At 36.7% G+C, this 72,089-nt stretch overlaps 1 protein-coding gene and 1 pseudogene across 1 annotated transcript; both read right to left on the bottom strand.

Moving 5' to 3' along the window:
• Window positions 1-25,134: 25,134 nt before the first annotated feature.
• On the bottom strand, window positions 25,135-43,817 carry LOC149801146 (tubulin alpha-1A chain-like; annotated as a pseudogene).
• A 16,413-nt stretch (window positions 43,818-60,230) lies between these two features.
• On the bottom strand, window positions 60,231-64,593 carry LOC149801145 (tubulin alpha-1A chain-like). Its single transcript, XM_089955165.1, has 3 exons — window positions 64,240-64,593; window positions 62,971-63,193; window positions 60,231-61,475 (listed from the first exon to the last, which is right to left on the bottom strand). The coding sequence occupies exons 1-3, from the start codon at window positions 64,240-64,242 to the stop codon at window positions 60,343-60,345; spliced, it is 1,359 nt and encodes a 452-aa protein (XP_089811291.1). The 5' UTR covers window positions 64,243-64,593; the 3' UTR covers window positions 60,231-60,342.
• Between the last annotated feature and the right edge of the window lie 7,496 nt (window positions 64,594-72,089).

Genomic DNA, 72,089 nt, shown 5'->3' with positions numbered 1-72,089 from the left:
ATATATATATATATATAAGCGGTTATAAAATGATAATATGATAAAACTGAACATACTGAAATAAATACATCCAGTAAAATTTCTTTACAGGGACAAACGTTCAGAAAGTAGCCCTGTTAATATTCACTGACATGTATTTCGTAAGCCTTGCACATAGTCGTATAATTTTACTTTTTCAATTACACGCTTTGCGACTAATGTTAATGACCTGGGGAGGATAACTGGAGAGAGTGAGAGAGTTACCTTATTTGTAACTGGGAGTGGTCGCGTGGAGAGCGATTGTTATGCAAACATACAATATAAAATGGAATGTGTGCTAGTCTGCCATTTGAATAGATAAAAATTATGAAAGAAAGGATGTGGACTGACAAACATGCAGGCATATAACATACCTCGATAGATAAGCAAAAGCATATCTACATACACACATTCATAGGTATGTACTTATATAAGTACACATATATTGAGAGACAGCATTTGAGAGAGCCAAAACAAAGCGTGCTGCTTAATTATATGATTATTTTTCATACATCAGCCTCGAACTTCGGACTTGTAATTTACGGATTTAGGGTTCGTTACCCGCCCGGGCCAGCCCAGAATGGCTGCTTTGGCATGTCATAGGGCGTGTTCTAAGACATTATATTTCACATTATTTCTCTAAAACATATTTCTGACTAGATCAAACATTAGAGATCGCTTATCTTATTGCAACTCAAATACAGCAACAAAAAAAATGGTCATTCCGTCTATACTTTTACAATTCTTATTTTTTCCTAAATTTTAAGTAGTATTTACCTTAAAGCACGTGTGAATATTTTTCTCCATTTTTTAAATCAGTAAACACGTATATTTTATTGACAAACTGAGCAAGTGTTATTCTATGCACTTTACAGAAAAGTTACTTTTTCATAAAATACTTCAAATGCGATTTCAGATTTGTAAGGTTGCTATGGATATGCATCAGGCTTACGACAAGAAAAATAGTGTTCCGAATATGTCAAGGGTAAGTCCTAAAGACAATCTATCGGAGAGATCGGGGTTGACAAGAAGAAGCTTAGCACATTATGACAAGTGAAAATTCCGAACGTCTGATTTATAAATAAACGAAACACGTCACACAACCGGTCATGCTACGGACGTTATCAGGGATGAATCTTTATCCAATTCAAGCTTGCTCTTTGCAGGTAAACGGAACTGTCATAACGGCCTTTTGGTTAAAGTCAGTCTCATATATGTGGGGAAAAATATTTACTAGCGAACACCTCGCTGTAATTTATGAATGTTATATATAAAAGTTGGAAGAAGACGGAAGGACGGACGGATGTAAATATGCAATTTCCGTTTTTTCCTGTGATTTCTTATGAAACCCAACATGACTAAAAGAATGAATTTAGTCAATGAACTGATATTTCCGCTGTCTTTCCAAGAGTTTTGATATTTGTATTGACTACTGACTTCGTAAACATGTCCGACACCCTTCAGGTCGAGGTTCATTATTCAGTTCATACAATATTTACGTGGTATAAATGTTCATATAATGTTTACAACAAAGAATTAAAGAATTAGCAAAGATCAGCAGGCTCATATGAACCGCTTCTCTTGTCTGGAAATAGTAATTTACATAACCACATGTACTCACTTATAAGTCGAGTCAAATTGCAAACCACAAATATCCTGATCTGCCGTAGCATAATGTGCCTGCCGATCATGGTCTATGCTTTTCGTTCTATTGATCACTTCTAATAAACTGAACAGATCCAGATATGCCGGCGCATTATGAGACGGCAGATCTGGGTCTATGTAGTTTGCATTTGGACTCGCCTTGTAAGCGACGATAGACGGTACCATATTGCATTATAAATCTTGTATAGCTATATTAAAAAGCAAAGCACCAGAAGTACTGAAAGAATTACCGTTTGGAATAGTGCCACATTTATAGCGAAAGCACAGTGTCGATATAACCATTCTTTCAGGAGGGGCAGTGATATAAAGAATTTAAAGATGGTTGCCATAGCAACAACGACTGGTATCAGGTTGGCCGAATGTTCGTGCAGGCCCATCTGCATTGTCATAAGAAGTAATTCCATATCAATAAAACATATGCTCTCGAGGACTAACGGGAACACGAGTTTCACGATGGTCGCCATGGCTGCGATGGTGAGTGTCAGGTTGGCACCATCTTTATGCAGAACAAAATAAATATAGTTTTCAGTCTTTAATCAACGTCCGCGTGCTGGTTACCAGCTTCTTTAATTTTAATGCAACTAAACACAAAGCCTAGTCAAAATTCGCTTGCATCTATGTTCATAAGACGCTCACTGAAGTACATAAATAAAAGCAATGACCTTGGACTTTAACCCTAGATTAATTAAGTCTGGTTTTCAAAAATCCTTCACAAAAGAATATATATTTTCCTCTTTTACTTTACACCGTTGTAAATGAAAACCAATAAAATATTGAAAGACGTGTTGTACTGAAAACCACAGGTCATTGTCACCATACAAGCAAGAGTAGTGAGAACACGATTTTCAAGATGGTCACTAAAATCCCATGTTGGAGGTCGTCATCTTTATTTTGATAGGACCAGTTGTTCAGTAAAAGTAACGACAATAATATTTTCAGGATGAACGTGAAGGCAGCGATTTCTGGGGTTAGATTAGAATCATTTTAATATAGGAAGAACGTTTTGTGTAATTTTGTTATGGCTTAGACCGACATTGATCAGCACGGTATTTATTTATGAACAGTTAGATATCATAGTCCTTGAGTGCAACCTCATTTCTATAGGACCACCTGCTTAGGAAAAGTATCTATAACAAGATTTACAAGAGGGCTACCTTGGCGGCCATATCTAATGTCTGCTTGGTGCCGTTTACATCAAGACCAAGTGCACATCATAAGAAGTGTTTTATTGAAAACAATATATCGCGACAACTATCAATTTTGTAGAAGTATCAATCATAAAAATAAACATGGCATTACAACTGGAGGTCTGGTAAGCACAATTTTCATTTAGGACCAGCTAGACGATATATGAAGTCTTACCGGATGTAACTTAGGCTAACGGTGTCAACTAGACATCATACGATTTTTAGTGAAAATCTCACAATGATATGACCATCCATTCAGGAGGAGATGAGAGAACAAGATTTTAAAGATGGTTGCTATGGCAGGCATATTGGATGCCAGATTTGCGCCATTTTCATTTAGAACCAACCAACCATCAACGAAAGTCTTTTAGTAAAAAGCCCAATGTCGATATTGCCATCCGCTGATGAGGAGAAGTGATAAGATTTTCAAGATAGTCGTATATGTAGGATCGGTACTATTGTTACGAGTCTAGTCTCTTACAAAAAAGTAACAGGAAAAAAGTGAGACAACAAGCTTTGCAGAATTCATCAAATAATTTATTGGACTAGAATATAAAGTGAAAACTGAGAAAAAAGAACTTAACAGTTTTACGAATCAAATCCAAAAATAGTCCAATAATCAAAATTAGAATTCGTAGTAATAAAAGAAAACCTGAATGAAACTGAGTTTGAATCCCGATGAAATCCAAAATGAAAGACGATGACATCATTAATAGTCAGCGAAGTGCTGCAGTGTCAACAGTCTCTTGTAGAATCACAGAAAATAATTTCCCGTTTTGAATTCAGTATAAATTTCGATAAATGTCCTTGTCCAAGAATTAATTTAGAGCACTAGTATTTCCAGGGAAAAGAATCACTGGAATAATTTGAAGAAAACAAAATAATTAGCCCAAAAAATGGACACAGCATAAAACACCTTTACGTCTCAAGTGTTACGGTACGACTGACAATTCTTTCTCAATGCATCATTAATAAGTCTAACTAAGACGCAAAACAGATTCCCGGATGGTGGTCAACCTTTTAGAAATGGAAGTTTGTTACATGATAAATATCACGTAATCCAGGAATGGCCTTGACTTAACTTAAATTCTTATTCTGAGAAAGATTTTTAATTTTTTTTTATATAAAGCTGTTTATTAAAACTGATTGGTTCTGAATGAAGGTCAGAAACTAGATACAGTATTTCTATTATTAGGTGTTTACCAATGAAAATACAAAAAGTCAGGTCAAACAGAACTGAACTTAATTCTATAAAAAAATCAAGTCCAATGAACAATATTACATTACAATATCATGTAATGGAATAAAATCCAAATCAAAAATACAAAAAAAAAAATACAAACATCAGACAAACAATTAAATTAAATCAAATGAACATAACACTTACCCGCATAAAATAAAAATAAAAAGCTTTATATAATAAAGTTTTCTTTTTACCATTGGTCAGTTATACATGTGGCTTATGATGAATAACAGAAGAAGAAATCTTATGAATGATACAAAATATACATGAAATAATACATTTCTATACATGTGAAAGTGCATCTGATATTAAGTTATCTTTTCCCTTGATGTGCCTGATGTCAATATTATACTCTTGTAAGAACAAAATCCACCTTAATAATCTCTGATTTTTGTTTTTCATCTTGCCGATGAAAGTAAAGGGGTCGTGATCACTAAACAAAATAATCGGAGAATGAGTGGAACTAATGAAAATTTCAAAATGTTGTAATGCCAATATCAATGCCAAACATTCCTTCTCGATTGTAGAATAATTTATTTGGTGCTTATTTAATTTCTTAGAAAAATAACACACTGGATGATCAACACCATTTTTATCTTCTTGAATCAATACTGCTCCAACCCAACCACCATTTGCATCAACAGACAATTTATATCATTGACTGCAATTTGGAGCTGTAAGAAATCTTGCGATCGTAAGTATAGCTTTTAACTTATCAAAAGCCTCCTGACATGACATTTGTCAGTCCAAAGAAACTTGTTTTTCTTGCTCAATACATTTGTCAGGGGTTCAGCACAGCAAAACTCACTGTTGCATAAATTAATTGTCCAACTTGCATCAGTAAGTCAGTGAGTCTGTCAAAGAATTTCCGAATTGTTGCTAAATGTTCTTTCCAGGTGTCGTTGTAAATGATGACATCATCGATGCAAGCATGACAATTGTCTAGACCAGAGGCAGTCATATCCATTAGACGTTGAAAAGTACTTGGCGAACATTTCATCCCAAACGGCATCACTTTATATTGATAAAGCCCATCTGCAGTCACGAATGCTGAAATTTCCTTCGCTCTTTCCGTCAGTGGAATTTGCAAAAATCTTTCCAGAAGGTAAAATTTGTGACGTACTTTGCATTTCCAATCTTATCAGCGAAGTCATCGATTCTTGGTAATGGAAATGAATCTGTTTTAGTCACACTGTTCACCTTCCTATAATCAGTGCAAATACGGAAAGTTTTATATGGTTTCGGAACAAGTATTCATGGTGAACTCCAGTCACTTTTACAGGGATCTGTGAAATCGTTCCCCAGCAAATACTGAATTTCTTTGTTCAAGTATTCCTGTTTAAGAGGGTTCATCCTGTACGGGTGTTGTTTCACAGGTGTGGAATTTACAATTTCAACGTCATGGTAAATTTTGTTTGTTTTTTGTAGAAACATCTGAAAATAGGTGCTCATATTCAAGTAATAATTGTTTAAGTTTCCTTTCTTCTTGTTTCAAATGTTAAAGTTTCTGGTCCAGATCATTCATAATTTCTGAATTCCGAAGATGTGTTGCTCCAAAATCAATCGAGTCCGATTGCATTCCTTCGCTTAAATCTTCTCTGAGTGGGACAGGTACAACTAAATTAATTGCAAGATTAACCTGGTTATCTCTCCCAACATACTGGTGCTCCTTTAATTTATTTACGTCCCAGGAGTACTATTATTATAATTTAACTCATTTAGTTTCTTCTTAACTTTGTAAGGGCCGTAATAGCTAATCTGAACAAAATTTTGTTGGATGAACAAGAGAGACAGAACTCTATTACCTTACTCAAAAGTTCTCTCATTGTAGTTCTGTCGAGCAATAATGTCACTTTTGACTTGAATTGCTGGGTGCCAAATTCAAGCATAATTAGCTGGAAAATTCCAGATCTAAAATTTGACCCTTGATCAGAATGGACAGATTTGGGAAGACCAAAATCAGTTTTAAAAATATTATCAAAGCTTTTACTATTGTTTTAGTTATAATATTCCTCAAAGGAATCGCCTCTGGGAATCGTGTTGACGCACACATTATGGTCAACAAGTACTGGTTACCTGACTTGGGCTTAGGTAAGTGACCACCACGATCTAACATTATTCTGCTAAGTGGTTCGTCTTTTTCAGGAATAGGTTGCAGATTAGCCTTATGTATCTTCTGATTGGGTTTTCCTACCATTTGACAAGTATGACAAGAGCTGCAGTATTTATAAACATCACTTTTGATAGAAGTCAGTCAAGATCATGTGATAATTCTTATAAATCACAAAATGACCAGCCAATGGAGTCTCATGGGCCAGACTAAGTATTTCCTGTCTGTAAGATTTTGGAACTACAATTTGATAATTTACTGACCACTCGTCACCAGCAGGTACATCGGGAGGTCTCCATTTTCTCATAAGAATCCCAGATTTGATACAATAACAGACAGGCACTTCATTGGCTTCAGTTTCACCAATGGCCTTTTGAAACAAACATGAGATCTTGGGATCTTTTTCATGTTCGACGACAAGTGATTGTCGTTTGTCACCCTGATTAGAATAAAGAGAATGTGTAGTTAAAAAAGGATCAATGTGATCAATACCTTCTGATTGATCCAAATAAGGATTGAAAGTGACCTCATCAAAAGCCTGACCAATAGATGTGTCAGCTAAAGGAATACTTTCCTGATCAACATCATTCTCAAGAGCTTTCTTTGCCATAGATCTTTTAACTGCAAACATGTGTAGAAATCAGGGAATTCTTTTTCAAGGATCGACGTTCTGATCCAAACAAGGCTTGTCAGTTACATGTGGATTAACCACAACCCTATCTCTAGCTAGGTCGTTTACTAGTGTAATGTTGTGCCGTGTGTGGTGTGGTTGATTGGCGGATTGTACCTTCGTACAAGGTGTCCACTTTATTCGGGTCTCGTTATCTCGGAGATGATCGCCCTCAGTGTTATTGCCCGGATCGAATAAATATTAAGATAAAGTGTGAAACATATGGGTGGAATAAATAGATATCTGAGCAGATATATAGAACAGAATGACACGAGCCCCGTATATGAAAAAAACAACAACAAACAAACAACAATGTAATAAATTGCATAAACAACTGTGATAATACATTACATTAGGAAGATACACTTCTTTTTTAAATAAATCTTTCGCCGAATTTCAAACACAACTATATTCTTTTAAATAGCTGATCTGTTTTAAATGATCGAATTGGTTCATCATAGAATCGAGTGAACAATCGAAGTCATTGCCTTGTACAACTTCATAACCTGCTGATTTCCAGTCCACTCCAACTTCACTGTGGTTGTTCCTCTAGGTCCTTTCGCTTTTTCCCTTCTCCAACCTCCCTAATGGCTCGTCTCTTTTCGGCCCCCCAAACTTTGTGTGGGTAGGTGGATACGTAAGTACGTAGATACATAGATACTTGAATAAGTAGTTACGTGGATACATCAGTGGAGCTATTTCCCCTTCAAAATAAACAAAGAAGCAACCTAAGTCTTCTGTCAGATATTCTACTGGGAATAGATCATTACTCCCCTTTCGTTATGTCAGATATCGTTCTATCGGAATTCAAACAGATGCAAAAAGCTATATGGTCAAGCTAAACATGGCGGACCATAAACAAACCTAGTTTCATAAGATTAATGTAATTCCTAATGGCTATTTTATTACTGATTCCCATTAACATTACACGAGACATAACAGTTCCGTTCTCGTCTCAATTACACAAATGAATGATTGAAAATCATTACATGACTTAACTATGCTATTTTCAGTGAATACACACATTCGAGTCTTTATCATACGTGAAATCATCTAAGATCGGTTAATTCAATTGGATTCTCGTAACTCATATCAACTAAAGTCATGATTGAAATTCTTAGATTCCTATAACAATGAAGACGACAAATTCAAACAATTCGTCTACCTTATATAAAGAAGATCATTCTACGAATTCAGATAGATGAACTCAAACACAGTTACACTCATATCAAGATAACTGATCTACGGATTAAACAAATAAATTCATGTAAATATAAGCAAATGAATTCAATCAAATTAGTATATTGGTATCAACGAATTACATGAGACTGACGCAAAAACCTTATGCTTTCAAGCTTTATTCGCATCTACCACCAGAATTGTGTCCGTTGACCTTCCAGACATCCGGTCCCTTTGATTTTCACTCTTGGAAGAAAAATGGAGACTGATTAGATTTTTCGATGAGGGCAATTTAAGCCATGGAAATTTCGTGTTGGGACCACGTCCCTTATTTAGCGTAACCATACATGACTAAATATATATATACCTCCTTTCATAACTAGGCGACATAATTGCGGTCAGCCTGATTTCTAGATTTCCAAACCTGATTCTCGAAAAACTCAGCTCTGACAGTTCCGATATAAAATAAAGTCCAATGAACAATATTACATTATAATAGCATGTAATGGATTAGAAATAATTAAAACATCAGACAAACAATTAAATTAAATCAAATATAATAACACTATTTTCAATTAAGACAGATTAGACATCATAAGAGATATTTTAATCAATACGGCAATCTCTTGAGGAGGTGTAGCGAAAACCAAATGATTTTCGAGATGGCCACCACACTGAATGTAAAATCTATAAACATTATAAGACGTTTTTTGGTGAGTCGATATGACCGTCTGTTCAAAAGGAGTAGCAATAATAACATGTTCAAGAAGGCCGACAGTACGGCCAGATTATTTGTCAAATCGGAACCATTTCGCACGGGGTTAGATTTGTATAAAAAAAAAAAAAAAAAAAAAAAAAAAAAGACACACAAAAACTACAAATCGAGGAACGCTGATGCTGGCCGTAAATCAGTTTCATTTAAGCATTTATTATTAACAGATTTTGTGGGGTATCTGGATCATTGCGATTCGCGGCGTTTAAACACACACACACACACACATACACACACACACACACACACACACACACAGACAGACACACACACACACACACACTTTGCTACATAGCCTTATATGATATTGTCAAGATATTACAACGACTAAGTCCATATATTAATTTATTGTTAGTATTAGTTATTGAGGACTGAGACGAAAAGCAGAGTTGATTTAATAAGAATGAATTTTTTTCTAATTAATATACTATTTTGATTCATAAGAGTCATGCATTTTTCTTACAACATTCATCCGGTATTTTGTAAAATAGACGTACAATGTAGGCATATTTCACACTTCCCTAACGCATTCACATTATTATTATTTGAAGACAATAAATACTGTCCTCAAAACTTATATTTCAGAGTTTCAGTATCTATGCTAAATTCAATCTCCGAATTTCTGACCCATAGCAAACAGTTGGATTTATCTCAGAATAAAAATGTCTAAAACAGTATCCAGTCCGATTAAAATCAGATCTCCACTGTCCTGTGTTCACACATTATTATTAGTTGTAGGAGACAATAAATTCACACAGGCCAGTGGAGTTCCGATTTTAATCAGATTCAAACAGTATATACACTAAAACAGCCAAATCGTTTTTGATAATTCAGAATACTTGAAGTTGCTTTGGGCTTCTAGTATCGGTTTTTCTTTTGTCCAAACCAATTCCAATGTGAAAAATAAACCCATACATTTGTAATAAGGCGCATATTCAATACACTGTTTGATATTTCTAAGGCACATATTCAATACACTTCTTGATATCTCTAAGGTACATATTCAATACACTGTTTGATATCTCTAAGTCACATATTCAATTCACTGCTTGGTATCTCTAAGGCACATATTCAATACACTGCTTGATATCTCCCATTTCCGAAAACAAGGATTTTTTCCCTGACTAAGTATCATACCAGATTCGACACAAGCAACGTTAAATAGCATTAATTAGTTTTTGCAGATGTCCTACTGTACGTAAGAAAATAGCCAGAATAAAAGATTTTGTTAAACAGAGCGCCGATGAACGGGTAAGATTGTTTCTTACGTGCACTAATAAAAATGAATACGTATCATGTCACGGTCCATTGTACTGATTTTGATTTTAAGTACACTTCTCGTGATTCATTCCTTTGCAATAGGAGTATTTAAGTCATCTTCAGGTAAATGAAGACCCTCTCTAACAGTTTATCAATGTCATCGAACTCGGACTGCGGGTGATTCAGTAATGATTTAAAATATCCACCCCTTCTTTTGGGGGGTGGGGTGGGTGGATTTGTACTAATCAATGTTGAGAATGTAGCGTTTTGATGTGGGTTTTTTTTAAGATGCCAAAGCTGTCTCTGATTATTATTTCTGGCTTGAATTAATTTATGCATTTGGTTCCGTGTCTTATATTTTTGTGAGTGCAATGATAGATTCAAATGCTGATTTATACTATATGTGACTTGAAATCAGCTTCAGTTACCGAAAATGTAGTACGTCGTAAACGGTAGATTTTATTAAAATTTCCTTGTCACATTTTTGTATTGGAAATTGTTACATTGTTTAGCTGATGACGTATTTTTGTTTATGCGAACTCATGTTGAACGAATAAATCTCCTTACAGACAGCCACTGGCGATAAAGGAGCGCAACGGAATGTAGCCATTCTCATCATATAAATTTAAACACTCCTATGTAATATTATTTTCTAGGAACATCTGGGGAGTGGAGTTTAGAATGCTCTAAAGACATACGTGTTTCTCGCAAAATAAAATCTGGGGAGTGGAGTTTAGAATGCTCTAAAGACATACGTGTTTCTCGCAAAATAAAATCTGGGGAGTGTAGTTTAGAATGCTCTAAAGACATACTGTTTCTCGCAAAATAAAATCTGGGGAGTGTAGTTTAGAATGCTCTAAAGACATACGTGTTTCTCGCAAAATAAAATCTGGGGAGTGTAGTTTAGAATGCTCTAAAGACATACGTGTTTCTCGCAAAATAAAATCTGGGGAGTGGAGTTTAGAATGCTCTAAAGACATACGTGTTTCTCGCAAAAGAAAATCTGGGGAGTGTAGTTTAGAATGCTCTAAAGACATACGTGTTTCTCGCAAAATAAAATCTGGGGAGTGGAGTTTAGAATGCTCTAAAGACATACGTGTTTCTCGCAAAAGAAAATCTGCGCAATTTAATTTTAATATGCAATGTCAAGCTGAAAATAACCGTATGTACAAATGACGAATCGATATCTTCGTAGAATGAAAGAAAAGCGCCTTATGTTAAATCCAAAGTAGTGTCGATGGAAAACGTAAAGATACATTTTGTAACGAAATGGCAGATAATAATGTGCATAATGGAAGACTGCTTTCTAAAACTGTTTTTATAGTTGAAATCTAAAAATGGACAAGAAACTATTCATATATCAGTCTATTATTAAACCGTTGCTCGCCACGAATGGTAAAAGTTTTTTGAGTTTACACTGTTATATCTGATAGCATTCTCAAGTTACACGTTTTCTTCTAGCATGCAGCCGTCCATAAAGCCAGATATTGTAACAACTTTTATGAAGGAAGTCCTTCTATATCTTTGTAATTCTTGCTACAAGGTAAGAAAACTCCATAAATTGCAAATCACTCATGTCTAGGAAAAGTAGCTCGAGTTATCACGAGCACAGTCAGTTCTCAGAAGATCCACAACATTGAGTGGAATAATTCTTTTAAAAGGATTTTGTTTTCAAATGTAAAAGGAATGCTGGTTTGTAATACCTTTGATCTTGATATTTATGTTCATGGTACTGACTGTCAAAAGGTAGAACGCAGGCACCGTGGGGCTACTTTTTGTTTTACAAGGTTCCAGTGTGTGTAGAGTTCGTGCCTGTTACTAATCACAGATTTAAAGACACAAGGGATTGTAATTTTTATATGAAAACAACTGGCAATGTCGTAGAATACCAAGCATTTAAACACTTCAATCCATGAGTGTGTGTGTATGTGGAGTGTGTGTGTATGTGTGTGTGTTTTTAACGTAGCTTTAACAAGTTTCCAGTCATATCTCTACGGTGTCTGCAGTATTGAAGTTTATAGTGATGTCTAGCACTGGGTCATCATGCCTCAGACATGTAACATCATGCCCCACCCAGTCAAATTATCCTGACACCAGGCCGACCAGTCCTAACACTAACATCTTAATGCTAAGTCTTTGATACGAATCGGCCGGGGTTCGAACCTGCGATCTATCTCATCCGAGGCGGACGCTCCAAACACTTAGGTCAACGGACCGGTCATCCAATCAAGGTCTTATGTGAGTAAAATATAGACGTTCAAGAGAGAGTGGAGCAAGAATAAGTTGAAAACCACGTAGGAAATTTCATGTACTTCCAAGCCTTCTTAAGCGATAGTATACTTTATATCATTAGTACATTCTAGAATGGTAATCCCAGATGTTTAAATAAAACAATTTTACAAAGATGAATGTTAACCATAAGTAGAGATCATCCATAAATAATCTAAAAGGTATAGAATTTATCCACAATGTTATTATTATACACTAAAAAGTATAAGGGTGTAGTATACTTCTACTTTTTTGAGGAACCCCAGACCAAATATACTTCCAGGCTAAAGTTTGTCTGTTTATGACCCTGCGTTATTACCTATGGCAAAATAATCTTAAAATTAGACCATGCGTTATTACCTATGGCAAAATAATCTTAAAATGACCATGCGTTGTTACCTATGGACAAATAATCTTAAAACGACAATGTGTTATTACCTATGGCAAAATAATCTTAAAATGACCATGCGTTATTACCTATGGCAAAATAATCTTAAAATGACCATGCGTTGTTACCTATTGAAAAATAATCTTAAAATCAATCTCAGATCAACCAATTTTACACGTCCTATACAAAACAATGAGTAGAGTTCCCAATGCCACACGCGAGTAAAGGCCTTTATTTTGTCAACAGGAAAATACCTAAATTTCTTTACTTTTTTCAAGGGCATGGCAAATTGTATTATAAAGATATTTAAGTAGACGCACAGTATAAACTTCAGGTATGGAGACAGACTAAAACTTGGTTTTAGAATTTAGTGTAAATCATGAAGTAAAATAATAGTTCAAGCAATACTAGTTCCATTATATAATTTAATACAATAATTATGAAATAGTAAACGTTTTCACGCATCACAAACCGCTCCGGTTGCCTAAGTTGTTAAAGCGTCCACCATGGATGCGGGGGCTCGCGGGTTCGAACTCCGGCCGAGTCATACCAGAAACTTATAAAAATGATACTAACAGCTGCCTTGTTTGGCGCCCAGCATTAAGAGGTTATTGTTAGGACTGGTCGGTCTGGTGTCAGGATTTGACTGAAAAATTGCACTATGTAACACAGTTTTTGTTCCTGGGTGGTAAGTGTTATTTCGTAATTGCTTATATCTAAAAAGTATAGAAAATGGCTATTATTCTCCACAAACTTTGCTTTTTTGACCAGGAGAGTGATATTTTGAAATTTACCTATTTCCAGTGAGAAAACGGGCGAATTTGTTTCTTTTCGTTCACATAAAGTCAGAAGAAAAAACCATGATCTCAAAATTAGCATGTATTTATACTAAAGTAATACAGAAATGAGCACAAAAGATTTAGAAGTGAGTAGTTTTTCGAGACTTTCGGTTATACTGTAAATCACTTTCATGAATCAGTCCCCAAATGTAGTATCCCGACATGTTCTCGTTATACTATCCTTGGTAGTGGTGTTAAAAGTCCAGTATATCCTGGTGGTGCGCTCCCATGTTCTCCTTGAATTTATCAAGATGGGCGTCATGGATATTGACTTTGAGGGACATCCTGCAGCCCATTGTGCCGTAGTTCTTCACCAGAGTATCTACCAGCTCCAGATAGTTTTCGGCCTTGTAATTGCCCAGGGAGCCCAGAACCACTGCGACAAAGCTGTTCCTAGCCGCTTTCTCCTTACTAGTGAACTTCTTGGGGAAATAGTTGCAGTCCAGTATTTTCTTTATCTGTGGTCCGACGAAGACACCGGCTTTGACCTTTGCCTCAGCTTAGGTGAGAAGTAATGAAGGTACCTGAAGGCTGCCGACTCCTTATCTAGAGCTCTCATAAATTGTTTCAAAAGGCCCAATTTGATGTGCAGTGGTGGCACCATCACCTTCCGTGGGTCCAACAGTGGCTCCCACTTGATTTTGTTCCTCCCCACAGAGAATTCGGTCCGCTGTGGCCAGTCCCGCCTGTGGTAGTGCGCTTTGGTGTCCCTGCTCTTCCAAAGACAAAAATAGCAGGGAAACTTGGTGAAACAGCCTTGGAGACCCATCAGGAATGCCACCATTTTGAAGTCTCCGATGACCTCTCAGCCGTACTCATCATACTTCAAGGCATCCAGCAAGGTCTTGATGCTTTTTAATCCTCTTTGAGGTGCATCGAGTGAGCCAGGAGAAGAGACGGGTACTTGTTCTCATTGTAGAGCAGCACAGCTTTGAGGCTTCTGGATGAACTGTCAAAGAAGAGGTGCCATTCATTCTGGTCACAGGCGATTCCGATTGCCTCGAACAGACTGGTCACATTTTGGCAGAAGCAGAGCCCATCTTGACGTGTGAAGAAGCTGAAAACAAGCTTGGAGACGCTTCCTCTGATCTGCGACTTGCACACTTTCACCCAACAAGCTCCACTGCTTGAGCCTATACGTCAAAAACTAGGTTTTGGACTCTCTGATCAAGTCGTTGAGGTCCTTTTGGTTTGGGTGGTATGGGTTTATCTCCACAGCTCTCCACGGTTCCGCCTCTGAAATTGTTGTCTGAATCTACAAAGTCTTCCCCGCTCTCTGACTTGCTGCTCTCTTCTAAAGACGGCAGCTCTCTCCGAAGGCGGAGGTACAGGGAGTCAGGGCAGTGTGGCACCGGGGCGATGGAGGAAGGAAGGTCCGGATACTTGATAGCAGGTACATTCTTGCCAGTCCGATGTTTGGAAGGGTCCACCAAACAGAAGTAGCAGTTGCTTTAGTGGTCAGTGGGTTCCCACCAAATTCTTGGGAAAGCGAACTTCATGGCTCTCTTTTCCCCTCTGTACCATCGTACAAAAATATATTTATTTCACCCATGACTAATGTGTAAGATTCTCGCAACATTTTTCATATATGATATATTTTTTCAAATAACACTGAAAATTATAAAACATTTTAAAATTAGAAACTTTTACAATTTTAAAAATTTTAACAAATTTTAAAACATAAAATTCCGAGCAACAATTGTCCGTCTTACCTTCCAGAGTTTTTGCAGTGCTCGCAAGTGAAATGAGGTACCCAGGGTTTGTCTTGATCCCCGACAGGCATGCCGAAATATGCCTTGTAGGCCTCACACATCTTCGCAGATGCTTCCACGGAGTACTTTTTCGCTCTTGATAAATTGGCCGCAGACACAGCAAAATGCGTCTGCCGGATGCTTGCAGTCTCTTGATACCATCTCAGAAAAATGCAGATCTTTATTCACTTGGGGAGCTGGAACTAAACTGAACTGGTGGGTTTATGGCCCCCATATTTATACTACTATTTATATTACTGGAAAGTTCTAGAAGTTACTCCAAGTTTACTCAGCACTGAATATATCTGCAGTGTTTTGGAAAATAGGCAAATTTCAAAATATCACTGTCCTAGTCATAAAAGCAAAGTTTGTGGGGAATAATAGCCATTTTCTGTACTTTTAAGGCATACGCAATTAGGAAATAACACTTACTATCCAGGAAGAAAAACAATTGTTCCACGGTGTTGTTAAAGCTACATTAAAAATCAAAATCACACACTCACACTCATATCTCACAGTTTTTGCTCGTTTGATGTACAATATTAGGTATCTTCCAACTGTCAAAAATAGTATACATTCAGGCTCCAAGCTATACTATTTTTCGGCACACTCAAGTATAGAACTAAGAAGGCATTCCCTTCGTCGCGTAGGGACGAGGGAGGGATGATTAAAAGGTGGTTACCCCCTCCTGCTAGTGGGAGTTCGGGGGGGGGGGGGGGGGGAGACCTCCCAGGGACAATTTTGAAATAAAACAATTTAAATGATGTCTCTTGGAGCATTAAAATTCATGATTTGTTTTCTTGGCAACAATATCGTAAGCAGCTGTGTATCTGCGTGTAGGAAAATATGTGCCTGACATGACAATGAATTTAAACTTGGAGAACGGCTAAGGCAGATCACACGTTTCCACATTCTGTACTTACAATGGAAGGCCAAACGATTTTCTAGTATCACATGATATAAGCACATCCATCAAGTCTTCTAAGCACATCCATCAAGTCTTCTAAGCACATCCATCAGGTCTTCGCTTGAAATAGTAACATGGCTCAAAGAACGGGCATTATCATCAGGCGTCAAGGCTGGTGGACTAACTCCATAACAATCGAGCGATGCTTGTTCAACGAAATGTTAGACTGTGGTTTTGCACGTTTGTGTATCCATTTTGATTAATGAATACAGACGATGACTTTCATTGTGCATCCAGACAGGCTCGAGCTTTTTAAAATGCAGCTTCTCCAATAAACAAACAGAATGCAACACAATCAATGTCAAAAAAAGTAAGATTTAAATTTGAAAACATTGAACGAAATTTGTACTCGTTACCTTCAGTGCAATTCCCAATGACGCTTTTAGTTCATAAAGCTAGGTGCAGTAAGGGTCAGATTGGCACAGGTCATTGATACAGAAGAGTCTTGAGTAAAGGTGTCAGTTACACCCGCAGGAAAACTGTGGGGGAACTAATGTAATTACAAAATCTATCAATCATGATGGCGATAACTCGTTAAAACGAGGAGGTTCGTGAATTAATGCCGTCATGCTGAAAGATCTCGTTTATTTCGCGTTTGCTTTTGTTTCCTAATTGATCTCCGTTAGGCCGCCAAGCACAAAAATATAATTGATGTTACTGGTGCTGACTATTTATATATACATGTGAACCTGCCAGAGGGAAGAATTTTCCTCAAGAGACGAGGGTTGTTTCCAGTCCCTCACTGAAATCTCTCGTGTGCTCAAAACTGTTATATATAAAAATTATTCTTTGCATGTTTTTTTCACATCCTGTTTCTCGTGTAATATATTTACCCCAATGCTGTCTGTGATCACGTGAGCACAATCTCCCCTTTACGGTAGCGGATCATTGTTTCAGATCTAATCTAAATAACGTTCCCTGACATAAAAATCGCACAAAGGTTCTCTTACAAACGACGAAAACTACCTACACAGTCACCCAAGCTTTCAGTTTTTAAAACTGGGATAAGAAGTCGAAGATAATAAAAATTCTCCCTCAAAACGTCAGACCAAATTTTGCAAATCTCCAGATTTGTTCTAAGACTTTTCGGTTCTGTCGCATATATGTCTACAGATTTGTCAAAGTTTATTATTTAACCAAACTATCGTCTCAGAACTTGGTGCACATGGCAATTCTGCCACGAAATATTCCTCTTTCTTTATTTTATCGCTTTATTCGTCGAATACCCATACTCAATGATGGCATTAAAGTAATACTAGATTCATCTTTTTAGACAAAGTGTAATTTTACAAGTTCAATTTGACATTTATGTCGCCCGATAATAAATATGCATGTAGCCATAGTCAAGGTCAAGATACCAGACACTGGAATGTTAGTCCAAGCTAGATAGAAACACGTTTCTCCACTGGCTTAAATAATGTACATTTTGACAGTAACAAATTAAAAGAAAAAGAAAAGCCAGCGGAACATTTCACAGATTTTTTATATATATATTTATTTTTGTCAATAAAAAAGTAAATGTTGTAATGATAAGGATTGACTAGTATTATCTGGAACCAAGTCGTTCTTTGTATGAGATTTGAATGCAAACTGACTCATTGTTCAAGTGTCTGAATCGATAATCAGAACGTTTAGTATATGAGAGGTTTTAAGTTCTTCCCATATATAAATTCTGATTGCCCATATGCTATATAACTGTCCAATAGGTATTTTTATGTAGTTCCCAAGATATAAGTGTAGTGTATAATTAAACCAACTGTATACCTTGACCTTACCTTGAGTGTTCCTTTACAAAAGCCTACAGCTCCATGACCACGGTACTTGTGTGGTGTTGCTACAACAAAACAGCTCCTACATTCCAACTAATGTAATTTCGGCCTGATAACATCGTATCATTACCAAATGACACCTACAGAGGTTTTACAGATTTATAAAATTATTGGAGTACGGTTGGTCTATAGTCAAGTGAATGATATGACTTTCTCGGTCAAACCTGTAACTTCGTGCAAACAGTCGATTTCTTTGGCATAATAGCCACGTAATTTTTCACGAGAACGACTTTTACGTAATTGATCATTTATTCTGCGAAATTGTCTGATCTAATCGCCATTTAAAAAACAAACAAACAAACAAAAAAGCAACATATGTACATTAAACATACAGATCCTACAATACACTACTAATATCTTTTGTCATAATAAAACACCGCTCCGATGGCCTATGGGTAAAAGCGTCAGCCTTGGATGCGGAAGCTCGCTGGTTCGAACCCCGGCCGAGTCATACCAAAGACTTATAAAAATGGTGCTAACAGCTGCCTCGCTCAACGCTGAGCATTAAGAGTTTAGTGTTAGGACTAGTCGGCCTAGTTTCAGGATAATGTGACAGGGTGGGGGACATCATGATATATGTCTGCAGCGTCAAATTGCGTCAGTGAGTCTGTCAAAGAATTTCCGAATTGTCGCTAAATGTTCTTTCCAGGTGTCGTTGTAGATGATGACATCATCGATGTAAGCATCACAATTATCTAGATCAGATGTAATCATATTCATTAGACGTTGAAAATTACTTGACAACCTTTTCCTGCCAAACGGCATCACTTTATATTGATAACGTCCATCTGGAGTCACGAATGGCGACATTTCTTTTGCTCTTTCCGTTATTGGAATTTGCAAAAATCCTTTCAGAAGGTCAAATTTGGTTAAATATTTGGAATGTCCGGTCTTTTCAATGCAGTCATCGATTCTTGGTAATGGAAATGAATCTGTTTTAGTCACACTGTTCACCTTCCTATAATCAGTGTACATACGGAAAGTTTTATGTGGTTTCAGAACAAGTATACATGGCGAAATCCAGTCACTTTTACAGGGCTCTATGAAACTGTTCTCAAGAAAATATTTAATTTCTTTTTTCAAGTATTCCTGTTTGAGAGGGTTCATCCTGTACGGATGTTGTTTCACAGGTTTGGAATTTACAATTTCAACATCATGGAACATTTTTGTTGTTGTTGTTGTTGTTGTTGTTGTTTTTATAGGAACATCTGGAAATAAGTTCTCATATTCAATAAATAACTGTTTAAGTTCATTTCTTTCTTGATGTTGCAAATGTGAACGCTTCTTGTCCAGATCATTCGTTATTTCTGAATTCCGAAGATTTGTCACTCCAATATCAGTAGAATCCGATGATATTCCTTCACTTAAATCTTCACTGAGTGGGACAGGTACAACTAAATTAATTGCAAGTTTAACATGGCTATCTCTTTCAAAATACGAGGTACTTATATAATTCATTTACATCCCAGGAGTACTATTATTATAATTTAATTCATTCATTTTCTTCTTAGCTTTGTAAGGGCCGTAATACCTAATCTGAAGAAAATTTTGCAGAATGAGCAAGAGAGACAGAACTCTATTACCAGACTCAAACGTTCTCTCCATTGTAGTTCTGTCAAACTATAATTTCACTTTTAACTGGAATCACTTGATGCCAAATTCAATCATAATAGGCTGGGAAGTTCCAGACCTACAATGTGACTCTTGATCCTATTGGACAGATTTGGGAAGGCCAAGTTGAGCAAAACACTTTATCAAAGCTTTTACTATGGTTTTAGATTTAATATTCCTCAAAGGAATTGCCTCTGGAAACTTTGTTAACGCACACATTATGGTCAACAAGTATTGGTTACCTGACTTTGTCTTAGGTAAGGGAACAACACAATCCTGCTAAATGGTTCGTCTTTTGCACGAATAGGTTGCAGATGAGCCATATGTATCTTCTGATTGGGTTTCCTACCATTTGACAAGTATGACAAGAGCTGCAGTATTTATAAACATCACTTTTGCTTTATGGCAAATAGAAGTGATTCAAGATCTTGTGACAAGTCTTAGTAATCCCTAAATGACCAGCCAAAGAAGTTTCATGGGAGTAACATGAGGTTTAACCTCACAGATTAACCTCAGTGCGTAACATAATTCCATGATTTTACTTTGCCTTATATTTTAAGAGGTCATTGCGATTGTTTAAAGTTTGTAAGATATATAAATATATAAGTATGCCGAGTTTCATTCTGTACTATCCAACTTAAAATATTTGAGTATTGCCTTCATCTTGAAGTTAAACTGATTCAAAATGTGAAAGGCAAAATATCCTTTAATAATAATGTATTCGTCCGTTAATGTCAAACAGTTATAAAGTCATAAAATGGAATGAAAGTGAGATGTAAAACTTAAATTGTTAATATATGACCTTGATCTTAAAACAGGTGTTCCAATATGGCACGCGAAACAGCTTCTAGTGATTGTGTATAATTATATTAAGATTCATCCTATTGATTGATTGATTGATTACATTGATTTACGTCGCGTGCGCCTAAACGGGCATGTGCGACGGGTTTATTCCCGCACAGCGGGATGCTAAATGTTCCTGGGGGAAGGAATTAGTGCCACATCCCCCAGGCGTTCATGTGCTGAAGGAGCTGGATGTCATACACTAACAAGAACGTCAGCCCGTACTTAGTTAAATGTATTCTTGTACTAATGGACAATAAAAAATGCCAATGGACAACAAAATATGCTAATATGCCAATAATGTGTTAGCCACCTGTGCAATTGGATTAAATCAAAACAAGCTGTAAAATATTCCTAAGGCTTAACAATCAGAAAAATTCTAGTACATAGTGTACGTTGTAGATGCCCTACAAAATTTTAATAACTAATATGTCTGAGCGACATATAAAAAGTTTGGTCACTGTTAGTTCATAAAAGGTTTCAATTTTGAAGCGGTGGATTGAAGTGTTAGTGTTCATAATAGTTTTATCGAAACGGGATACCAAGCCAAAATGGTTTCCTGGATAAGAGGCAATATTGGTAGCCCTTAGAAGGGCTTTTTAAGCAAACGTTCCCCGTTTTTCTTCTACTTCTTCACATTTCTCCGCAGTCCTTTTTCCTCTCGGGTAATTTCGGGGAAATGGTAGCTGTGTAGCGTAGAAATGTAGTTAGCTGCTTCTACTAGCTGTTGCACTTGGAAGTTCTTGTAGGCCTCTTGATATAATTGTGTGAGGATTCTGACGCCATATTGCCACTGGCTACTTATTTATGTTAGGTGTTTCATGCGCGCGTTGCACGCTTATTTGTGTCCGACTGAGGCAAGGTAGGAAGTGACCAAGAAGGCAGGCGACCATCTGCAGGCAGGAGTCCGCTCATTCCAGGATACTGGTTTAAATGGATGTACTTGCACGAATTTTGAGTTTTGGTTCTTGTGTCCGAAATTGTTCTGAAGATGAGCTTAGATGGATTGGATGGAAAACGCTGCTTTAGTGTTAGTATGTAAAATTCATCCCTTCATTTCGAAGAAAACAAAAAAGTTCTAGAGCAGAATGGAAAGTGCGAGGGAAACATTTATAAGATCGATCCCTAGCCTTCATTGTGAAGACAGTCACATACAGTCCCTACCCCCAAAGTAGTTCTTGTAATACATTTAATTAATTATGCACAAATATGCCGAGTTTCATTCCAGATCTCAAACAGCTTTAACGTTATAGAGCACACATTAAAGTGTGATAAAAAAGGTAAAATATTGAACCGTGACTTTTATCTTGAAGTTAGGGTCATCAATATGGCAAGGAAAACATGTACTATCGATGATGTATACTCATTCTAAGTTTCCTTCTTTGATCTCTAATGTTTTGGAAGCTATGGAACGGCAAAAAAGTCTGACTGAAAACTTAAATATTGTGCAGTGACCTTGACAAGGAAGATAGATATCCCACTGAGGTACGCAACACGCCTATTAACAACGATGTACGAGTATACAAAGTCTGATTTCTTAATCTCAAATGCCTTTAATGTTAGAGAGGGGAAATGAAAGACAGATGGACAGACACAAACACGGATGCAAACGTGGATATAACATCCACTGCCTTCCGTTAAAGGTGGGAATAATGAATAAATAATCAATAACCTTAATTTGTATCTACTTCATTTACTGGAATAGACTGCGTTAGGTGGAATGATCCTGTTCGTCACCTTCCAGTGACTCAGGGTCAATGTTGTAATGTTTGAAGGATGACTTGAGACAACCTTTGAAGCGTTTCTGCCGACAATCTTGTGATCTCTTTCCCTCCTTCAGCTCGCCGTAGAAGATCTTTGATATTCGCTCTTTTGACATCCTGGTGATGTGAGCTGTCGATCTCGTCTGTGATGTCATCAGCAGAGGGTGGATGCTTGGATTAACTGTCCGTGTGAGATTCTCAGTGTACGGGACCTTGCCATGTCATTTTATTCGCATCAGTCTCCTCAGACAGCCCACGTGACAATGATTCAGCTTCACAGCATAACGTCTGTACACTGTGTAGGGTTGGCATGGATACAGCAGGGTCGGCAACACAATGGCTTTGCAGACATTAAGTTTTGTTTGCAAAGTGATGCGTCCCACATAATTGCGCGAAGTCTGCCAAAAATCACAAATGTTTTAGCAATTCTGGCGTTGGTTTCATCATTGATGTAGTCTGCACGTGACACTCTCACCTCCGTCAACTTCATACTGATTTTGAGACCGAAATTGTAACAAATTGAAGAGATATGGTCCATACTCTGTTGCATGTCAGAGTTAGATTTGGCTTTCAGGAGACATTCATCTGCAAATTGATTACGAAAAATCACGTCCTGTAACTTTATCTTCGCCTATAGACTCCTTAGGGTAAAGAGCTCGCAATCAGTCCCGTATCTGATTGCAACTCCCAGGCACGTAATGCATATAGCTGTACGTTTGGAAGAGAAGATTATACAAGTGTATCAGTATGACATTCTCTGCCATATTTTGTTATAGACTTCCTATGCATTAAACACTTATCGTATACGTGTGTTTTCTGCATGTTTTTGTATAGTCTTGTATATTTAAAATCGGTATGTTCGTATCTTAACAATGTACCGGCCAGCCATTATTGCAACCAGTATATTCTGTCATTTCTTATAGGTGCAAAGTATATTCTATTTATGTAGACTGGTTTATCTCCATTTGATATTTAAAGAGAAATCATTAATGGGAGCTGGCTGGTGGAGGAGGGACTAGTTTAAATTGTGTACAGGCCAGTCATTACGAATGTGTATTTTAACACTAAATGCAAGTATAGTGAGTTGAATCCATTCATGTAAATTGAATCCATTCATGTAAAAAGATTTCCTACGTTGACTGAGTATTCAAATATTAATTATAACAGGGTTGGGGAAGTATGCAGTTTAGCATATAAATATAATTTTAGACCTGGCATAAGACAAATGTATGACTGTATATCTGATGATTGAAGTAAATTGTTATATTCTGTTACAGCCGGTAAAAAAAAGTCCATCAAGTTAATGTTTTCATGAGGTAATGCAACCCGGCTCTAAATAAAATTGTTCGTTGCTTGCTTTTTTGAAAGGACGTTGTGCTCAGTTGTTTGTGTTTACTTCATTTTTGGACAGCATTATTGACTACTTTGTCCACAAGAAAGAAAAAAGAAAAGAAAGAAAGCATGACGGAATCTCAAAGGAAATGTTTGAAGGAAGACCGATACAGCTGCGGAAAGAAACGAACCGTGTCGATTCATGCGACTGTTATGTTATCCATAAGGTTATTGACTTAGTATGCCTACCAATGCTAAGTTATCGACTAGATTAGTCAAGTCATACATTTGGTCCTCCTGCAGATCATCGGTATGCCTCAGACAAGCCACCCAATCCTCTCATCCGGAACAACTGTAATATCAGAAAAATCACAGACAAAAGGGTTTATCTGAGAAGGTATTGACGTGAAACACCTGTATAGCCCCGACCGTGATTACAAACCTTCCAGTCCACTCATCCCGTTCAACCGTGCTATCAGACGAATCAACTACAAAATAGTATCTCTGAGAAGGTATTTAATGTGAAACAAATGTGCAGCCCCGACCGTTGTTACAAATTCTGCAGTCCACTCATCCAGTACAAGCAGTGCTATCAGATGAATTATAGACAAAACAGTGTATCTGAGAAGGTATTAATGTGAAACAAACGTGTAGCCCCGACCGTGATTACAAGATGAAAAGACATGATATTGTCTTTAAAGACACTTGGAGCTGGTATATTATAGCACCACCCGGACCGTCACTCACTCGTAAAAGAGATTTAAAAAAATAAAACGGTCCGCTGGGGGGATGCCCGATTTTTGGTGTACCCCTGGTGAATCTGCCCTTGCCGCTGACCTGGCCCTGCTTTCATAAAATATTTCGCTTTGAGTACATACTTATGTGTATAAAAAAGAAAACAACTGTAAATAAATCAGCTGCTCTCTTTTGTCACCCGTAGCTACCAGCGATAATATTGCATGTTTACATGAATATACATCAACCTACTTAATCAATCGTTGCGAGCCCGAGTAAAGTTTATCGTACAGTCAATCCAGCATAACCTGTCGATTTGAATAAGCCAATCTAAGTTTCTATTCCAAACAGTCTCTTATTGATCCATAGAAAAGACACTTTCATTGATGCGTTCTTGATATCTTAGTTTGTATTGATGCATATTCATGAAAAACGAGGAAATTAAGTTGCAGACAGCTATGGGAGAAAAAGAAGCGCAGCGGATGGTCGATGGCTTGCGACGATGAACTCAAAATTGTGTTCCTATATTAGATTTCTTTAAAGCCAGATTCTTTGTAAATATCCCAGTGTTACTCCCAGAATAATCAACTTGTTTAAACACGAATATTTGATATAAGGATTCTATTTTAGTTTACAAAAAAACAAACACGTAAAGCTTGCAAGAAAGATTTGCTCAAAATTAAGAAGTTGGTGAAAGCCGGATATCCTTTACTTTTGAAAGACCTAATATCATAGAAGGGAACAAAATATTATCCGGAAAAAAGCATAACTCTGGTTCCAAAAAAGAGAACACTGAATAAATATATTATCTATTTTTGTATCGATTTTATAAAACAAAAACCCAAATAAACAAACAAAAAAAACAAAAGTAAAACAGCAACAAGACAACAACAAATATTACCCACAAGTCACACTATGACATTATTAAGACTGAGGTTAAGTTTTATCACGTGATATTTCTCATAGCAATTTGTTCTTGCTCCCCTTTATACTTTGACTGAATTAATTGTCAACGAACTGGGTTGTCCTCTTGGTCTTGATGGTGGCAATGGCGGCACTGACCTCTTTGGCACGACGTCACCTTTCTAGAACATGCAGCAGACCATATATATGCCGTGACGTGGATCACATTTCACCATCTGGTTGGCTGGCTCAGCACATTCGTTGGTAATCTTAGCAACAGGCAGTTGTTTATGGTAGGCCTTGTCAGCAGAGGTGGCGGGTGCGTAGGTGGCATGGGAAAAGTGGATGCATGGGTAGGGCAACAAATTGGGCTGGAACTCGGTAAACTCCACGCTGATGGCACCTATGAGGCGAAGAGAGTCAGTGTGGTTAGTGTATGTTGGATGTTATATGTGAAGGTTGCATCTACAGATGTTGTAGAAAGCTTCGCTGTCGACCAAGAAGGCGCAGTCATAGTGCTAGAGGGTGGTGTGTGTCGTCAAAATGGAATTGTAGGGTTCAGTGATGGCAGTGTAAATTGGGGGGGGGGGGACTGTATCGACAAATCTAGTCTGGATTTCTTGCCGTAGTCAATGCTTAGTCTTTCGATGAACAGGGAGGTGAAAAGGGAGCCATTACCACCACCCAACGCTGTGGAAGATGAGGAACGAAGACCTGTACATTGGTCGGCCAGCTTTCGGATCCTGTCCTATATAAGGTCGACGAATTTCTTACCGACTATGTAATGACCTCTGGCGTAGTTGTTGGTATCCTCGTCCTTGCCGGTGATCGGTTGCTGACGTTAAATGCCAGTTTGGAAATAATCTGAAAGTGAATACAGTTATTCGAAAGAAAGTCAGAGAGAGACAGACAGATTGTGCTCGAACTGTCTGATAGGATGCCGATAAGATATACTCATGGGAAACAACACATGGCTCAGTTTTTAATAAATTTTTTTTCATTTTTTCGATTTAAAATGCTTCCGGTTTAAAATATATTTTATCTTTGTCGTAAACAGTGTCGTCATTTGTTAGGTGTATAATTGTACCCAACAAAATTATAAGACTTCTTCCTGTAGCTATAACGAAAACACGTCTGGATGGTCTTCATATAAATTATCTATGCCCTTTATAATTACTAACCGACTACAGTAGATCAGCGAACAGAGCCTTGGCATGTGTTTGCCAGTCCTTGTCTCGCTTAAGAAGGTGTTGAACTCGTCAACTCCACCTCCTATTGTTTTTTCACTCGCCATTTGACCATCAAGCTCTATACAAGGTTCCAAAAGCATAACGTTTGTCGAATGAATTCCAGTATCGAATGTGCTGATGTACAAATAGTCTTGAAAAGTCTGATGTACCAACTGTCTTGATGTCTCACAATGATACAATCCAGAATGGCTTGGAAAGATTTCACAATAAACCCAAAATAAGTCATTGAACACTTGTAATTGCAATGAATAATTTAAATAAATTACTGCCCTCGAATTATATCTGAACAGAACAGTAAATTATTCCACAGACTCAACTTAACACGGGAATGATTAATTTTGTTTGCCACAACCTTATATAAAACCCAACACAATAAAATGAACAGGATGCTGGTTCTAAGTTCTCTTCAAGAACATTATAAGTGTGTAAATATGGTCAGACCTTGAACTAAAATACCAATTAACAAATTATTCATAACTTACAAGCATGACACAAATCAGATTGACTGTAACAACAAAGGTCAAGGACACAATATAACTTAAATATACGTAATATATGTAATGTCTGTTGAATTTCATTACAGGAACGAATGAATACACAGCACATTAAAGTAAATTTTATATGGAGAATAAATCTTAGAACTGATTCTCTTCTCTTCTCTACAGTGCACTGGAATATGCCCATTGTTAGTTTAACACTAAAATAAACTTCCAGTTTACACATTTTGTTAATGCTGGATAAAAGATACAATAATTTTATAATTTGTTGAGTACTGTTTATTTCAGAACAATAGAGTTACAACAAAAATCTATGTTCTAGCACAATCCATGAATATAACTTTTGATATTTAGTACTGCAAACGCTTAGCGAAGCCATCAGTGATGTCCTAATAAGTATAATAATTAGTTTTGACACAAGACATATTGAATTTCAAGTCGCTTTATATTAAATGCTACAAAGAACAGATTTCTTATCAATCTGATTTTTTAGCAAATGGATGGGTTGTCAAAAGAATCCACTCTGGTGGTTATATTAAAATTCAGGGGTGGATTCTGGAATTTCTTTACTGAAGATAGATTTGAAAATGGGAGGTTTGTGTTGCTAAAAATGTTTATTTTTGTATGTTTCTTTATATTAACAGTAGACAAGTGATAGGAAGAATAAACCATCTGAACCCTTCTAATTCCGTCACTGCAAATTCAGTTTCATGCTGACACAACAGTTTTAAGCTAAACGTTAAACTGAGGCGAGGGTAAGCTTTTTGTTTGTTTTCTGCACCTTAACTAAATGTACTTAACTATAGTCAGTCGACTTCTTATGTCTTATCAGTGATGTTAAAAAGAGTGAGTCATTGTCACTTATCACTGCACTCGAACCATCTTACTGCATCCATGGTGGAAGATGTAGTAGTAATGGTACAAGTAGAAGTGATGCTAATGGAGGTATATTTAACTTTTACTCACCATTTTTCTTCCGGGAGGGGGGATAGCTGTAAATACTCACCTCGGACATTCATCGTCGTTCATTACAGCCTCAGTGAGAGAGTCTGCGCCATACACTCGGTTTTATTATGTCAGCTCTATCTGTTGTTACAAAAATACAGCTATATCGGAAGTACTCTATTGTTTTATCTCCAATGCGTATCTACGCAAATTAATGAGTATCCATGGCTATAGTTTTATTATATTCTTATGTATATACAAATTAGTAAGCAAACACTGAACGTGAGTTTTAAGGAGGCAATAGGAAAATGTGTAGTTAAGTGTTTCCTAAGTACTATAAGAGAATTAATTGTACGGAAAACAATTACCCCGTTTTAAAAAGCTTCCAACGGTTTTATAAAGATATGATATTTTTTATATCTATCTTTATGTATTCTCTCTCTAAATATGCATATATGTATGCATAAACATTACACACATTCGCAATGCGGATGGCTATTAAAAATCACCGAGCGCGTATCACTAAACCAAATAGTTATACATGATGCATAAGTTTATAAGGCAGAAAAAGAGAGTTCTAGAACAAGTTGCTTGGTTGCTTGCTTGCATGCTTTTGAAGGGCACTTTCAGCACGTTATTTGATTATACTGTGCTGAGGAACTGAGATCTAAGTACCTTTCCTAAGGTTACATTGCATCTGCCAACACAGCTGGTTTGTTCGTGTATCTAATTCTTGGATTACCAAGGTTACATAGCATCTGCCAACACAGCTGGTCTGTTCGTGTATCTAATTCTTGGATTACCAAGGTTACATAGCATCTGCCAACACAGCTGGTCTGTTCGTGTATCTAATTCTTGGATTACGCGTCTGATACTCTACCATTTCAGCTTAAACTTCTCCCCGTGTTAACAGGATGATTAGGGGTTTACTACCATGTGACCGTGCGCTCAAGGTACCGATATCTAGAGACAGTGATCGTTAGTTATTGAGATAGATATACATATTGGTGGACAAACAGACTGACATAGACATAGACACAATGACTGACTGGTTTGGCACTAGTGCTAGTACTTGTTTAAGCATAAACTGTAAGTGCCCTTTTGACCACAGATTGTTAGCACCCTTTTTGGCTTGTTATGTACTGGTTTAAACGAAAGACCACATATTGTTAGCACCCTTGTTATGTCCTGGTTTAAACTCAAGACAGGAAATAATTAGTATACACTTCTTTTGAAGTTTTAACAACTCTCAAAACTATAAATATTTTCTATATCGTGCTATGAAGTTTTAACAGCACTGTACGTCATTACCTGCAAGACTATCAAATTCAGTGAAGCTTGATTTTAAGTTTATCAGCACTGGCTATAATTAAGTTCGACCAGGATGATTACAGTCGTCAGTCCCTATGAGATACGAAAACCAAACATAATCAATTCACTTTCATTTTGTCCACAACGTGTTTTGGTTGTTAAGTGCACAACACGTAGGTGTTGATCCATTCTACTGTTGGTAGATGGGTGGTATCTTGATATGGATCTATGGTAGGACGCTTTGTTCACAAAAAAATTATAGGGTACATTTCTGTATGTAAATATAAAGGCAGAGCCAATCTATGTCTCACAGCTTTTATTACATTCCATGTAACGGCGTTAGGAAGGCGATCGACTTTGTTTTGGTTCCTGTTGTTCCCCGTACCAGTTTGAAATAATAACTGTACACAAGGCTATATACGTTTTGTTTTGTCCTTTTTGGTTTTAACTACACTTTTCACACATTATCGGTTATATAATGCAGAGAAAATGGGAGCTAAATGCATTTCTCAAAGACAAACCGAGGCAGCCGACCCGGGATGTTCTGGGAGGATATCTAACCTGCAAGCCCTGGATGACGAGTCCCACGCTCTACAACTGTCAAGGTTGGGGGGGGGGGGGGTGCGTCCCCATCGATCTATACATATGTGCACAAAATATTAATTTTGGATATACTTACGTATCTATCAGCAGAGATAAATATTGTATTAGTTTTGGTTGTAGAGCTAATTATTATCTTTTTGGGGGCTTGCCGATTCTTACTCTTCAGGGACATTTTTGATTCTAAATGAAGAGAAACTTAATAAAGGAGAGGTTTATAGCCTTGTTGTTGAAGAATATTCAAATGGGACATTACATTTCGTTCTTTGTGGCCAAGTGTCATAGTGCTAAGAAAGGACAATCAACTGGGCCATCAAATTTTGTTCTATGTGGACAGTTCCCTTTCGGATCATAAATACAGTGCTTAGCATACCCGAGAAACGCTTAGTATGTCCTGGGCCCCCACTAGGGATTCCATCTCACATACCACTTGCCTACTTGTTCTACGTCCACCAATCTCCCATCATTCCCCAACCCGCACCCCCCCCCCCCCCGATATTCCTGGATATGTTACTTGTATCCCTTAGATCAGGCATGGTCAAGTTCCCAAGGGCGCGGGTTAGATAAGTGATTTTTAAAGTCACACCCTGTGATATAAAATAATGGGTAAAACCAGATAAAGTGCCGTGTTCTGCCCACCACGGCTTTAGATGGATGTATTAACTAATATAGGCTTCGCCGTACACCTGGGATAAGGGACCGACCATTTAATTTCTGGAATGGGGGGGGGGGCTGAATGGAGATTTTTTTCAGCAAAGTTTTCGGCTCACATGGTTTGAAACAATGTTGTTTGCTGTGGTTTATAGCCAAAACCAAGACCCCCAAGACTCCCACTATAACCTTTAGTTGAAAACATTATCTTGAGATTGAAGATCACAATATTCCATATGGAATGTAAACCCAAGTCCCCGCCCCTATTCCTGTTGGTTCCTTGGGAAAAGTGTTATCTATTAGGCTGACATTCGTTTAAAAATTAAATCATAACGTGCACTGTATATACCCATCCTGTAGTGGACATCAACAACAAAACATTGTATGTTATTTGGGAATAAACTTGCTTGAATTATGTACTAGTTCATGTAGTGAGTCAAAGCTGTGATGTACATGTAACGGTAACACGATTAAACAGGTTAACCTGATTAAATCAATAAATATATGTAACGACTGACTGCTTGCATTCGGTCTCGAATGCAGCGGTACATGTAGCCTAGGCCATTTTTATATAGGCGACCACCACATAGACAATTACGGTTGTGCTACATTGTCCGTTTTTAGAAATGTATCGTTTTGATAGTTCTATATTTGAGCACAATGTTAGGATACATAGAATGGAATATTTAATCCGCATGCCCAAAAGTAACTAGAATTTTGCCATGTAGTTTTGGGGGTGAGGGGGCTTAGAAACATGAATAATTGGTTTCTTTTACCTACAGATCATTTTTCATCTATTAATATATGTATATAGTGATAACAAAACTTGGGAGCGTCATCCTCAAAAGAACACGGATGTGAAGAGATCAAATTTATATACGAAAAATATACCCTGGACATTCAGTACTCATTAATCAATGTATTCATGCTAAAAGTATACCTGCACAGTAGCAAGTACCGTAAAATTCAAACATATTTGATTGTAAACCTAAAACAAACCAGAAATTAATACGTGCATAGTCGAGAGAGCATGGTGACAGGTGCATTTTTCTTTCATCCAGCGAACAATTAAAGGAAAATTTGCCTCACTGAAACATTAGTGCCATGACAGATGTGACATGAGGGCAAAAAACTAAAACGCACTGAATTTTTTAGGAGGGTGGATGGGTGAAAGGTGTTTTTGCTTTCAAAACTTCTGACAAAAAATGGACAAGATGGTTCTAGAATCTTGGATTACTTATCATACACATAAAAAATCGAAATTAAAGATTCTGAATTTTTTCTTTCATAACATAGTCATTATATTATCGATGTATCGTTTAGGTGTACATTAATTCCTTTTCACAAAAATTCCATTTTGGGTAGCTAAGATTCCGGTACGTTAAACCAAGCTACGCCTTGGCGGATCGATCCGATATATCTGTTGTTTGCTATTGGTTTTTACAAGCTGCTTACCTATGCATGTAATGTCAACTAACCAACAGAATAGCGTGCAACTGCGGTGCATTGTACATTGGCCGAAAATGGTGGAGTTAATCGTCTTCAAAAAGATACTTCTATAAGTCATGTTGTTGACAGGGACAACGATAAACGTTAAGGGCGATTTTGATTGGATGCACTGCTTGAAATGAAATGCACAGACCCGAAGTACTGAAATAGCGGATAGATCTGGCATGGTCTAGACAGGTTAACATATCGGAACCGTGACTAGCGAAGATAAAAATGTTCATGCCGGAATGAGTTTTCTCCAAATATGTGATGATCTTCACTGATGATTTCTTAATTTGTGATGAATACATTTTGAAAACGATTAAAGTTAAACTGAAACTAGCTGACCTTCTTAAAAATTCCTTCACACAACTCTCTCAAAGTGATTTTAAGGTAGTGCATTCACTGTTGTAAACAGAGTTTTGTGAAAGAAAAATGAATGAGTTGGATTAAACACATAGGAGTCAGTATATTCCTTACACCTATTAATCAGCTAGTTATCTCAAATTTGCAATTTAAACATATCGCGACTCTCGTGTCATGCGAAATTTCAGGACTAAACACAATATGGCCAGGGCCTGCATGATGGGACCACAATAAACTGGACTAAATACAAGATGACCAGGGCCTACATGGTGAGACCACAATCAGCTAGACTAAAAACAAGATGACCAGGGCTTACATGCTGGGACCACAATCAACTAGACTAAAAACAAGATCACCAGCGCTTACATGCTGAGACCACAATCAACTGGACTAAACACAAGATGACCAGGGACTCCATGATTAGACTACAATCAACTGGACTAAACACAAGATGGCCAGGGCCTGCATGCTGGGACCACAATCAACTAAACACAAGATGACCAGGCCTCCATGATAGGACCACAATCAAATGGACTAAACACAAGATGACCAGGGCCTGCAAGCTGAGACCACAATCAACACATTGATGAAAAACGTGTGACCTTGATTCAACCTCCCCCCCAAAGATGGAGCAATCAAGTTGCAGTATTAATAGTAGTTCATCCATTGTATGAACAAAATTCATCAAGGTGTTTAGGAATTAAAATTGAATGAAAATAAAACATAACTTTAACTAAAACATTTATTAAAATTTCTGTATGACTGTTACTCAAAGATAAAATCGATGAGATTCACCTCAAGTATAAAGAAAACTTATCCAATGGTTCCGGAAATAAAAACAAAACAAACAACAAAGAAACAAATTAAATGCAACAAAAAGCCCTAACGAAGATTAAAGATTTAAACGAGAGTACTTAAAAGATCTAAAATAACTGATAACAGCCGAGACCCGTTAGAGGTTGAGGCTGGTCCATATGCCCTCCACCGCTCTATTGGACCTGATTGTGACCATGACCCTATGTCCAAAAGACAAGTGTGCATGTCAACAAATGAATTCTTAGCTTCGCTATGACTCATTCCATGTATCAACAAGTCCAGGAGTTTAGGAAAAATAAGCTTATGAAACTACATTAAGCAAAACCTTATGGTAAACTTAATATGACCATGACCTTGTTTCCAAGGTCATAGTGGTGAGCAAAACTGTCGCAGAATGAATTTTCTTAGCGTTATAACAACGAATGCCAAGTTTTATGAGAATCTATTAAGGGGTTTATTTTATATTAGCAAATGAAAAAAAGCAACAAAGTTTAAATAAAAACTTTTCTGTTAACTTTAACCCAAAGAAAAAGAGGATTGTTAACATGCTGTAGAATGAATTGTTTTTAGGGTCATATGTATTTATTCCAATTATGTTAGTGATCATGTTATTTCGCCTGATCATAGATCAGATAGTCATCCCATGGCAGCATTACAACATATATGTAATGTAATCAACATCACACAGAATCAAAAAGTGCATGAATAAATAAGGGAGTATCCATAAAACAAGGGAACTTTCAACTACTGCTGTGTAACTGAACAGAGAAAATCTAAAAATTCGTCATATGAAATGAAACTTTCAATGCAAGAAATTGTATTCAACGTGTGAAATTTGTGATTCTCCACATGCAACATTGAAATTTCAACCACGCTGTGTAATTACAAAAATTAAAATCTAAAAGTTCTACAAACAAACTGAAATTTCCAACCACAGCTATGTAATACAACAAAATCTAAAAACGCGACTTTTTGACATGGGATTTTCAATGCAAACACTTTGGCTCGACGTGTGAAACGACAATTTTCGACACACATCATTAAAATTTCAACCACCGCTGTGTAATTCAACAGATGAAATCTAAAACTCGATACGTAAATTGGAACTCTCAACAGCTACTTAATAAAACCTTGAAAATGTTTAATGTTTTGACTAGTTGGCTTCAACTTGAGAGATGATGCTGTATACTAATTTATATCGACCTACAATAGCTTGACATCTGTTTTTAAAAAATGTAAATTGGCGCAATCATAACCCGGATATTTTATTGTTTTAATGGTAATTAGAGTTGAGTAGTGATCAGTGAACAAAATTAAAAAATTATTTAAATGAAAATGTGTTGGCTGTTTTCTAGTCTTCTTGGTTTAAGCCGCTTGGTGTCAATGTTCTAAGGCGGCGTATCCAGTGCGATTCCTTTCATTTCTCTGTTTCGGAACTCCAGTTGAGGTTGTGAGCAATTGCAATTAGTGTTACATCACTGAATGTGTGTCATGGGGAAGAGAAGTGATCTGCAACTGGACTTCTGTCCAGCCTCTTTGTTATCCAGTCATATCTGTGAAGACTGGTCCTTTTATGTAGTTTTTCAGTTTCTTGGATATAATAAGGGTCACAGATCGTACATGTAATAAGTTATATTCTCTGTTTTGAACTTCATATTTGGACCATATATGTCAGAGCGAAGCTGACACTAATCACAACCCAATACCAAACAAGCAAATCTGGTTCCTGTGGTGACAGAAGGTGCAAATCCTGTCAGCATATGATAGAGACCGGCACATTCTCTAGCACAACAAAGAGCAGAATATTGAAAATACATGGTCGAAACATCAAACATTTTTCAAACTTTTATTCCAGTAGAAATGGTTATGTAAATGTAAACTGTCAATGTGTTTTCGTATTTACTGTTTGTTTTGTCTCTGTTTTGTGTTTGCCTTTGAAGAAAAAAAAAGCAGAAAGTGCTCAGGATAGTTACAAATTAGTTTCCATATTTCGACGCTGTAGTTTTTTTGTATATAAGACCTATAGTTCAGAATATGCCATTAACAGGGATGCAGAGAGCGATCACAGGCCCTGTGGTAAGAATCACCCGGGTCTCTCCTAGTTCTTGTTAAAATATTTCTTCTATTAAATTAAAAATGTGTTGTTCGGCCCGGGCCCCCGTCAGGCCTCCTTGTCGGCTGTGATTAACATTAGTATGCCCGCTCGTGTTTTATAGGATACACTGTGAGACGCCGCACTCAGTTTGACTGCAACAGTGAGTATTGCGGTAAAGAACAGAGCCCTATGTTTTAAGTTTCTGGTGAGGATAAATTTAATTCCAAGGGATGGTGACCTCAGTATTTTGTTTCTCTTGGCAGAGTTTGTATTTAATATTTCTTCGCTAATTATTATCAGGAACTGGAAGAGAATGCGAACAAGAAAGCAACGTTACATTAGAAACGACCATGCACACCACGAAAAAGTTTCAAAGATCCCTTAACTTCTCAATGACAGTTTGTTCCAGATCCACAAACACAGCCATTGGCCAGAACCAGTTTCAACAAAGGTGATGCTGAACGAGTCATATCCAGCTCCAGTGTTTTTTTCATTGGACAGCTGACCGTCCCAATAGTTCGTCTCCAAGCATGCATTGCCGATCTGAATCCCTATTCGGTCGACATAATCACTGCTAAACGCACGCTAGAAACGGAAAATGTCAATTCAGATTAAATAAAAAAGTTATCTCCAATGCATTAGTTGGGAAATAAAACTTAGCTAATTTAACTGCATTCTTGACATTTCACTTAGATCGCATCACCACAAGACGACTTAAGTGGGATATTATATTCAATAAAAGTTCTACGTCAAATATGCGAAAATCACAACTCTATTAATATTTACTGTTTCCTTTGTAGCACCGTGAAGATCACAAGTTACTGAGTTTCTTTCGTAGCCTAGTCTGGCTCAGTAGCCTTGCGGGGTGTGTGTGTGTGTGTGAAGCTATATTTCATTTAACGCGCGATATTACAATAGTTGACCGGATTTAAATTTCATGTTTTCCCTTATGTATTACGAGATCAAGACAAATGTGTGCCCAACACAAATAGTACATTTTTGAATAGATTGAAGTAATTCTACGGTATAAGGTAAACGTTGTTTCACATTTCGGTAATTAGCTATGGCTTATCTAGTTGCCTGTCCAATTTATTTTCTTTACAACGGTAGTTTTACAAGAGAGAGAGAGAGAGAGAACAAATACAACAGTATAGTAAAGTATTTAGACCAGGTTAAGTGAGACTCGAGATTTCACAAGTATTGTTTGCAATATAAGAATCTTGACATAAATGTACAGAAGCACAGTTTTACCTGTATTGCGGTTAACTGCGGTATTTTTGTTTCCAATGTCACGTACCATGGTACTTTTTCACTGTACCAGTACTTCGATAGTTTCCGCCAGTGAGGAATGTACGGAAATTCCCGAATAATCTTTAAACGATTTTAATTATGTTCAATACAAAATAATTTAAAATATTCTTCATTATTTTTGTTACAAACAGTTTTATTTGTGAAAAATTAATTTTGATATTACAAATATAATTAGGCTTATGATCCTTTAATCACATGTTTGACACTTGTTACGTATGCCAAAGCGGTCCAAAAGGGATGTTGTGAAAGGTATTTAGGCCAATTACAACGTTTGGACAAACTTCGGATAAAAAAGCCAACAAAGCTTGTCATTTTAGGGTTATTTACTAGAGCATTTTAATTCGTTACGAACGCGTATCGCTTTTTAAGAATGCGAATCACTTTATAAGAATGCGAATCGTTTTATAAAAACACGTATCTCCTTATAAAAATGCGAATGGCCTTATAAGAATGAGAGTCGCTGTATAAGAATGCGAATCATCTAAGATGTTCAGGATAGCAGTTTTTATCTGTTTGAATTTGACGTCATTTCTCATGACCACTAAATATATTCTCGGTTTTTTAAAAGTAGGTCTGCATTATGTTTGCTGGCTCTCTCTGATAAATATCTTGCCCAAGGTGTTGGCATCCCTCGCAAGGTTTCCCTACCTATTATATCAGTAACGTAGATAGTAAATTGCAGGCTTGTGTCAGTACTTCCTATTAGTATCAAATGTCAGCACAATGTCTTTCACATGTGTCATCTATAGTGTAGGTTTAATCATCCCAACTTTGTTATAGTTTTAGATTACAACCTATAAAAGAATGGACATAAACAGAGCAAATTTGCATACTATAAGGTACTGACCATTTAATTTTCCGGGCGGGGGTGAGGTACGATTTTCTTTTGAACTGGTATATTTTATTTTATTTTATCTCAAGATCCCTTTTTTCCAAACAATATAATGGATATAATATGGAGTTATTTTGCTATAAATCAGAGCAAGATATGTCCCACCTTTTGACAGGCGGAATTTGAAAATCAAACCAAAACGTGTCTGTCCATTGCCCTAGAACATTTAATTGCTGGTTCCTAATATAATAGCGATATATTGTGGTACGTATGTATGTTCAGAAATACCACAGTCTCCAGCGGGAAAACAAAAATCCATGGAATTCAGATCTAATAAATAGATAAATCTGTATTGATATGTATTGTATCGTATGGTTGTGTATTGATATGTATTGTATCGTATGGTTGTGCATCGATATGTATTGTATCGTATAGTTGTGTATTGATATGTATTGTATCGTATGGTTGTGTATTGATATGTATTGTATTGTATGGTTGTGTATCGCGATTTATATCCATGTGCCACGCGTCGCTTCGCCCCTAATTTAAGATCATCTACAGCTGCTTAAATAATGTCTGATTATAATTCATTATTTAGAAATGGTATAAAATGTTCAAGCATAAAAGCAGTCCATTTTGACACAAAGTGTAACCGAGATGGAGAACATTAGAAAGCTCACTGTCCACTTAAGTTGATACGATATGAGTGGTCAGGAGTTTGTGGTCACTGCGATTCTAATGCGAACTACATAATTGTTGTAACCGTTGCTAATAGCAATAATTATTATTTTATCCATCTAACTATTTAAAAAGAAAAACTGCGTGATCTGACATAATTAAATATACCCAAAAACCTTTCCTCATAAGTATATTAAGGCAGATTGTTGTAAGGTTAAGCTTGCAATATTCAAGAGAGAGAAATGGAATTTGAGGCCCAGATGAATAGACTGAAGAATTTATACAAAAACAAAATTGATGAGAAATTTTTCTACGATAATGGAACTCCTCGAATGTGCTAATCTTTGTTACAATTTAATGAAAATAAGAAAGAACGGTTCTTTTCATATATGTCTACGATGCACGTGAATCGAGTAGTTGTGACGCAAACACAATATCTGAAATTATTTTGTTTCCAAATATGGGCATTTAATGGAAATTATGTTTGTGTGAAGATCATTGTAAAACTAATATTTCTGTACTAATTCTTCTTTACAAGTGTCCTTTAACTGTTGCATGAAGCCAGAGCGAAGCAAATGGCGGTCAGTGATGTTGTTGTTATGGGTTTAACGCCATTTTTAGCACATGATAGGTTATACATTGCGGCCAGTATATTCGGTGAGGAAGAAGCGGGGAAAACTCAAGGAAGGACCAACCATCCACAGGAAGCTACTGGCAAACTTTCTTATATACCCAAGTTTGGTCGAGCCACAGACTCAGACCCGCGTGGACAGAGGTGAGATGTCAGTATTCTGTAAAGGCATGCGCATCAGACCACTCGTTCACCCGGGGCCCCGGTTGCCATACAGATTTGTTTCTTAAAATAAAGCCACACACTGTCTGCAGCAGAGCCGTGTGTTTCTTGTATGTAGGTCATTCGTTACCTCGGTTCAAGACTTACCAACTTGATCAACTAGCTCTGCATCAGCGGTCTTAATAAAATCGTTATGTACACACAGTACGTGTCTTCTTATTTCTGTTAAACATATTCTCGCTTGTAAGTCAAGTTCAACTGCAAACAACACAGACCCTGATCTGACGTCGCATTTTGCACCGGCAGATCACGGTCGGCGCTGTTATCTCCACTGATTACACCTAACAAACTGAGGCAGATTGTGGGCTGTGCCGTTAGGAGTTTGGCTCGCCTTATAAGAGACTGAACATGTCTCGGCATGTTTGTCATCTTGTTATCATACTACAAGAATCTGACAAGTTAGGAATTCTAACTTTCGAAAAATTTGCTTTGTTAACACGGATACGTTTGCTTTGTTAACACGGATACATTTGCTTTGTTAACACGGATACATTTGCTTTATTAACACAGACAATATCAATGAAGTCATCGCGAGTACGACAAGAGCCATTGTTGGAATTTCAAGAGAGTACTAGAAAGTCGTGTGCAATGTTATGAGGCGCCGTAGCGGACAAAAGCTGGTCAAATCAGAACGTTGCTGTTGAAATGTTAATGTCATATGTCCAAAATTCCAATTTCACGTGTTGTGTCAAAACCACTTATCCTTAAAGTTCCATTTTCTATGTTGAGATTTTAGATTGTATCTGTTGAATTAAACAGTAATGGTTGAAAGTTGTATTTTCTATGCCGGGATTTTAGATTGTATCTGTTGAATTAAACAGTAATGGTTGAAAGTTATATTTTATATGCCGATGGTTTAGATTGTATCTGTTGAGTTAAACAGTAATGGTTGAAAGTTATATTTTCTATGCCGAGGGTTTAGATTGTATTTGTTGAATTAAACAGAAGATTGTTGAAAGTTATATTTTCTATGCAGAAGACTTAGAACTGTGTCGTTTGAATTACACGGCGGTGGTAGAAATTCCAATATCGTACGTCGAGAATTCCTAATTTATACATTGGTTCAAAGAATTTATGTTGAAAGTTCCATTTCATATGCTGAGTATTTAGATTTCATCTGTTGAATTACTCACCGCTGGTTGAAAATTCGATGTCCAATGTCGAGTTTGTAGAGTGTATCTTCTGACTTACACGGGGGTTGTTGAAATTTTGATGTCATGTGTCGAGAGTTTCAATTTAACATGTTGAATCACATTTATTGTGCTGAATGTTCCATTTCGTATGTTGAGATTTTAGATTTATCTGTGTTGAATTACACAGCGGTGGTTGGACATTTTATCGTGTTTGTCAGAATTGTTATTTACATATGGTGAAATGATGTGTTGGTGTTAAAAGTAACATTACACAACGTCCACTTTAACAATTCAAAATAATATCGAGTATTAAGAGTCATCATTCGTGTATTCAGTTATGAGACGCGATTACATGTCATGCATTTACAGCTGAAAGTTACAATTCACAGGTCGAGAATTACTATAAATTTCTTCGATAGACGTCGCTCTCGTGAATGGACCGCATTATTTTTAAATAATGATGCTGCTTCTCGTTGCTGTGAAATTCAACAGATGAAATCTAAATACTCGCCATATGAAATGGAACTTTCATCACAAATAGTTACATTCAACGTGTGAATTAGGGATTCTCGACATATGATATTAAAATTTCAACCACCGCTGTGTAATTCAAAATATACACTGTAAAACGTCGACATAGGAAATAGAACTTTAAACCACCACTGTATGATTCAACATATAAACTCTAAAATCTCGATCTAGAAAATGGAACTTTAAGGAAATGAAATTTGATCCAACACGTGATATTGGATTTCTCGAAATACGTCATCGAAATTTCCACAGCAACATTCTCACTCGACCAGATTTTGTCCGCTACGCCGCCTCATACAACGCTCTTCCTGTCTCGCTCGTTTATTTGGAAGTTAGGTAACATGTACTCTATTTGAAAACGAATAACACTTGATCGAATATATCACAGAACTTCCTTTATTGCACAGTACGCTAGTTATATATGCATTACTTACGATGTATGTGCCCTTCTTGGTTATGACAATGACTTAAAATGGGCACAACAGAAACCGTACATTGTAATTAATTCTAACTGATAGGACAGCCTCGATTACATTGTTGTAATCAAAAGAAGTATCAATGGTTAATCGAAAGCCACACGAACAAGCAGTTTTTTTTTTTAAGTTTTCCAAAACTTGACCAAGCTGGCAAGATTGAGGTGTTCTTTTGAATTAACTCAATAAACATATAGCTATGATTTCGAGGTTACTTCCCCCCCCCCAAAAAAAAATAGTGACCTCTATGGTTTGAATACATGAACACTATTATGGTGTTAGTACACCTGCCTGTGCATATGCTTTACATTTATAGGGATTGGGTACATATTGTTTTAAAATGACTTTGGCTATTTATCTGACGAAGTTTCAGAAACTTAAATAAAATTACTTCCTTAAGTGGTTGTTGATTAAATAGTTTTACCTCTGTAAGCACAATTCAATATTCCACGTTTTCGTATGATCTAGAATTATTTACAACGCAAAGTATCTGCTGTGCTAATTGGAAGTCGTCTGCTCAAAATACATGGTTTACAGACCAAGAAAGGAAGGTAAACCTTAAGTATGCCTATTACATACCGACGCCATGGCCCTTCGGTAAGCTCGCCCATGTCAACGAGCCGACACGATGACCTCATTTGTTTTTCTGGTGTGGTATTACTTTCGAGTATGAGCTTATAAAGGAGAAGTTTGGCCCAGATTTAGCCACCCTAAAAACGTAATCTGAATGTAAGGCCACAAGTTAGTTTTCAATGTAGTCGTTTATTTGTTTTGAATCTTAACCAAATATAGCAAAATATGGTGTAAGTTACTCGCAAGGGTGGTGGGCAAAACCGAAAACTATGGGTTTCTTTTTCAAGTATAAACTTATTTTATTCACACACACCCCTTCTTTTGGCTATCGGAAGAAACAGAAAAATAAGGAACCCCTCCCCAGTGTATATTACTTTAATTACATTTAAGACCTATTAAGGACCACAATGTATATTAGTTCTTCGTGTCATCATAGTTTTTAAAGATATCATTTTTAATATTATTAAAAAGCAAATAAGAAAAAACGATCAAACAGAACTAAAAGAAACGTAGTAACGTAAAAGTAAACAAACAACACACGTATATACTTTTGATGACATGAAAGAGGAATGAATTAGAAATCTAAAGGAAGCACCTGTTTATCATACAAATGTAAGCTGGGCATATATTCTTGACACGTGTCAACGTAAAACGGTTAATACTCGAACTGCAAACATCAATTACGTTGTCAAAAGGTAAGTCTACCATGGTAACATTCATTACGTTGTCAAAAGGTTAGTCTACAAAGGCAAGTAATACTTCAGCTGAACGTACTACGTGGTATGTACACATGCTATTCGTGTTCGTAGAAAACGGGCAACGGATGTCTTAGCAAAGCTCTACACAAAATCTTATTAAGCGACGATGTCTTTTGATCAACCATAAAACACCTACAAGCACACAATATGGAAGAAAACCACAACCCGATTACTGGCTTATATGACGAGTCTAACTGAAAATTGCACAGACCCAGAGCTGCTGTCACACAAAGCGCTGGCAGATCTAGGTCTGTGCAGTTTGTTAGGAGTAATCAGTAGAAAAGACAACATAGACCCTATGCTGCTGTTTGTAATTGAATTCGACTAATAAGCGAGCATATATGGTGCTAGCGTTCCCTAAAACCTTGCTGGACTTGGCTGAACCGATTTGATGCCGTTTCGTAATTCACTGATGTGTGGGGTAATAACTGGCACATTAGTCACAACGCCTGTTCCTTTAGTCACGAAACCTGGATTCCAAGTCACAATACTTGGGCTCTTAGCCATATGTATGGTCATGAAACTGTCTAAGCTCAAATACTGAACTCGGATTCGAAGTTAAAAACTAAAATATACGTGAAGTCTCTCAGTATTACTTATATCTGGCATATGCCTAGAGAGACACACAACATACTCAGAGTCCCTCAATATCACTTAAATTTGGCATACGCATAGCGATATACACACCATATTCAGTCTCTCAATGTCACTTAGATTTGGCAAATCCAAGAGATAAACGCTTCATATTCAGTCTCTCAGTATCATTTTAAAATTGGCAAACGCCTCGAGATATACACACCATACTCAGAGTCCCTCAGTATCACTTAGATTTGGCACACGCATATAGATATACACACCATATTCAGTCTCTGAGTATCACTTAGATTTGGCAAATGCCCAGAAATACACGCTACACGCACCATATTCAGAGTCTCTCAGTGTCAGTTTAAATTTGGCACACGCCTAGAGATACACACAACATACTTAGAGTCTCTCAGTATCACATACATATGCCACATGCATGGGGACACACCCACACCATGAGAACTCGGGTGTTTTCGGGATTTAACAGCTAATTAAAACCCATTTTGTATGCCAGGACTTTCACCCAGGATATGTAGAAAGCCTTATAATAAAGATGACGTTTTATAAGCCCGATCATTGACATTTACAACCTTCGTTCACAAAAACAAAGTCTTAATAAGGAAATTTATTTTACCATATGTGTATCGAAATAGGGATTTCGGAAGACAGTACTGCCTTAAGAACTTTAATTTGCTGTACCTGAACTGCAATGCACATGTCCCCAGCAACCAGATTCATTTCGGTATCATAATACTGTATCCACCGAATATCTGGTAGCGACTCAAACGATCCTTAGTGTAGAAAAAAGGTCCAACGTAATGATGCGTATGGGATTAGGATGGAACAGTGCATGTAAGTGGATTACCGCCATAATTCCATGCGTGTATTTTCTATTAGTATATACTGCATATTCGATATAGTTTGAAGAACAAAGACTCGGTCACGTAACTGAAGACCGCAACGCTATGGAAGCTTGCCACGCTTCAGGTACGTTTTCTTAACACGATAAACATATCAGATCTTTAAATTTAGATAAATAGTTACCTGGGTGCCTACTTGTTAAATACCATTGCTGCTCTTTCATGAATGTATGATTAACACGCTTAATTCTTGTCAATTCAGGTTCATTAAGACGCGCGATGTCGTTTCAGTACCGCACTCTCATGAGTGGAGGTATTGGAACTACGTCAATGGGCGGGATACATGAAGTTTACGACTGGTTGATTGATCTTCCCTTAGCTGCAGTATTTGTATATAATGACAGATACGGGCCTATTTTCAGACAATAAACATCCACCTAGCGGTTGCAATAAAGTAAAGATACTAAACGACGGCGGTGGCAATGTTACGGGACTATGGCAATGTTACTGGGCTATGGCAATGTTACGGGACTATGGCAATGTTACGGGGCTATGGCAATGTTACGAGACTATGACAATGTTACGAGACTATGACAATGTTGCGGGACTATGGCAATGTTACGGGGCTATGGCAATGTTACAGGTATTAGCGCAGTTGGAGAAAAAGAAACCATTTATAGTATTTTTCACAGCAATAATTTACCCGGATTAGAAACAGTTCAAATTACCATCAATCCCCATCGAGTAAAGCATTCTAACTTCTAAGCATGTTAATTTCAATCCTGGGTAAAGCAGATATACAAGTTTTACGTGTGGAAAAATAAAGTAAGGGAAATCGCTAACCCTACAATCCACCAGAAAGAGATGTTTTGTGACGTATAAATTGTGGTGTAAAGTACGGTGATTTTAAACCCAAATACTCTTCTCCATTATCGGGTGCATGTCATTACCCATAAATGGGTAAACAATATAAAGTTATATTATGATTGTCTGCTTTGTGGATAAGTGTCGTTCCAATATTTGTGTGAATAAATCTATTACATTTTGGTCATCCTCCCAGCTAACACACAACGTTTTCACAATGTTGCTTTAAGGCTGTATCTTGGTTACGTGGGGATATAACGTTCTAGCTACGTTGCTAAAACATTCCAAATGAACATAATTTTAATGTGTGTGTGTGATTTGGATTTTTAACTCAGCTTTAACAATTTTTCAGTCATATCGCTACGATTACTGCAGTGTGACAGTTTATATTGATGTCTAGCACTGTGGCATCATGCTGCAGACATGTACCATGATGTCCCCCACCCAGTCACATTACTCTGACACCAGGCCGACCAGTCCTAACACTAACCTCTTAATGCTGAGTGCCAAGCGAGGCAGCTGTTAGTACTATTTTTGTAAGTCTTTGGTATGACTCGACCGGGGATCCAACGCACGACCTCCCGCATCTGAGGCGGACGCTCTAACCACTAGGCCACCGGAGAGGTGGCATACTTTTAATGGTCCTCTGGTTTCAAAATATAAAAATTACAAATGACACATATGTGCGTTGATCATAACAGCATGTACAAAATAGTATCCGTTTTACAGTAATAATATGTAACGTTTATACAATTAGAGTTTCGTCGTTTTTAGTTTTATTTGATAAAGAAATAACTGACTGACGGTTTCAGTTTGTATGGGAAAGTATTGTATTTGTTAGCTTTTATGATTACAGATATAGTATGCAATCACCGACATCTCAATTTTGTACTAATATAAGAACCTAAGTTTGTAGCTTCTCCTGTACTGGCAGAATAACAATTGCGGCTGACACGATCAATTATCTGCTGATTTCAACCGTCCAGGTATGCATATGAATTAATTAATCCAGGTATGTACATGAATTAATTAATCCAGGTATGTACATGAATTCATTAATCTAATATTCGCATATTTATGTACAGATAGGAACTTTGCTATTGTGGTACAGAGATTCTTTGTTGGCTGATTGTTTCATCATATCTGTTGACGCATTCATGCACATCTTAACACGATGTCTGAAAGGGGATTACCGCCATAATTCTATGCGTGCATTTTCTAATCTTCCTTGATGCATTATTGTAAATGGCTGCTTGCAAGTGCTACTTTCATAATTATATCCATGTGTATTGTATTCTTCATTGATGGAAATTGTACATGGCAGTTTGCAAGTGCTACTCTCCTTCTGCATTAATGTAAATGGCTGCTTTCAAGTGCTGCATTCATAATGCTAATAATTAATTTCTATTCTTCATTGATGCAAGCTGTAAATGGCTGCTTTATATGCTTAGATACAGTTTCCTTCTGCGTCATTGTATCTTGCAGTTTACCAACTACTGAACTGATTCTGTAGTTTGTCGTATGCCAAGGCTATGTCAGTCGTTACAGGTTTTGTATATTACGTTTATAAACTTTACAATTACATAATTCCAACTGCTGTTTTCATACAGATTTGGCCTTGCAACAATGTACATACTAAGTTTTATCAGTTTCGTCCTTGTTGTCCAACTCGTGTCGCCATCTGTTGTCATAATGGCATACTTGAGATGTGATGTTGTTTCAAGACATTTGCCTGTTGCTATTGTATTGGAATTGGAGATTTAAAATGGAATTGGAGATACGAGATACTTGTGACAGACAACTTGGTGGCTATTGCATACTCATGCATGCCATACATATATAAGAATTCTTTACAATCTGAATATTTACCTTACTTCTTATTATATATATATATATATATATATATATATATATATATATATATATATATATATATATATATATATATATATATATATATATATAAACTACCAATAGGGATGGGAGAATAAACAGAATCCTCGTCTCTGTAATGTACTCTCTCTCTCTCTCTCTCTCGTGAATAAACAAGAAAGAGTATGGCCTTGAGATGCAATTATCTGCAATTTGCTCAAACCTTATGAGGTCTTTATTGATACAAAAAGTAGAATTTGCACTGCACTCTAAAATAATAAACATGCCCTAAATTGATAACATTGCGAATAAGAATATACAAACCAATAGGACCTTATAACTTGTTTGTAAGCGGCTACCCTATTCTGCCACCGTGCGGCAGCCGTAAATTACACCCACTAAATGTCCGAATAAAAATAGGATGGGAAGGGTCAGCGGAAATATAACATTGTGTACATACATCTAATTGTATACAATTTGATACATTTCATTTGTTTTGTGCTTCTTTCAGGCTACCTCTCTTCCGAATATTAATACTCTGAAAAATCAGCTGAATGTAATGCGGCTATATATATATATATATAATTCGAATGATATTTTAAATAAGACGCACAAACATGCCGTAAAATGGTATAACCTGTTGTTGCTAAGGTCAGAGGAGTAGTCATATTGTAAGAAATTGACGCGTCACAGCGCCATCTGTTGTCATAATGAGGCATTATTTTATGCTAACTTCTGTGATGCTAACTTGCGACGTGCTTGATGCTACATTATGCTTATGATTTTAGAAGGTGAAATCTGTATAACTTGTGACATAGCAAGTTTATAAATAGAATATTTAAAACTTGTAATAACTGATATAGCATTTGCCATACGACAAACTACAGAATCAAATCAGTAGTTGGCAAATTGCAAGATGCAATGACGCCGAAGGAAAGTAGATCTCAGCACTTGCAAGCAGCCATTTACAGCTTGGATCAATGAAGAATAGAAAATTCATGACAAGAATTATGAATGTAGCACTTGCAAGCAGTCATTCACAACAATGCAGAAGGAAAGTAGCACTAGCGAACTTCCACGTACATGTTGCATCAATGAATAATACAATATATATGGATATAATTATGAAAGTAGCACTTGCAAGCAGCCATTTACAATAATGCATCAAGGAAGAACATAAATACATTTGTAGAATAATGGCGGTAATCCTCCTCCATAACCAAACCGCTTGGCGGTGCGATTTCCAAACAAAGAAAATATGGTCAATCGGCAAACATACTCAATCCATACATCAAAATGACAAAGTTTTGGCGTATTTCTGTGACCTTTTCCTACTCGTATGAAATAAATTATGTTGATAAACTCGGGGTGGGGGGGAGGGGATGGGGGTGGGGGTTGTCAAGAAAATTAGCGAGGATGGGGATGAGTTTACATAATAATTTGCTTCGAACTAACGGTTTTTAAATTGCGCGTGCACTTAGTTCAAGATTTATCGTTCTTGACAAACTATTTTCAAAAAATGAAATATAACAAAATTAAATAAATTTGAAACAAAATTTCAAGAAATTTATGTTGACACATGTGTATATATGCTGATAGGCATAGATGTAAAATAGGAAATGCACATTAAAGGTAATTAAACTTTGACAACTACAGAAGTGAATGGCCATATCATTTTTATATTATTTCTTTATAGTAGCATTATGATGATGTTGGTTGTAAATAATTTAATACTGGCATCGCTTGAGTGAAAAGTGTGTACGTGTGGATTTTGTGAGCAATAAACACAAAGCGCATGCATCACATCTGTTATCAACTACACAGTCTACAACATCTGTTATCAACTACAGTCTACAACATCTGTTATCAACTACGCACTCTCCTTGCTAATTATACCATGGATAGTCTAATCCGGGTAGAATTTAGTTGGGGTGGGGTTGGGTAAGGGTTAAAATGTGTGATTGGGGAATACACATACATTTCTATAGAAGTTCTTGTGCGTTATTTGTGCGTTATTTGTTCATGTCCTATCTTTATGTCTCTGATAAATGTGTTTAATATTCTGAATTGACTATTGTGTGCATGGTCTTCTTAGTGAAAAAATAAAAAGGGTTAAGCCGCAGAATGATAGCAATGAAGAGCAATAAGTTTAAATAATGATAGATTTTAAAGTTGACTGAAAATAAACTTTTTCAAATTATTTTAAGATTTTGCAATAATCTAAAAGTTATAAGGGAAGAAACTAAACAAAAATACAAGAACTTTATATTGGATTTTTCAGTTTGGCCATGCAAAGTACTTGATGCGCTACATAATTTACAAATTACTGTTACTTAATTTACACAGTCAGATTTCAGGAATTTTGCTCTTATTTCATACATGTTAGATTCAATTTTGTCTTTTGGGGTGTTGTATTTGCAAAAGTGGATGCATTTATAAACTGCAAATAAAACTTATGTTTATCCTTGTGCCAGGGTCTACCGAAATTTTAGTACAGACAACAACAATTTATATTCATCTTCTACTTCTACGTGAAATTTTATTGAAGTGAATTATCTCTGGACAAAGAAACTCTGCCTTTGTGCAAATTGATTTCACCATCCACTTGCTTGAATTGACAAGTGTGCAAAAGTTAACATGTAACCTTGTTTAATAATATAAATAGAAACATAAGTTAGATTACACTAATCAGCTTGACTTCTTCATACGTAAGCAGCGCTGATACGACCTGACTTTGTTCAACCGTTGTTATTTTTATTTTGCAGGAGTCTAAGCAGAACAAGACACGGACTTACTTTGATGAGGAGGATACTGATGCTGATATTTTCACTCTTAATAAAATCTGGAAAATCAACATAAAAATAAAGTGATGGTAACATATATGTTGAATTGTTTGCTTTTTTCATACTCACACGTCTGTTCTTACTTCAGTCTCTTTACTATTTAATCGTGTCAGATTCATATTCAGTTTATCTTACAATTTGAATAACAAATACATACAGTGCAGAATGCATTTTTATATGTGCGACTTTAAACTAATTTGCAGGAGTTATCACTCATCACTTCATTTCAAGTGCGCAAATTTGTAGAGTGTCTGCGAGATTGTGCACTTAAGCACCCTCAGTTCTTAAATCTACGTCTATTGCGGTCACATGACTGGTGATATTTAGTTCGTCCCAAATGAAAATGGTGCTGACCTGACATCAAATTTGGTGACAATGGCAGCCTTCTTGAAAGTCCAAATATCTCAGATCCTTTCAGGTGGATTGTATTGTATACATTTTTGTAATGGTTATTTCAAGTTTTGGACTTTCTTGATAGCAGTGGGCCATATGGGTTTCACAAACACAAGCAGCTTTCATTCTTTAATTTTTTTATATAGGTTTTGAATGCTGTCATAATGTGGTAGGAATGTTATGTGGCGTAAAACAACAACTTTGTAGCAACATTCCAGCAAGTTCTCCAAATCACGTTGCCACAATGTTATATGACAACGTTACCACAACCTTAATGCAAAGTTGCTGCAACGTTATTGCAACGTTGAATTGCTTAATGGGCTGGCTAGTTTTCTTTTGGTCAAGTACTAGGCCACCTTTTAATATAAACGTTGACCTTGGGTGGATAAAGAAATTGTTACAATTCTATTTGCATTTCCTATTAGTCTATGTTATATATTATATTTTGTATTATTCTGTTTTGCATATTGTATACGTTGGACTTGCATTAATGATTGCAACTTTACATGCGCCAATATTTATTATTAAATTTATTTTGTTTTACTACAACATTACAACTTCATGTCTTCATATTCCATGTGTGTAAAGTTACATATATGTTTTATCACATACTTTACGACTTTGATCATATTCCATGTGTGTAAAGTTACATATATGTTTTATCACACACTTCACGACTTCGATCATATTCCATGTGTGTAATGTTACATATATGTTTTATCACATACTTTACGACTTTGATCATATTCCATGTGTGTAAAGTTACATATATGTTTTATCACATACTTTACGACTTTGATCATATTCCATGTGTGTAATGTTACATATATGTTTTATCACACACTTCACGACTTCGATCATATTCCATGTGTGTAATGTTACATATATGTTTAATCACACACTTTACGATTTTGAAGTGTGTCCTTCCAACTTTTTTTCTTTGTAATTCCCATATTTAGCTTAATAGGACACTGTTAAATATCACTTTGGTAAAACATCCACATAATGAAACTCAGCGCAATGAAAGTTACATTGTAGTCCAATGAAAGTTACAATGAGGTGTAATGAAAGTTACAATGTAGCGCAATGAAAGTTACATTGTAGTCCAATGAAAGTTACATTGTAGTCCAATGAAAGTTACAATGTAGTGTAATGAAAGTTACAATGTAGTGCAATTAAAGTTACAATGTAGTGTAATGAAAGTTACAATGTAGTGCAATGAAAGTTACATTGTAGTGCAATGAAAGTTACAATGTAGTGTAATGAAAGTTACATTGTAGTGCAATGAAAGTTACAATGTAGTGTAATGAAAGTTACATTGTAGTGCAATGAAAGTTACAATGTAGCGCAATGAAAGTTACAGTGTAGTGCAATGAAAGTTACATTGTAGTCCAATGAAAGTTACAATGTAGTGTAATGAAAGTTACAATGTAGTGCAATTAAAGTTACAATGTAGTGTAATGAAAGTTACAATGTAGTGCAATGAAAGTTACATTGTAGTGCAATGAAAGTTACAATGTAGTGTAATGAAAGTTACATTGTAGTGCAATGAAAGTTACAATGTAGCGCAATGAAAGTTACAGTGTAGTGCAATGAAAGTTACATTGTAGTCCAGTGAAAGTTACAGTGTAGTGCAATGAAAGTTACAATGTAGTGTAATGAAAGTTACATTGTAGTCCAATGAAAGTTACAATGTAGCGCAATGAAAGTTACAGTGTAGTGCAATGAAAGTTACATTGTAGTCCAGTGAAAGTTACAGTGTAGTGCAATGAAAGTTACAATGTAGTGTAATGAAAGTTACATTGTAGTGCAATGAAAGTTACAGTGTAGTACAATGAAAGTTACATTGTAGTCCAATGAAAGTTACATTGTAGTGCAGTGAAAGTTACAATGTAGTGTAATGAAAGTTACAATGTAGTGCAATGAAAGTTACATTGTAGTCCAATGAAAGTTACATTGTAGTGCAATGAAAGTTACAATGTAGTGTAATGAAAGTCACATTGTAGTGCAATGAAAGTTACAATGTAGTGTAATGAAAGTTACATTGTAGTGCAATGAAAGTTACAATGTAGCGCAATGAAAGTTACAGTGTAGTGCAATTAAAGTTACAATGTAGTGCAATGAAAGTTACATTGTAGTCCATTGAAAGTTACATTGTAGTCCAATGAAAGTTGCGCTGTAGTCCAATGAAAGTTACAATGTAGTGTAATGAAAGTTACAATGTAGCGCAATGAAAGTTACATTGTAGTGCAATTAAAGTTACAATGTAGTGCAATGAAAGTTACAATGTAGTGTAATGAAAGTTACCTTGTAGTCCAATGAAAGTTACAATGTAGTGTGATGAAAGTTACAATATAGCGCAATGAAAGTTACAATGTAGTCCAATGAAAGTTACAATATAGCGCAATGAAAGTTACAATGTAGCGAAATGAAAGTTACAATGTAGTGCAACGAAAGTTACAATGTAGTGCAATGAAAGTTACAATGTACTGCAATGAAAGTGATGACCCACAGAGGTTGGAGAGAGAGAAATACGATAACGCTATCCTGTCACCAACAACAATGATTTGGACAGGATCGGAAGCAATCAGGTTCTGCTGACATGCCGGCCGTTTGAGTTTGATCAGTCATTGATTCTATGATTCGATTTGTTTTATCGGTATAACAGAACAGCAAATTAAATTTCGCATAAATTTCATTAATCTATTTATAAGAGAAAGTGCATCATTGAAATTTCATCTTCAGTTTCATTATTTATGTAATTTATTAAATTGTCATATTGTGATGTTCAATTCGATATCTTTGCCCAGATTCCTGTTATCCAAGTTTTCATACTTTTTTTAATTATGAGCTTGATCTAGGCCATATTACCGTGGTCGATCATCTAGAAAACAATAACCAATTGCAAAGCACCATGACAAATGGGGCCCCCGAGTGGCCGAATGGTCTAAAGCGCTCTCCGTTACGGATCACTGCCATCTCACCTCTGTCTGAGTGGGTTCGAGTCTAATGTGGGTATGTGAGAAAGCTTGCCAGTAGCTTCTCGTGTGTCGGTGGTTCTTTCCTGGGTTTTCCCGAGTTCTTCCTCCACCATTAATACTGGCCGCCATGCATAGGCTATCGTGTGCTGAAAAATGGCGTTAAACCCTACAACAACAACAACAACAACCACAACCATAACAGACGGGGGATCATATTTTATCTCAATATCACTCACACAAGAACATAGTAAAATGGAAATTACAATGCTGCGCAATGAAAGTTACATTATAGTGCAATGCAAGTTATAATGTAGTGCAATGCAAGTTACAATTTATGCAGTGCAAGTTACAATGTGTGCAATGAAAGTTATATCGTATCGCAATGAAAGTTACACAATGTAATACACTACAATAGTGCAATGAAAGTTACAAATTTAGTGCAATGAAAGCTACATTGTAGTGCAATGAAAGTTACATTGTAGTCCAATAAAAGTTACATTGTAATGCAATGAAAGTTACAATGTAGCGCGGGGCCCCAGGTGGCTGAGTGGACTAAAGCGCTCACCGTTCCGGATCATTGCCATCTCACCTCTGTCTGCATGGGTTCGAGTCTCACGCTCGGCTAACGTGGGTATGTGAGAAAGCCTGCCAGTAGCTTCTCGTTTGTCGGTGGTTCTTCCCGGAGTTTTCCAGGGTTCTTCCTCTACCAGTTATACTGGCCGCCATGTATAGCCTATCTTGGGCTGAAAAATGGCGTTAAACCCTACAACAACAACAACAATGTAGCGCAATGAAAGTTACAATCTAGTGTAATGAAAGTTACAATGTAGTGTAATGAAAGTTACAATGTAGTGCAATGAAATTTACAATGTAGTGCAATGAAAGTTACAATGTAGTGCAGACAATGTAGTGCAGTGAAAATTACACTGTAGTGCAATGAAAGCTATAATGTAGTGTAATGAAAGTTACATTGTAGTCCAATGAAAGCTACAATGTAGTGTAATGAAAGTTACAATGTAGTGTAATGAAAGTTACAATGCAGGCAATGAAAGTTACAATGTAGTGCAGACAATGTAGTGCAGTGAAAGTTACATTGTAGTGCAACGAAAACTATAATGTAGTGTAATGAAAGTTACATTGTAGTCCAATGAAAGCTACAATGTAGTGTAATGAAAGTTACAATGTAGTGTAATGAAAGTTACAATGTAGTGCAATGAAAGTTACAATCTAGTGCAATGAAAGTTACAATGTAGTGCAATGAAAGTTACAATGTAGTGCAGACAATGTAGTGCAGTGAAAATTACACTGTAGTGCAATGAAAGCTATAATGTAGTGTAATGAAAGTTACATTGTAGTCCAATGAAAGCTACAATGTAGTGTAATGAAAGTTACAATGTAGTGTAATGAAAGTTACAATGTAGTGCAATGAAAGTTACAATCTAGTGCAATGAAAGTTACAATGTAGTGCAATGAAAGTTACAATGTAGTGCAGACAATGTAGTGCAGTGAAAGTTACATTGTAGTGCAATGAAAGCTATAATGTAGTGTAATGAAAGTTACATTGTAGTCCAATGAAAGCTACAATGTAGTGTAATGAAAGTTACAATAACGTGCAATGAAAGTTACAATGTAGTCCAACGAAAGTTACAATGTAGTGCAATGAAAGTTACATTGTAGAGCAATTAAAGTTACAATGTAGTGTAATGAAAGTTACAATGTAGTGTAATGAAAGTTACGTTATAATGTAATGAAAGTTACCATGTAGTGCAATGCAAGTTACATTGTAGTCCAATAAAAGCTACAATGTAGTGCAATGAAAGTTACAATGTAGCGCAATGAAAGTTACAACGGAGCGCAATGAAAGTTACAATGTAGCGCAATGAAAGTTGCAATGTAGTGCAATGAAAGTTACACTGTAGCGCAATGAAAGTTACACTATAGTGCAATGAAAGTTACATTTTGGTGCAATGAAACTTACAGTGCAGCATAATGAAAGTTACAATATAGCGTAATGAAAGTTACAATGTAGAGTAATGAAAGTTACACTGTAGTGCAATGAAAGTTACAATGTAGTGTAATGAAAGCTACAATGTAGCACAATGAAAGTTACATTGTAGTGCAATGAAAGTTATAGTGTAGCGCAGTGAAAGTTACAATGTAATGCAATTAAAGTTATATTGTAGCGGAATGAAAGTTACAATGTAGTGCAATGAAAGTTACAACGGAGCGCAATGAAAGTTCCATTGTAGTGCAATGAAAAGTTACATTTTAGTGCAATTAAAGTTACAATGTAGCATAATGATAGATACAATGTAGCGCAATAAAAGTTACTATGTAGCGCAATGAAACTTACACTGTAGTGCAATGAAAGTTACATTTTGGTGCAATGAAACTTACAATGTAGCATAATGAAAGGTACAATATAGTGCAATGAAAGTTACATTGTAGTGCAATGAAAGTTACCATGTAGTGCAATGCAAGTTACATTGTGTGCAATGAAAGCTACAATGTAGCGCAATGAAAGTTAAATTGTAGTGCAATGAAAGTTATAGTGTAGTGCAGTGAAAGTTACAATGTAGTGCAATTAAAGGTATATTGTAGCGCAATGAAAGTTACAATGTAGCGCAATGAAAGTTACAACGGAGCGCAATGAAAGTTACATTGTAGTGCAATGAAAGTTACAATGTAGCATAATGAAAGATACAATGTAACTTAATGAAAGATACAGTGTAGCGCAATGAAAGTTACACTGTAGTGCAATGAAAGTTACATTTTGGTGCAATGAAAGTTACAATGTAGCATAATGAAAGTTTCAATATAGCGCAATGAAAGTTACAATGTAGTGCAATGAAAGTTACAATGTAGTGTAATGAAAGTTACAATGTAGTGTAATGAAAGTTACAATGTAGTGTAATGAAAGTTACATTGTAGTCCAATGAAAGTTACAATGTGTGCAATGAAAGCTACAATGTAACGCAATGAAAGTTACATTGTAGTGCAATGAAAGTTATAGTGTAGCACAGTGAAAGTCACAATGTAGGGCAATGAAAGTTACAATGTAGCGCAATTAAAGTTACAATGTAGCGCAACTAAAGTTACAACGGAGCGCAATGAAAGTTACATTGTAGTACAATGAAAGATACATTGTAGTGCAATGAAAGTTACAATGTAGTGCAATGAAGGTTACACTGTAGCGCAATGAAAGTTACACTGTAGTGCAATGAAAGTTACATGTTGGTGCAATGAAACTTACAATGTAGCATAATGAAAGTTACAATATAGCGTAATGAAAGTTACAATGTAGTGCAACGAAAGTTACATTGCCATGCAATGAAAGTTACAATGTAGTGCAATGAAAGGTACAATGTAGTGTAATGAAAGTTACAATGTAGTGTAATGAAAGTTACATTGTAGTCCAATGAAAGTTACAATGTGTGCAATGAAAGCTACAATGTAGCGCAATGAAAGTTACATTGTAGTGCAATGAAAGTTACAGTGTAGCGCAATGAAAGTTACAATGTAGTGCAATGAAGGTTACACTGTAGCGCAATGAAAGTTACACTGTGGTGCAATGAAAGTTACATTTTGGTGCAATGAAACTTACAATGTAGCATAATGAAAGTTACAATGCAGTACAATGCAAGTTACAATTTATGCAGTGCAAGTAACAATGTGTGCCATGAAAGTTACAATGTAGCGTAATGAAAGTTACAATGTAGCGCAATGAAAGTTACAATGTAGCGCAATGAAAGCTGCGAATTTCATTTGGCCGTTAGCATGAAACAAGATTTAATAGGTTAATGACAACACATCCGACCTGCCGTGTCTCGACAGCAACGTCTTATTTTGTGAATGATACGATAATAAAAATGCTTTTTTTTCTCCCAGATTAAATTTGTTTTGAAAATGAATACTTCTTCTACACGAATTGTAAAGAAACCAACTCTTCACCTACAATGTACTTTAGTATTTCCAGCATAATCTCCGGTTCTCCTATTCATATTTTATTGTTGGTGATGGTGGAACGTTATTGTTTGCTGTTGATGATGTTGTTGTAACGTCATTGTTTATAATTTACCATTATATCGCAGGTTAGTTATAAATAAGATTTTTGTATAAAGTTCATCACTCTCACCAATCCTCTAAATAATAAACCTACCTGGCTTTAAACAAAATTATCTCCCCCTACTCTCTCTCTCTCTCTCTCTCTCTCTCTCTCTCTCTCTCTCTCTCTCTCTTATATATATTTGGATATTGTGGTTTTTCGATAAACATGTGTATGAAATCAGGGACGTATATTATAAAGACAGGCTATTTGTAAAATATATAGTCACCATGACAACAATATTCATCAAAGGCATTCTTCGCATTATTTGGTCAGAAAGGTATAATTTTATTTCCATAAAGCTTGCGCTAGCTTGCAAAATAGCAATTTAACCTCATGGACTTGTATATACTCAAACCAAACAATTCCTTGAATTCCAGTGGGACTGATTACGGGACTAACTTGAATTCCAGTGGGACTGATTACGTGAATAACTTGAATTCAGTGGGACTGATTACGTGAATAACTTGAATTCCAGTGGCATTGATTACGTGAATAACTTGAATTCCAGTGGGATTGATTACGTGAATAACTTGAACTCCAGTGGGATTGATTGCGTGAATAACTTCACAATAAAGTATAATCTAATATTTGGTGGATTTTTTATTTTAAAAAATCAGTTGGACAGTATTCTTAATACTATGATGTTGATAAATGTATATAATGGCATGACATTGCTTTTATATATATATATATATATATATATATATATATATATATATATATATATATATATATATATATATATATATATATATATATATATATATATATATATATAATAAAAACAAAACAATGAAAGGTTTAAAAAATCTTACTTCTTACTCATACAGAATTCATATTTTATATTAGCAAGATATTTATTTCAAAAATTATATTTAAAATCAAGATTTGTTAACGAAGATTCATGTGTCAAATTCAGCACTTCACAAAATAGTTTTCTGCGAGGAATGTTTGTCCCGGTTTTTTCACATCCATAATCTATCTATCTATCTATCTATCTATCTATCTATCTATCTATCTATCTATCTATCTATCTATTTATCTATCTATCTATCTATCAATATACATACCTATCGATCTATCTATCTGTCTATCTATCTATATATCTATATATCTAGCTATTTCTATCTATCTATCTATCTATCTATCTATCTATCTATCTATCTATCTATCTATCTATCTATCAATCGAACTGAGTGCTTGAATATAAAGAGTGGAAGGAATTTAGTGTTATGTTGCAGATAGAAATAAAGACCTGCCACAAAAAGTACAATTTTTCTGTTATAATCGTGGTTTAGATGAAACGCCCCGAACAATATAAGCCAAATAAATTTAAATTAAATAACTAAAATATATAATTAACTTCAAGAAGTATGTGTGTCGCCGTAGGTTCTTTGTGCAACTTCACAAAAAAAAGCTATCACAAATCCCAAGCCATTTTATTTAATTGAGCTATATTTACATAAAGAAGAGGGACTAGTTATGTCCCCTGACAATGAAGCGTGTTATAGATCATGCTATACATGAATATATACATGAGTATTTATATCTAATGATTGTCCGATTTTAGTGAGATACCAATGGACAGTCCCTGATCCCCAAGAAATATAGAAATAACTATGGAAATAAATAAATAAATAAACAGCAAGTGTTAATGAAAATGTATGCCATTTTACCAATATAGTTGGGCTGAAATTACTAGAACAATAAATAAGTGTGGGTTAGGGGTTTTCTCTCTCGATCTATCGATCGATCGAACGAACGAACGATAAGTCAACAAATGCTTGTGGGTGTACTAAGGGATATGTGACTACGTATTCCATGCTTAGAATCTGTATTATTTTGGACCCAGGACAATTGTACCTATTCAGTGATTCATCTTACAGCCCCGCATGTTGTCATAATGGATGATTACAGTAATGTCCCATTATGACAACAGACGGCGTTGATTACAATATTCCAACTCGCATTATACTAGCATCTACTTGTAATTTTCACTGTGCAAGATTGTTGTTGTGGGGTTTAACGCCGTGTTTCAGCACATGATAGGCTATGCATGGCGGCCAGTATTAATGGTGGAGAAAGAACGGGAAAACCCCGGGAAGAACCACCGACCCACAGGAAGCTACTGGGAAGCTATCTCACATACCCACATTGTCCGAATCCTAGACTCGAACCCACGCAGAGAGAGCTGATATGGCAGTGATCGTAACGGAGAGCGCTTTAGACCACTCGGTGCAACATTGTAACTTTAGGATATGTGTATTTTACTGCTATGGTGATTAACATATAATCAAATGAGTTGTCAGAATGCGGTGAGGAGACTTAGAAATTGAATATTGTCGTGTGTAATATTGAACATATGCAGGTTGAATTTGAAGATAAGGAACTGCGGCATTCCAATATCACGCATATCAAATTTAGAAAAAAATATATTAGCAGATGTAAAGATTAAATCTGATTGTACAGCCTACACACACAAAAAAACTACCAAACCGAATAATGCAAAATAAAATATAGAACATATTCTAATACATGCACCAAATTATGGCGGCAATAAACCTACATAGACCTGGTCCCCAGTAAGTTTGAAGCAGTTGTGAGTGCTGTATAACCTGGTGAGATCTATGTTGCATTTAATTGTGTGAGACTTGAATTTTTATTTCAACAAGTTGTTAACTTGGTTTTGTCCTTTGTAAAAAAAGAAATGTCTTGATTATCCTGACGTGCATTAGGGGCATTTAATAGTTTTTGTACTTGCCCGCTACGAAGAGTCTATGGGTCGAACAAAGTTGATAGATGCCATCACTGTTAACTCCGAACTCATGAAATGTTATTTATTGTGAACACAACGTTGAAAAGAATATATGGGGTCCTATAAACATCAGGAAACCTTTGTCTATAATTTACATCTTTCAATTAATACATATTTATTGCATTATATCTTGTAAGGATGGCTTAACGATTAAGCTTTTCCTATGAACCGTATTGATGTCGATTATTGTTTCATTAACATGTGTGTCGTGAAAACTGCGAGTAATAATAAACATGGCATGGTATTAGTGAGAATTTTTTCCCCACCAATTTCAGGTTATATTAATTTAAGGATTCATTTTTATTCTCTGATAACTGTTCTGTTTTATCCGCCATGACGGATGTATAATTGGCAACGCAGTAGAACTGCTACAGGCTTATATTTTCAGCGTATAACTGATGTGAAAAGAAATGAATAGCTTTTCTGAGCAGCATTTATTCTTCCATAAGATTTATATGGTTAATGGGTGGATAGCAAGTGATAAACATGCCTAAAATTGTTCCTTGTAAAATACAAATTCTCAGCATTTAATATTCTTCATCCTCTCCTTCCTCACCCTCTCCTTGAACGCTGTCCACGCCGACCTCCTCGTAGTCCTTCTCCAGAGCTGCCAGATCTTCACGAGCCTCAGAGAATTCCCCTTCCTCCATACCCTCACCTACATACCAGTGGACGAAGGCTCTCTTGGCGTACATCAAATCGAATTTGTGGTCAAGTCGGGCCCAGGCCTCAGCGATGGCCGTGGTGTTGCTTAACATGCACACTGCACGCTGCACTTTGGCCAAGTCACCTCCAGGAACAACTGTGGGTGGCTGGTAGTTGATACCCACCTTGAAACCAGTTGGACACCAGTCAACAAACTGGATTGTCCTCTTGGTCTTGATGGTGGCAATGGCGGCATTGACATCCTTTGGAACAACGTCACCTCTGTACAGCATGCAGCAGGCCATGTACTTGCCGTGACGTGGATCGCACTTCACCATCTGGTTGGCTGGTTCAAAGCATGCATTGGTGATCTCAGCAACAGACAGCTGCTCATGGTAGGCCTTCTCAGCGGAGATGACTGGTGCGTATGTGGCCAGTGGGAAGTGAATCCGAGGGTAGGGCACCAAGTTGGTCTGGAATTCGGTCAGATCCACGTTAAGTGCGCCATCGAAACGAAGTGAAGCCGTGATGGAGCTCACAATCTGACCGATAAGACGGTTGAGGTTAGTGTAAGTTGGACGTTCTATGTCCAGATTACGTCTGCAGATATCGTAGATAGCTTCATTATCGACCATAAAGGCGCAGTCTGAATGCTCCAGAGTAGTATGGGTTGTCAAGATGGAATTGTAGGGCTCCACAACTGCAGTTGACACTTGGGGTGCTGGATAGATTGCAAACTCAAGCTTGGATTTCTTACCATAATCCACACTCAATCGTTCCATTAGTAGAGAAGTGAACCCTGATCCAGTTCCTCCGCCGAAGCTGTGGAAGATGAGGAACCCCTGAAGACCGGTACATTGGTCGGCCAGCTTTCGGATTCTGTCCAGTACAAGGTCCACGATTTCCTTGCCGATGGTGTAATGACCTCTGGCGTAGTTGTTAGCGGCGTCCTCCTTGCCGGTGATTAACTGCTCTGGGTGGAACAGCTGACGATATGTACCAGTGCGGACCTCATCTGAAATCGTATTGGAAGCTGACATTGAACGGAGTCGAGGGTAGTGTAGCTATAATTTTATAAGAGAAAGACTCTGAAATATATATATATATATATATATATATATATATATATATATATATATATATATATATATATATATATATATATATATATATATATATATATATATATATGTGTATGTATGTGTGTGTGTGTGTGTGTGTGTGTGTGTGTGTGTGTTCAAAACTGTGAAATGAGTTTTCAAGAGGCCATATAATCCACATATTAGTCCATTTAGCCCTGATTATCGAAAATATGGCCGAATAAATAGAGGACACCAATGAAAACGACAAAGATATTGTTGGAAAAAAAAATTGCTACGAAGCTGCCAATAGGATGGTGTGTAATGAATCTCTAAGTACTCTTATATATTGAAACATAGCACATGCTTTATGTGCAATGAAGATCATTTCAGTATGGCACAGAAACTATGTCATCAGTCTGATTACATAATACAACACAGTAAGATTAAATTCGAAATCTCCGACTTAACGGAGACTTGTCGGACACCGATACGTGGTCGTGTTCTTTTGACATTTCCAATTACCAACCAGATAACAACTTTCACATGTATGAAAGTAAAAAACGTCATTCGGAAAATATCGTTTAAAGTGACAACTGTCCATTAAAAAAATGCAAGGCTTTTTTGGATAAGTTACTCAAAATTAGTGGACCAGGGAACTGCAAAGGTCACCACGACATGAACCTATCTTTGTTTGTCCCATCTAGTTATTGTAAGGAGAGCCTAACTGGATAAAATTATAATACAATACAATTTGTGTTTAGATCTGTCGACGCGTAAGTCTTCCTGTATTTCCGTCAAATTAATAAGTACCTTTATCCTCCACGTTATTACATAATATTGATTATCATTGAGACAAAGTATGGATATATATGGAAGTGTTAGTGTAAAGGCCATTAAGCAGTCACATATGGTAAAGTTAGAAACAAGTTCTACATCACACAGATGATCATAATTACTAGGCTGGCCCGTATGATTTGGGTCTATGGCCTGTCATCACTTTAAGGCAAACATTTATATTGTTCATGAACCATGACTTTCTGTCTGCTCTGTAGTTTTTTTCCATGAAATAAGATATTTAATAATCTATATCCCTGGGGTAAGAAGACTGAACTGTTTTTGTTTATGTTTTCTTCTTCTTCTTTACTTGTATGTGTACTTTTTATGACATACTGGGGCGGGGGGTGGGTGGGTCTGAGGAACGAGCGGATGCTACATAACTGCAAGATATTTCATTACATCACGTATTCTCCATTTCAAAGTTATGTGATGATAAACTATGATTTACGTTAGACGGTCTTATTTGGTTTCCTTATCTTTTATTATTTTGTTTCTTACATAAGCAATCCCACTCTGTATTTCCAGTAATGGATGGTGGGCTTTTGTTGGTTTTTTATATTATTTTTTCCCTACGAACATTCATGCACTTACCAACGACAGTTGGTTCCAAATCGATGAATATAGCACGTGGCACATGTTTGCCAGACCCCGTCTCACTGAAAAACGTGTTGAACGAGTCATCTCCTCCTCCTAAGGTTTTGTCACTTGGCATCTGACCATCAGGCTGGATACCATGTTCGAGACAGTACAACTCCCAGCATGCATTTCCCATCTGCACACCTGCTTGGCCAATATGGATGCTGATACATTCTCTCTGAAATTGGTTAGTAAAAGTAAAATATTTCCCTAAACACTCTTTAAATGTATTTCCTCGTCCTGCGGGAAACAGTTCAAAATAAAAGATCAATAAAATGCAACTGTGGGCTATTTTTGGTTCATCAATATTGATTAACTCATCCCTGTGTTCGCTATGTTAATTAGTATCGATAATTCCATAAAACATAGAACAACCGATCAATGTCCTTATGACGTCACGTTTTTAAATCGATAGTCCATGTGGAAACTGGTATAAGAACTTTGATTATAATTCAATAATGATGCAAAGCATATTGAAAAGTTATCTTATTATAGTAACTTTTGCTTTATTGGAGAGAATAAAATTGGGAATAATACTAATAAAAGACAGACTTCGTAAAGGCAAAACGCATGGTCTACATATAACAATTTTAGCAAGTGTTTGTTAAAAGACATGGACCCATTACGATAAAGATATTCAAAGAAGGCATCTAAAACAGTAATCCAGATAGTTTTAAGCATTCTGCTGAATACGGTGGCGTAGCAGCAGATCCTGCCGCCACCCCACCCCTCACAAAATTTAATTCTAGATCCCTGTTCCTAATAAGAAGAAAATGTTGTTTGATTGAACATGGCAACCCGCACGCCCTGTATTCGCCAGTGTTTTTTTTTCGTCGATTGCTATGCCATTGGTTGAAAGTAATTCTCGTTCACATCAATCGACACAGTCCAGTCACTGTTGCAAGCGGCAGTTGCGGTTAACCTACTTCATCCCCCTACCCATGTGTACATCGGTGACGTCATTATGCAATAGTGCTATCAACACGAAGATCAGGTTACGTAAAAAGATAAATTAGCGAAATTGATCAATTACACGTTCCACCTCAAGAATCACAATACACACAAAATTGTTTTTTTTAAAGAAATATTAATACGAAACATTTTATTTGCTCATAAATACTGGAGTAGAACAGCTGAACTTGTTCATTTACACCAGTTTGTGAACAATCCTTTACTGGAATGTACTGATTAAGAAAGTGAACTATCTATTTCAAGAATACTTACCATTTTTTAAATATCTTTGCCAGTACTGTGCCGTGTGAACCTAAATTCCAGCGCTAACACCCCTCTCGTGGAAGCTGACCTTCGTCAATGAGATACCGGAGGTGAAGTCTTGATGTTTTACAACATAATCTCTATTTATACGGAATTATACAGCTACTGTTGCTAGTGACATGAAATATTGATGAAATTACGTTCCTGTTAGAGATTAACTTCGCTCCATGGCTAGTTGATGCACGATAGCTTGCAATTAACAGCAGTCATCGGAGCGTGTCAATGCTGGCATTTGCTACTTTTTCCTCCTATGCTAATTAATATTTAGGCAGAGCTTTCATAAAGATCGATGGTTTGTTCTTTGCTCTTTCTCATATGTATATTAATGACCTGGCAGGATCTGCTGGTACTTAAAGACCGTCTTTGCTCGCTTATGAGACGAGTCAAACTGCAAACAACATAGATCCTGCCCCGCCGTAATATAATGCGCCTGAACATCAGGATCCATGCTGTTTGTTCTGCTAATTGTTGCTAACAAACTGCACATATCTAGATGTACCGGCGCATTATGTGACGGCAGATCTGGGTCTGTACAGTTTGTAGTTAGATTCGACTTATAAGCGAGCACATACGGTAGATCATTGTGCATTACAGGCTGCTTTTGGATTTTCAGACAGAGATATCGATTCAGCCGAGAGGAGTCTGCGCATGAACGCTGACTGAGTCACTGTAGTATTTATATTATTCCAAATAAAGGCAAAACTGAATACACCATCTTTGGAACCAAACAATAGGGCAGAGATCCATGAAAAATATAATTATCATGTTTTAGTTTTATTAGTCACAGAACAAAAGAGCTTATAGGATGGCCTGCTTTCCGTCGTCTGTTAGGAAAAGCTTGTTATCATTACATCGCTACTCCTCCTAAACTACTTAAAGGCTTACGATTAAATGAACACACACACACACACACACACATATATAATTAAAATGCTGTATATACATGGGGGGACCGCGTGGCCGAGTGGATCACTGCCATCTCACCTCTGTCTGCGTGGGTTCGAGTCTTTGATTCGGACAATGTTGGTATGTGAGAAAGCTTGCCAGTAGCTTCTCGTGGGTCGGTGGTTCTTTCCCGGGTTTTCCCGGGTTCTTCCTCCACCAAATAATACTGGCCGCCATGCATAGCATATCGTGTGCTGAAAAATGGCGTTAAACACTACAACAACAACAACAACATGTTTGTGTGTGTATGTGTGTATGTGTGTGTGTGTGTGTGTGTGTTCATCCCAAGGTCAATTTGGTCCAAAATTTAACTAGTGCTGCTCATACATGCAATATGGCCACCACAATAGCCATCTTGAAAATCTTGTCATCGCATTTCTTCTTGATAAATGGATATATCAGCATGGGTGTTTCCACTGACATACTTCTTCGGATATTTATATGGTCCTAACTGAAAATGATGTCGATTTAATATGGCTGCCATATTAAAAATCTTGTTGTTGCTGCTCCACCTGAATGGATAGTCATATCAATGTGTGGTTTGAGCCAAATGTTTCTTATTGTGTCTAATTGGCATAGAGAAGCCTATGCTAATCTGATATCCAATATGACCTCCATAACGGCCTTTTCGGAATCAGTTCGCTACTTCCCCTTGATACAAAGTCATATTGTCATTTGCCTTTGACCAGATGACTTTTTATCATGTCTATACTTGGTTCTAAATTAAAATGCTGATATTTGGACTTCCAGTATGGTCACTAAAGTGACCATCTTGAAAATATTGTTCTTACCACAGGTGCTCGACGCCAGCTTGATGCCGAGAAGAAAAAAACATAATCTGAAGTAAAAAAAAGTCATACAGATTGACAAAAACACCTTAGATTACCTCCATGACCCGTTCTGACATAGGACCCTCTCTATCATGCTATAAAAGAGAGAAGGTACGTAACTTCCAAATACTTCGCTATTTTTTTTTTTTTTACTGCTGAGACAAATCCGAGCTTATATGATCATAAGTATAACCTTTTGATCCAGTCATATTTCGGCGTTATCGTGTGTGCCGCATAGATTACCTATTTTGAAAATAGAGTCGCATGTATACGATGTATGTGCAGTGAAGAAGACAATGTCTAATTCTGGCATGGAACAGAATTCCTAAAGTTGAATCGATTTAATGGCAAGTAAAAACTTGCTTTTGCATCTACCACTGTTCTGTAATTGAAGAAGGGATGTATCGTAGAGTCGCAAACATGGTACATGTAGCTCTTTTCAACGGTTGTCACATATGCACGCACTTGTCCCAAGAGACAAAATTCGAGAAAATCGCACGTTTCGGAGCCCGTAGCTTCAGTTTGGTACACCGCATAAAAATCAATGATGGCGTGTTGAATAGAAAAATATCTCAGGAGTAAAACAAGCCCTATAGTATGGACGTGTGACTTTAAAGACGGAAATAGCAGAAGGAAATCGAGGATCATGGGTAGAACGAAGCATTTGGAAGTTACGTACCCTCTCTCATATATTATGATAGAGAAGGTCCTATGTCAGAACGGGTCAAGGGGGTAATCTAAGCTATTTTTGTCACTCTGTATGATTTTGTCCTTCAGATTGTGTTTTATTTTTTTCTTTTTCTCAACATCAAGCTCGCGTCGAGCACCTGTGGTTATTGCTACTCCTCCTAAAAGGTGGATCATATCGACTTTAGGTTTTCACCAAAAGGCTTATTATGATATCGAGTTGGTTTTGGATGAAAATGATGCCGATCTGACCTCGAATATGACCGTCATGTTAGTCATCTTGAAAATTTTCTTGTCGTTTCTCCTTCTAAATGGAAATTTTATCGCCTTGTTTTTTTTGTGTTTTTTTTATCAGATAACATGGTATGGTGTCTTGTTGATTCTGAATGTAAATTATGCCGATCTGACATCTAACGTGAACATATTAGTATCGTTACTCCTGCAGAATTGATTATTATATCAATATACGGTTTTGAAGAAAATAATTCTGATTTCTAATTGGTCCTAAAATAAAAATGTTGCCACTCAAAAAGTCAATATGACTGCAACAATTACAATAATTAAAATCTCGTCCAACATTCGCCTGAATTGGAGATCATATTCGCATGGGATTTGACTGAAGGTCTTTAATGGTGTATTATTTGCCCTAATTGAAAATTACTTTTCCAGAAAATGAGTTACTGACATTTTTAATATAGTTTCAAGTCTGTTGTCATGCACTCCTGTACACATTATAAATAAAATGCATGATTAGGCTGATGAGAGATTGCGAGATATGCTGATGAGAGATTGCGAGATATGGTACGGCTTTATAAATATTGTTTCGCAAACTGTGTTTAAAGTTGACGCCATGCAATTGGTACAATGCAAAATGGTTTTTCTTTCATTAAACCAATGTTGACAGTTTTAGAATCAAAAGACCACTGCTTTGATTGTGCATTATTCATTCTCATAGATTTCTTTAAAAAGAATACACAAATTTATTTGTAATTTTGTAAAGAGTTCATAGCCTTTGTTGTCTAGCAATTTGGAGTACAAGGTAATGCCAAGATGTTTCGGTGACATAAAGAACTGGCAAGAGAGTTGATATTCCTTTGTGAGCTAGCTCATCGAAGTTATAACTGATCGCGGGTATTAGGGGCGAATTCAAAGAGGTTAGAAAGGGAGAACCTCAGCATGTTATACAAGTAAATACAGTCTGAATGTCATAAAGAAAAATATAAATTGTGTGATGAATCCAAGGGAACTGGACGGATATGGAGAATCGTCAAATAAAATTTACGAAAGTAGCCAATAAATTAATATCTTTTTTGGAACCATTTTGCGAGCAAAGATTTAAATTATCTGACGAGTTTCAAACCTGAAATGAACTTAGATGTTCCCCCAAACAAGCAAAGAACACACCACCCAAAAAGAAACCAAGAAAAAAATAACCCACACGAAGTGAAGTGATGTTGGCTTTCAAAGTACATTAAGGTGCCTCGAACTTTATTCTTTCGCTTGCATGATGTCATTAGGTCATTCAGTGTTATTTACGTGTGAACTGTTAAAATAAAACAAGTGAATCAATCTTAATTATAAAATAGCACTGTGATAAAATATAACCTTTTTGTTCTCAATAACATATTTGTTTGCATATTTATAGTTTCGGTGTGAGCTGAGAATATCGGAAAATATATGCAAAAATTACAAACGTGGAAAGAGGGATTGGCATGAAATATAGCGATGAAACAAAATGTTTTTCAGTTAATTTCCGGATATTCATCTTTCTTTCGACCGCTCCGGTGGCCTAGCTGTTAGAGCGTCCGCCTCGGATGCGGGAGGTCCTGGGTCCGAACCCCGGCCGAGTCATACCAAAGACTTACAAAAAACGGTACTAACAGCTGCCTCGCTTGGCGCTCAGCATTAAGAGGTTAGTGTTAGGACTGGTTGGTCTGGTGTCAGGATAATGTGACTGGGTGAGACATCTTGCTACATGTCTGCAGCATGATGCCCCAGTGGTAGACATCACTATAAACTGCCACACTGCAGACATCGTAGCGATATGACTGAAAAATTGTTAAAGCTACGTTAAAAATCCAAATCACACACACACACACACACACACACACACCTTTCTTTCCGCACAAAGTTACGAAACCAACAATCTAATAACACTAAATGCTTGTACTTAGTGCAGTTTTACAACAAGCCCCATTTATGACATTCAAGTACTCTTCAAACGAGCTTCACTTACCACATCGAAGTACTCTTCAAATGATCTTCTTTATAAAGTGAATAAGACTCTAACTTGTTTGATGACGTCACAGGGGATATCCATGTTTGCTTATGCTGATCTAAAACTCTCTCCCTCATTTCACTGGCTGGAATCACAATATCAAATTGATTGTTACGTACGTAAGGAAAACCTAAATCATATAGCAGAGATTTAACTTGAAATGCAAAATTTTTCCCCTTTTGTAACAGTTAACAATGCCACTTTTTAAATTGTATAAGTTCTATAAAAAAAACTGTTTCTTTTTACAAATAGTTAGAACTTTTAATAGGCGTATCTTACTAATTTACGACTAAGGGAGTTCCATCCGGTTTACCACAGAGAACACCCAAATTAGTAGATTGTTTTCACCCCTAATTTAGTATGAATTCGACATTGTTTCTTGCATGTAAACCCATGAAACAGTGGCAACGCGAGGGTTTGATGCGCATGGTTGCAATGTTCTATATTGGCGCCACATTGTTACAGAGAACAGTTTTTAAGCTAATTGAAAATCTCCCTCCTCACCCCCCCCCCTTAAGTTCTGTGAAGAATTGACCCCGTTACACTAAGGTGAAGGTGAAATACATGGAAACTTTCAGCTGCAATAATAAAAAAATCCCGACGTTTCCCCTTCGCCTGTCACCCTGGAGCATTTCCCCTCACACACAGACACCCTCTTACGCCCCTCACTGCCCAGAGCTCTGATCCCATAATTAAGCATGGATCTAACAAAAGTATGAAACAAGCTTACATTTTTTTCCCTTTCTTGAAGAATAGTGTATTCAAATAACTTGTGTAAATTAAAAAGTGCTAAATTCCCCGGAACACTTAGGTATTCTTGCGTGGCCATGAAAGATTTGTGATTAAATGCTAACCTAGGTGGTGGCAACGCGAGGGGGGGGGGATTCTCCCGATGCGCCTGGCGATGGGGGACGCCGTCAGTAGCTTAGCTTTTAGAAGTTTAAATTTTAATAATATTTCACCTCATGTTTGTGTAACGGGGACAATTATACAAAACCTTATAGTTATACTGGTGGAACTGAGTATAGAGTTTGGCAACTGACATAAAAATGTTCTCGGGGGCGAAGTAGGGGCGCTACTAAAGAAAATTACCCTCAGGCGCCTCAAACCGTCGCGCCGCCACTGGATATGGGGTTTCCACCCAGAGATAGTCTGGTTCCCTGCTACGTATGCCCGGATTGCAACAAAGGGAGCATACGAAGCAGGGATCCAGACTATCCTAGGAAACGATGCAGAACAAATTCATTTAATAAATGGCAGACAATTATTAGGGGCGAAACAAATTTACTTATTTGGATGTTCTCTATGGTGAAATGGGGAGATACCCACATTTCTCTAAAACGTATAATGCCATAATCAGGTTGAAATTCTGCTTACATGTCTCTGTTTTTACCACACACATTCCTAGACAATGGAAATCCTACCCTCAAGTGGCCCCTACTCAGTGCCGTCTTAAGGCATGGGCACACTGGGCAGTTGCCCAGGGCCTCAGGCTTCTAGGGGCATCATGCTGCCCATATTGTTAATGAATATTGAAAGATCTTTTGGCAATTTAATTTGCTTTAAAAGTGCAGTGGGAAGCACGTTTCCCAATTTTAAAAAATAGTGACATCTAGCGGAATTCCTGTGGGTGGGTAGGGCCGGTAGGGGGCCCCATTGCATTGCTTTGCCCAGAACCTACAATGTTGTTAAGACGGCTCTGCCCCTACGTAAAGATTTAATACAGGTGCTCATCTATGTGACGGCAGTCTATAAATATAGTTTACTCTTCGTCATTTTCTTTGCAAACACTGCGCACTGTTAACAAAGGGACTTTTCATCATAATTCGGATATACGGAAGGCAATCCAGTCAAATGCAAATTCTACGAGATCAAAAAACACACCATAAAACTTATGATCCGTTTAGACTTTTCCACCTGCTGCTTATGTTTAGTCAAACTATCTCAGGTATTTGAGAATTTGCAAACTGATTAAAGAATTACTGAAACCAAAATTCATACAAATAACTGGTACTTAGATTTTAGTGTGGTGCAATTTCCATTGATTTCCGTGTCCCCGAGTGGCCGCGTAGTCTAAAGCGCTCGCCGTCACGAATCACTGCCATCTCACCTGTGTCTGTGTGGGTTCGAGTCTTGGGTTCGGTCAATGTGGGTATTAATGTGGGTATGTGAGAAAGCTTGCCAGTAGCTTCTCGTGGGTCGGTGGTTCTTTCCTGGGTTCTTCCTCCACCATTTATACTGGCCGCCATGTATAGCCTATCTTGTGTTGAAAAATGGCGTTAAACCCTACAACAACAACTCTACCGATTTCCTGGTTGATTTCCTTTGAATGATGTTTGTCTTCTCGAACTACGGACAAAATTAATTAGATTTATTTTTATTTGCAAAAGTTGTTTATCAAAAGTTGTAAGACACATATATATCATAACCCTTTCATATCTGTGTATGCAATGTAGAGTATGTGATTTAATTTTTATCTCTTTCAAGTGACCAGGAATCAATTTCTGACTAATCATTGATTAATAGATAAACACATCCGCAAACGGTCCACTTTACCATATATAAAAGTCGCTGTTGCTTAATGAATACATGAAAAATGTACGGCATAACATGAATACATTAGATTTTAAATTGAATTAAATTTTCAATATATATTTGTCTCTAATTATCATCCTGTACAAACAGAGAAAATGTGTTGAATAAGTAAGCTCATAACCTTGTTCATATATTAATAAATAAGTGACTATGAAAATTATACTTGAGGGGGGTAGGGTGGCGAGATGGGGGAATATTATCTATGTTAAGAGTTCTTCTCCACTTTCTTAATTCTCCAGAATTTGCAGACAGGTTGTTGTATATATTACATTTCCTAGATGTCTCAAGATATTGTAATATCTGGAGCTACAAACCATCGTACTGTATAATTACCTTAGTCACTACAAACCATCGTAATGTATAATTACCCTAGTCACTACAAACCATCGTAATGTATAATTACCCTAGTCACTACAAACCACCGTAATGTATAATTACCTTAGTCACTACAAACCACCGTAATG

This window comes from Sinohyriopsis cumingii, chromosome 4 (assembly GCF_028554795.1).
Source record: "Sinohyriopsis cumingii isolate HCF-2022 chromosome 4, ASM2855479v2, whole genome shotgun sequence".
NCBI lineage: Eukaryota > Metazoa > Mollusca > Bivalvia > Unionida > Unionidae > Sinohyriopsis > Sinohyriopsis cumingii.
Note: the sequence above shows the minus strand (reverse complement) of the source record. Positions and strands in the feature narration are given on the sequence as shown.

What these genes read in the sequence shown, in the direction of transcription:
- LOC149801145 (XM_089955165.1), bottom strand. An exon ending in TTTGGAACCAACTGTCGTTG is followed by an intron (nt 61,476 to 62,970) that starts GTAAGTGCATGA and finishes ATACGATTTCAG; the next exon opens with ATGAGGTCCGCACTGGTACA.